Source organism: Pinus tabuliformis, chromosome 5_2 (assembly GCF_031772625.1).
Source record: "Pinus tabuliformis cultivar Carrire ecotype Pingquan chromosome 5_2, CPIR1, whole genome shotgun sequence".
Taxonomy (NCBI): Eukaryota; Viridiplantae; Streptophyta; class Pinopsida; order Pinales; family Pinaceae; genus Pinus; species Pinus tabuliformis.
Window position 1 is genome coordinate 710386552 of NC_142306.1, and position 72089 is coordinate 710458640.

The following is a 72089-nucleotide window of genomic DNA, read 5'->3' on the forward strand; positions in this document are numbered from 1 at the left end:
AATGAAAAAATTAAAAGAATCATGGAAAGTCATAAAATTTAAAGAATAATTATTATAAAGGAATAATGATTATAATAATTATCAGTTTATTTGATCGATCTAAGCCATACAAATTTACATGAAATAAATCATATATTATAAAAACACGATGCGGTCCATTTCCTTGTGTATATCTCTGAATGCAATACACCCGACTGTTAGGAAAAGCTTTAGGTAAATCCAAACACACTTGAACAACCTCATTCCTTGGTACACCCAAACTAGAGAGAAAAGAGCATATTGATCTAGGACCAGTTCAAAAGAAAATAAAAAGTTGCATCAAAGAAAACCAACATAGTTTGCTACATGAGAGATCTTGAATGTATTTATATCCAACTTAGAAGTCAAATCTCCGAAGGAATCTCACAGATCCACAAGCCATCACAAAGGTTTAGGGATTTTGTTCAAACGTCACTAGATGTATCAAATTCCCAAGCCCAACAACTGTAGAAACAATGTCAAACCGATAATGCTTGTGCTATATATCAGACAAGATGTATCAAACAATAATGCTTGTGCTATATATTGTCTTTATAGAGACACATTCTTAAGACAATAATTTGAGACACCCGCTTAAAGACAATATTTAAGACAATACACAAGTTTTATTTTATCTCAAGTTAAGACAACTTACCCAAAAAGTGTCTCAAATATTGTCTGAAAACCCCTCTCTATTTTGCAGTGTGTCTTGCTTGTCTTTAATTTCTCTTCATTTGATTTCCAACGCTATGATCATTTGCCTCTTTGTGGAAAAAATAATGCATTGTAGCGTTAAAGTTTGGTTGCATGTCTCTCTTAGCATGAAATACTTCGCAGGAGAGGGTCTTCTAGCAATTCTTATCGCCATTCTAGAAATTGTTGTACACTATTTATTTTTATAAGTAGTGAATTGCGCAATGTCATTTGATGTTGCATTGTCATTACAACAATGATCTCCTCCTTAACCTCAAATGCTGGCTAAAGCGTGAAAATTTCAAGCATGAACAGTTGAACTGTGCTTCCTCATATCTTACAACCTGACATGAATTCATTGGAACATTAATTATCCTGCACGGCTCGAGAAACAACTTCGAGACAGTTCGATGATTTGTTTGGATTCATAAAAGTCCATAACAGAACTGAGACCACAAATCATTCATGTCAACTGATGGGATTATCAGATCTTTGTAAACTTCATCTCAATCTTGACATTAAGAACATGCAAGAATCCAGAACTAGTCATTACAAGGGGGATGATGTTGGTAATTGTTGAAGATCAACATTGTTCCTTTTTAACACCTTCCTTAAACTCCATTCTCTTCCTATTTGACCATAATAACTCAAATTAAGTATCAACTTGCAAGGTTATTAGCAAAAACATGTGTTTAATCATAGTTTATTCATAGTTTCTTTATTATTTGATCTAATATATGCGCAAGCTACCGAATTGCATCAATTTTGTAGCTAATAACCGATTTTGTAGCTTACTTGAAGAATCTGCAGGTTCCGAAACATCAATTGAGGAAACCAGCATAAGAATAGGTAGTTGGAAACCAACACAATGATATCCACTTATTCCTCTGATCTGACAAGGTAATAAGGACTTACGTATGAGCAGGTCACCATGGAAGTCAACCCAATGGAAAAGACTGAAGTTAAATCAGGCGAGAGAGAAGATCATTGATTGAAGCTGATATTTTGCCTCATGATTTGCTTCTTCGATAACAAATCATGAAGAATCATTATTTTATTTTAGCAATGTTATTTTAAGATGCTATGTTGAGAAGGATAGGGTTAGAAATCTCCAAACTGTTTAACAAAGGAGGTTATAAAACCTACCTCTCAACACAATGATACACATGACTGGTTATTATTTTAAAAATTCTTTCCAATTGATTAATTGAGATTTTGACCCCGCTATGTCGTTCATATAAATGCATGGTTAATCTTTGTTGATCTCTAGATACCTACACTCACCGGAGGCCCCCTTGGGATCTATAAGGTTTCATTTTTATTTTTGGTTAAGTTTTCTGTTTCATAGGATTAAGTTATCATGGTGATTACAGCTTTGATTTCTAGAAAAGTGTTAGTAGCAGTTAAGATAGAATTTGTTATAGATTTCTTGATAGAATTCTCTGTACAATTTCCTTCATAAATTTAATCTCGTTGTGTGAAGAATGAAGAAAATAATCAAAGGGATTTATTATGCAAATGTAAATTTTGATTGATAAACAGAAAGTATACTCATTTGCAATTAGTTCAAGGATTTATTGTTGTTAGTGTGAAGAAGATTTTGGTTTTGCTAGTGTGATATTTATTTCTGCACTTTAGAATTACCTTTCTTTTCTGTCAATGTGAAGACGATTTAGATTTGATTTTGCTATTTATTTCATATTAGCTTTATTTTTTACAATGTGATACTTTTCTTTCTCGAAAGAGTGACAGTCTTTTTACTTTGGGTGATTCTTAGATAAAACATGTCCATAAAAACATCCTAATTCAATTTGAAAATTACTCACATAATAAAGAATCCTAGCACAAGTGGTGCACATACACTTCATCAATTTACAAGCCTTGGTCTACAATTTATGAAGTAATTTAAGATCAATTAAATTACCACATTGGTTGGTTCGAAACGCGTCGGCCAAAAGTTTCTCTTATGCGATTTCTACCGAAAGACTTTTCTTAAAACAATAATATTATTATTTTATTTAGAAATCATTTTCATAATAATTATAAATTTCAAGAATATTTACTAACCACTTGTATGAGTGTTCTTATGGACACCAATTCAAATATGAATGTTGTACATTTTGATTAATTTTTATTAACTAGCAAAATCACATTAACAAAGCTAACTGGTTGAATCATGAACCATGTCATTTATTATGTTTTAAAATTGATGTTGTGAATATATATATGAAAGATGGAAAATGATACATATTATATAAAAGATGTAAATATTATATGAAAGATGTAAAAAGAGTGTAGGAATTTTTAGTTGATGAATTTAATTAAAAGGATAAAAAGAATGTAACTATTTTGTAAATAAATTCATTTACGAATATTTTAATTAAGAAAGAAAAAATAATCTAACTATTTTAGAAATAAATAGCAACCTTAAAATTCTAAAATATTTCATCTAACTTTCAATTTTCACTTTAGAAAATAGTAATAAGAAATATTTCAACTTTTACTTTAATTTTACATCAAATTTATATAAAGAGATATAGTAATTGATAGTAAAAAAAAATAATAATTTTTTTTTATAATTACTTTTAACTTTTGAGTGTGGGTGTGAGGCAGATGTGTAATTCTTGCATTACTAATACTTGGCATATTGATATTACAATTTAGTTTCAAGGAGATGTGTACTTCATTTTGTCTTCACGTGAGATATGATATTTAAAAGACTTACATTAATCAATTATATATATATATATATATATATATATATATATATATATATATATATATATATATATATATATATATATATATATATATATATATATATATATATATATATATATCAACTTTATATAGATGATATATGATATTTAAAAGACTTACATTATTCAATTATATATATATCAACTTTATATAGAGGGGGGAATTAAAAAATTGCTTATATTTTCACTTTCCATTGTGACTAGATGTGTAGTTTATTCAATTCTTAATATGAAGTTGATATGTAGTTTTTAAAAATATTAGTGACAAATAAATTTGAATGTAGATTATTAATGAAATATTTCAATATGCTTAAAATATTTTAGTATATACTTTTTAATTCAGGGTATGGGGGAGCATTTATAATTCCTTCAATGCTTAATATGGAATTGAGATATAACATTTAAAAAAATTAATAATAATAATAAAATAGTCAATGCAAATATTATTTTATCTATAAAGAGAGAGTGTGCAAGAGAGAGATTGTATATATTATAAAAAGTAAATGAAAATAACAAATTTATAATGGTTAAAATACTTTGTTAGTGTGTTGCTTAAGATGAAGGAGAAGTGTGTATATAAAGAGATAGAAAGAGAGAAAGACTCTATATATTAAAAAAAAAAAAAAACTTCTTATGGTTAAAACATTAAATATTGTTGTGTTACTTAAGATGAAGGAGATATGTAATTCCTTCTATTGATATTGAGATGTAACATTTATAATAATTATTAATAACAAAAAAAAAAATCAATGTAAATATCTACCTACCTACCTATCTATCTATATAAAAAGAGCGAGAATAGATATATATATATATATATATATATATATATATATATATATATTCTATAAAATAAATGAAACAAAATAAAATAAAATAATTTATGGTTAAAACATTCTCTTAGTGTGTTGTTCAAGATGAAAAGAAATGTGTAATTCCTTCCATGCTTAGCATGGAGTTGATATATATAACCATCATAGAGCCATGATAAATTTGAATCTATCAAGTAACGAGAGGGATCTTATCTCTCAATGTGCAAACCTTTCTTCAAATTTTCCAATCTAAAAAAGGTTTACACCTTAAGAGATTTGATCCCGATTAGTGCTAGATAGATTTGGGGTTAACATGCATCTATGTTGGTGTCACATTAATGTTAATCCTTGTGACATTAATATTTATCAAATGTGGTTGACCATGGATGATGTTACATTAATGTAAGTGTCAATGTTCCATTGACATTAGTGTTAATGCACTTAATGGTTGAAGAGGGTTGGCAAGGTTGTCTATGGTCAACCATGTTGTTCATGGTTGGTTATGGTTAACCATGGTTGACCTTGTTTGACCATGGATGAACAAGGTTACACATGGTTGTACTTGTTGACCAAGTTTGACCATGGTTGAGTTTGTTCCACCATGATTGACAATGGTCAACATGTGGTTGACTATGATGAACATGGTTGACCAAGGATGTTAGCATTTCCCTATAGATGACTATGATCAACTATGGCTAAACTAAGATGAGCATACAAGTTATAGTTGACCATGTATCATCTTGAGCATGGTTGACCATAATTAACCTCAATTAACAATGTTGAACATATGATGACCATATTTGACATTGATTGACCATGGTTGGATATTTTGACAATGTTGACGATGTTCTCCATAGTTGGCTATGTTTAATCTTGGATTATCATTCTTGATCGTGTCTAACTGTGGTCAACCAAAGATTGATCATGACTCGCATAGTTAAACATGCTTAACCATGGTTGACAATGGTTTTTGTTCAATGCATTATGATATCAATATTTGTTTATCACATTGAGACATCATTTTTCCCAATTACAAAGATGTTTGTGGTTCATCATATTGCAACACTATTTATATTTTGTCACATGGTGATTTTTTTGTTGTTAGTCACTTTACAATGTTGTTTGTTGTTCATCACATTGTCACAACACTTGTTGTTTATCGCATTGTGATGACATTTGTTGTTCATCACATTTTGATGGATGCCATAACATTGAAATGTTGTTTGTTATTCATGACATTGTGACAACATTCATTATTCATCAAATTGCAAAGTCATTTGTTGTTCATCACATGGGTGATGGAATTTATTGTTTGTCACATTACGACATAAAATAAAATAAAATAATTTATGATTAAAATATTTTATTTGTTTGTTGTTCAAGATGAAAGGAAATGTGTAATTCCTTCCATGCTTAGCATGGAGTTGACACATGGCATATATATATATAATGAACATAGATCCATGTTAAATCTGAATCTATCAAGTAACAAGAGGTATCAAATCTCTCAATGTGCAAACCTTTCTTCAAGTTTTGCAATCTAAAAAAGGTTTACACCTTAAGAGATTTGATCCCTATCAGTGCTTGATAGATATGGGGTTAACATGGATCTATGTTGGTGTCACATTAATGTTGATCCTTGTCACATTAATATTTATCAACTGTGGTTGACCATGGATGATGTTACATTAATGTAAGTGTCAATGTTGCATTAATGTTAGTGTTAATGTATATTAATGGTTGAAGAGGGCTAGCAAGGTTGACTATGGTCGACCATGTGTCCATGGTTGGTTATGGTTGACTATGGTTGAACTTGTTTGACCATGGATGAACAGGGTTATGCATGGTTGTACTTGTTAACCATGTCTGACTATGGTTAAGTTTGTTCGACCATGATTGACAAGGGTCAATATGTGGTTGACTATGGTGAATATGGTTGACCAAGGATGTTAGCATTTCCCTGTAGATGACTATGATCAACTATGGCTAACTAAGATGAAAATCCAAACTATAGTTGACCATGTATCATGTTGAGCATGGTTGACCATAATTAACCTCAATTAACAATGTTGAACATATGATGACCATAATTGACATTGGTTGGGTAGCTTGACAATGTTCTCCATAGTTGACTATGCTTAACCATGGATGATCATTCTTGATTGTGTCTAACTATAGTCAACCACAGGTTGATCATGGCTCACATCGTTAAACATGCTTGACCATGGTTGACAATGGTTTTTGTTCCATGCATTATGATATCAATATTTGTTTATCACCTTGAGACATCATTTTTTCCCAACTAAAAATATGTTTGTGGTTCATCATATTGGAATGTTGTTTATATTTTGCCGCATGGTGATTATTTTGTTGTTAGTCACTTTACAATGTTGTTTGTTGATCATCACATTGTCACAACACTTGTTGTTTATTGCATTGTGGTGACATTTGTTGTTCATCACATATTGATGTCATAACATTTCAATTTTGTTTGTTATTCATCACATTGTGACAGCATTCATTGTTCATCACATTGCAAAGTCATTTTTTGTTCGTCACATGGGTGATGGAATTTGTTTTTATTTTTGTGAATAAGATAGAATAGATTACTGAAAAAAGAGAGTAATTACATGGGTTGGGTTGTGTGGGTAAGAGAGCTCGACACAAAGACCAGCTAAACTGTCTGTTCTAGCTTCTGATTTGCTCCTTCTACAATGCGACTTTGCCAAAATTGGGTTCTGTATACTATGGTAGTTACAATGGTGAATATCCAAGAACCATTGAGGAACCCTTTTTACAACAGACTCAAAAAGGATAATTATGGACTTAGTCACTACTAAACAGACAAATCTGAGGTTCTTTATTTCTGAGATTGCGAGGTCTACTACAGTTAGACAATTGTGGGGGAGAAAAGACAAAAGAGAACTATCATAATTCATTCAGGATTGGTAGTGACAAGGTTGTCATCCAGACTAATGGGAGTTTCCTGAGTACTCCCCTCCTGCGGTGCAGTAGTGTTCATTTGACTTGAGGAGGCTCCAACGATTTCTTTCTTAATACTTGGCGACCCTTCAGCAACCAAGTGGACTTTCGCCATGAATTTCTTCCTAATGACGGTATACTGCGAAGAGTCCCTAGTAATGAAGCGGAAATGGTGGACCGCCTCAACAAAGATCACGAACTTTTCAGTGAGACTGTCTATTTTGGTTTCGAGCACCTTAGAACGCTCCTCCTGCTCTTGCAAGGTGAGACCCATGATAGTTTTCATCTGCCACCAGGTTTCTATGGTGCGCGCATAAAGGTTCTCGCGTGCTCGGGTGAAAGTTGGGTCGAGGATCCATGCGAAGTCCGCATCAATATCCTCTGAAGAGACCGCTTTGCGAAGAGCACTGGATTGAGCTTTAAGGTTGGTGATATGATCTTGGGTTTCCAGGTTGACTGCTGCTGCGAATTTTAGAGTTGCGCCCTGACGGAGGTCTTAGTGCGAGTAATGTGGGGCAGACCCAAAGAATTCCAGCGGGAGGCAGCTCTATCGTGTCGCGCCACTCACTAGAGGTTGGGATGGAGCAGTGCTTCAGGGCCATGAGGAAGAAATAGGGACATGAGATAGACAAAACAACCAAAGAACAAAGGAAATACAGAGAGGCCAAAGAGTAGAGGGAATGATAGGAAGGAGAGGGGTGAGGGGGAAATAAATAGAGGCAGGAGGACCTTGGGGGGCATGGAGTAGAGGGGAGGGGAGGGAAGGGGAAGCGTGTGAAGTATAGGGGTTGGGAGGTGGAGAAGGAGCCTTAAAGAGATGATTGGACTGGATGGCGATGACCTCACGGGAGAGAGGAGTTGTGGCAGGAATGTTCAGCACATCTGTCGATTCGAGGACGAGTCTAGGCGTATGCGCCTCAAAACCATCCTTCTCCCAATACTTAGAATCATCCTTGTTGTGACGCAGGGTACATGAAAAATTATTGTTCGGTATTCTGGTTGTCCTTGTCATTAATGGTTGCGTAGTCCTGACAGAGATCACTATCTTCCAAATCATGCCATGACCTGGATTTCAGTCGAAGGGTCCCTGATGTCCTCTCATTAGCTAACTTGTCAGCAAGATTGTTGTCGTTTCTTCTGATGGCCTGGAAGTGTAGACCTTCCATGCTGTCTATTTTGTGTTTGATTCTCTGCATAATTTTGTTTAGGTGCCAGTTATCCGAGACTTTGGCCACCTCGATACCCTGCTGGAGCTTTTTACATATCTGAGTGGCCAGAGTGGAGTCCCCTTCAACGATCAGAGGGTTGAGCTTTAGTCTTTTCACGATGGTGATGCCATGTTCCAGAGCATGTAGTTCAATGATGTTGTTAGTTGCTGAACCAATGTTACCCTCGTAGACCCATAATATTTCACCTTTTGCATTCCTGAAGACACCTCCAAAACCAACCAGGCTTGGGTTACCTTTAGCCACTCCATCGTAGTTAAGCTTAGTGGTGCCCAGCTCTAGTGGCCTCCATGTGTCCTTCTGTTTATCATTCCTGGATGAGGAAGAGACATCGGGGACACTAGTCTGGAGGAGGTCCAACATAGACAAAATTCTCGCATCAGAGTTGCTAGGAGGGCCATTGGTATTCTGAAGGAGGGAGGAAGCCACTATCTCCCAAATGGCGCTCTTGATCTTAGATAATGTGATTTCCTCCAGAGTTGAGATGCCTCAGAAAATTTTGGCATTGCGTTCCTTCCATAGAGCCCAGCAGACCAAACCTGGGATTATGTTCCATGCTCTATTAACCAAAGGATGGGAGGAGAAGGAAGGTCTCTAGTTCGAGATGGTGATCAATATGGAGGAGGGATCTCGATTCGAACTGTTGAAGACCAAGAAAACCCAATCCCAACTTTTGGACGTGTAGAGACATTCGTTTAGGAGATGGTTTGTAGTTTCTTCCTCACACTGACAGAGTTGGCATATGGAGGGACCAATAAATACTTTTTTCCTTAGATTATCCCAAGTTAGAATCTTCCTATGCAGGACAAGCCATAGGAAAATATAAATTTTTGGCCAATGTTTTTTGTCCCAGATAGATATCCATTTAGGGTCTAGTTGAATTTGATCATGCTCTGCTATATATCTGTAGGCTTCTTTTAAATTGAAGTGACCAATAATGTTTTTCCCCATCGGATTTTGTCCTCTGAGGTGTCATGAAGGATTTGTCTTTTTTGAAGTTCAGTTGAGAGAGTAGACCAAACCTGAAGATTGATGTGGGGAGCCTAGTCCTCTTGATCCAACCATTCTCTCCAGTTGTCCCCAACTGCGCTTGGTTTCCAATAATGGCAGACTCTGGTCCTGCCTCTGTTTTTCATTTCAGTCTTGATTTGTTGATATTGATCTTGATCGAGTTTAGACCTTTGTTGCCACGCATCTTCCCAGAATAATGCCTCATCTCCATTTCCAATCTCCTAGAAACTATAACCCTATTCTCCCACACTTGGTTCCAGATAATCGAACCTTTGATGCTACCGTTAAGTATGATGATTTGCTCCTGCAAGAGGGTAGGAGTGTACTTAGCTTTCCATAGGGTTCCCCAAGGGGAGTTGGGGTTTGCAATCCATCTCCATAGAGTTTTGGCTCCTAGAGCCTTCCCTAGGAGGTCAGTATCCCTGAGTCCAAGGCCACCGTCTTTTTTAGGCCTACATATTTTTTCCCAGGCAACAAGAGCCCATTTATGCTTTTTCTCTGCTCCTCTCCATATGAAGTTCCTTTGCGAGAGCACTTTTGGGGCAGCTAGAGCTGAGTATAGGTAGAGTGGGATCGCCTGTAAAATAAATTTTACAAGGACAAGACAACCAACCAGATTGAGTGATCTAAAGGTCCAATTGGCTAATCTTTTCTCTAGTTTGTTGATCAGAGCTTCCCAAGTAGCTTGGGCAAGTGGCCTGTCTGATAAGGGGACCCCTAGATAATTTAAGGGGAGAGATCTAATGGGGAATTCGAGGAGTCTAGCAATGTTCCTACAGATAGGAAGAGGGGTGTTAAAGAAGAATAACTTAGATTTCTCTGGATTTATGGAGGTGCTAGAGGCCACGGAAACGTCAGAAAAAATGGTCTTAAAAGATGAAGCTTCTCTGACAATCGGGAGCCCCATGAGTGGCCTGTCTGATAAGGGGACCCCTAGATAATTTAAGGGGAGAGATCTAATGGGGAATTCGAGGAGTCTAGCAATGTTCCTACAGATAGGAAGAGGGGTGTTAAAGAAGAATAACTTAGATTTCTCTGGATTTATGGAGGTGCTAGAGGCCACGGAAACGTCAGAAAAAATGGTCTTAAAAGATGAAGCTTCTCTGACAATCGGGAGCCCCATGAGCACGGTGTCATCCACGAATTGTTGGTGCGTGGAGGGTGGAGCAGAGGCATGAGGCTAGAGACCAGATAGCTTGTTGGCTTGCAAGGCAACAAATATAGAGCGGCTAAGCCCTTCAACCATGATGACAAAGAGAAAGGGAGAGATAGGGTCCCCCTGCCTAATACCCCTAGAGGGATGGAAGGGTGGCGTGGGGGAGCCATTCAAGAGGATGGAGAAGAATGCACCAAACACCATTGCCATGATCCATTTGATACTCTCTTTGTGGAACCCAAAAGCAACCAGAACTTGTCTCATATACTCCCAACTTATCTTGTTGAAGGCTTTAGACATGTCTAATTGAATCATCATACCTGGTTTCTTTTGCACGTTGAGAGAGTGGATAAGTTTGTGAGAGAGGATGATGCTATCCATAATTTGCCTGCCTTCCACGTATCCTGATTGATGATGAGAGATAAGGAGAGGCAAGATAGATTTCAGACGATTGGCTAGGACTTTGGAGATAATTTTATAAATGACATTGCAGAGGGAAATGGGCCGAAACTTGTCCAGGGAGTCAACTGAGTTGCCCTTGGGAATCAAAGTGAGGAACGTGGAGTTGAGGGCTTTTAGGACAGACTTTTGAATGCAGGATTCTTCAACAAGGGCATGGACCTCATTTTTAAGGATAGGCCAACATGCTTTATAGAAGTCTATGGTAAAACCATCCGGACCAGGGGCTTTACCGTTGGGCATCCCCATGACAACATCCTCCACTTCCTGGAGGGAGACTTTTCTTAAGAGCATTTTATTATGCTCTTTTGTAAGGATCTTGGGAATGTGTTTGGTGATTTTTTTAATATCCTGATCCTGGTCATTCCTTGGCTCCTTGAGAAGAGAGCTGAAGTAATGAGTGAGCTCTACTTGCATCTCCTCTAAAGAGTGAATGAGATGCCCCTCTCGATTCTTCAGAGCCAGAATTCTGTTGTTTCTTCTGTGTTGTATCATAGATTTGTGGAAAAACGCAATATTCTTTTCCCCACATTTCAGCCAGTTGATTCTGAAATTTTGTTGCCATAACTTCTCTTCCTGAATGACCCTCTCCTCCCAACTTTGTTGTAGTTTATGTTCCTCTTGCTTGTTATTGTTTGTGAACCCTTCTTCAATGATGTGTTTCTAGAGAAGCCCCAACTTGAGCTCCAGTTTTTGTTTTTGTTTTTGTTTTGTTTTGTTTTGTTTTGTTTTTTGTTTTGTTTTGTTTTGTTTTATTGTTTTTTGTTTTTTGTGATGATATTACCGAATGATTCTCTATTCCACTTTTTGATTTCCTCTTTGATATATTTTAGTTTTTGTTGGAAGGTGTACATTTTGTTGCCGGATCTGGTGGCAGGGTTGGTCCACCATTACTTCATTCTATCCACGAATTTCGGGTGATCCAACTAGAAGGCCTCGAATCTAAAAGGCTTGTTTTTTGGACTAGTGGAGATTTGTATATTAAGAGAGATGGGCCAATGATCCAAGATTGCTTACAGGAGGATATGAACCTCTGTTTCCCAAGATGTTAGATAATTTTCTTCCGATAGGAGGAAACATTCTAGCCAAGAGGCAATTTTTTGTTCCCCTCCTCTTCGGTTGTTCTAGGTGAAAATTCCATTGCTAGTGGGGATGTCGATGAGATTGAGGCTTTCTATGGTTGAAAGGAAAGCCTCTAAGTCCTTGTCTAGCTTCCAGATGCCTCCCCTCTTCTTTGCCAGATTAGTAATCATGTTGAAATCACTTGCTATGATTTTGAAAGGGAAATGTATGGGATCAAGCAGGTTGGAGATGCATTGAAGCATCTTGATTCGATCTATCACCTTGTGGGGGGAATAGACATTGGTTATGTAGATACTATCCTTGGTACCAATGATTCTCAGGACAACGATAATGGAATGATGAGTTGCCAAAGAGGAGATGAGGTTGAACTTCGAGTTTTTCCATAATGTCATGATCCCTCCTACAGAACCTATGGCTAAATTGGCTAAGAAGACGTCAGGCTTGAAGCAGGTGTTTTGAAGGAGAGAAGGGTGAACTGATTCAAGTTTGGTTTCTTGAATTAGGAGGATATTAGGATTGTCAGGCATGATTCTATTTTTCAGGATTCGTTTCTTCCCAGGAATATTTAGTCCTCTTATCCAAGAAATGCAATTCATAAGTAATGAGAGGGATTTAGGGCCAGAGCTTTTACCTTTCCTTCATTGATGAGCTTGGCACCTAATTCTTGGAGGAGCTGACTGGTGGTCTTTCGACCTCTTTTTCAACTTGGACCTTTGAGGTTGAATCCTCCTACTGGAATGTTTGCTAAGATGCCTTTTGATACGTTGCTTTCCTGTGACGGGTGGAGTGCCTTGAGTTTTAGATCTTCTTGGAGGAGGTAAGCTCCTTCAATTTTTTGTAGTTAGTGTTCTAGTATAGCCTTTATTCCATTTAACTTCCATTCCTCTGCGAGGGTTGCGAGGTCTACCCCCTCCAATGCTTCTTCTATGGCACTCTCCTCTAGTGTTTCCTCGATCACTATTTGCTCCATTTCAGTGTCCTCTTGTGAGTGCTCGTTTTCTCTGTTACTGTTATCTGCATCCCCATCATCTAGTTCTCTATCTGCTTGGATGTGCTCCTCTTCTCCTGCTTCATTTCCCATCGGATAGTTTGGATCCGATTGTTCCTATGTGTTGTTCAAGGCATCAAAAGGGTTCTGAATTGCCTCATTATGTTGATGCTTTTTGGGGATAGTCTTTTTCCTGTTGTTCTTATTCCTGGAGTTGACTCAGATGTATTCTTCGTTGTCTTTTTTTGCTAACATGATTAGAGATTTGAGGGGCTTTATTTAGAGGACAATCTCTGAAGAGGTGACCGTGCTCATGGCACTTCTTGCACCTGAGGGGATGTGTTCATAGTCTATATTTTGTAGCCAGACTTCATCCATGAAAATCATTTTTATTGCGTCTGGAAGGGCTCCAGAGACTTCTATGTAAACACATATTCTTGCATAGGAAACGTAATGTCCATTTCTAGTTCCTTCAGACATTTTAATATACTCCCCCAGCTAGTCTCATATGCCTTTTAAAACCGAAGGAGCCCAATAATCAGTTGGTAAGGAATAGAGGCGCACCCAGACTGGAACTCTTGTGAAGTCCTCCTTTTCTGGTGTGAAATTGTCCTTCCAGAATCTCATGTATAGGCCTATTGAGTTGAAGAAATAAGGACCTCCTTCAAAAATTTTGTCTTTGTCTTCTAGGAGGTCAAAGATTACTGTGAAGAATCCTTTAGAACCCAGCTGGAGTCTTATCTCCCCCTTGGGTGTCCATTTGCTTTGTATCCACCAGTTCAGGGCTTTTTTGGTCGGCCAAATGCCCATAAATTTGCATATGACTGCATGTTCTTGCATGTATTCTTTGTAGACCGCAACTCCTGAGTCCTGGATTTCCAATTCTGGGATTTTCTTGGCTATGGGGTTGGAGTTATTCTTTGTTTTTGTCCGTTGTTCTTGTTGTTGCTCCTAATTCCTTGTTGTGTTTGTGTCTATGGAGGACGGGTTAGCCAAGGCCTTTCCATTTGCTGAGAGTGTTTCTTTCTTTTCCCCCTTTTTTGTTTCTCTGAGTTCGTTCATTTTGCTGAGTGTGGTTGGTTTCTCTGTTTTCAGAGTTTCCTCCAGGGGGATGAAAGGCGGAGCTGGAGGCCAACTTTGTGAAGAAAGATTCTTGGTCTGGAGGTCGACCCGTAACCATGTCTTTGAATGAGAGGGCTCCAAGGTTCGAGTTTGGCTCCGCCATGGGGGCCGGGGTGCAGCTTGGCTGGGTCCAGGCATGTCAAAGGCGCCGTGAAAAGAGTCGATGGGTTAGTCTAGGTTATAGAACAGTCAGAGCTAAAAAAAAAAAAAAAAAAAAAAAAAAAAAACCCGCTTATTTTGGGTGATGGAATTTGTTGTTTGTCACATTACGACATCATTATTTTTGTCCAATTGTTATATCATTTATTTTCCGTCACACTGTGACATTATTTGTTGTTCATCATGCTGGGACAATAAAATCATTATAAATTCTATATTCAAAATTAAACAGGGTGTAAGATTTAGAGGTTTTTTTTTAATTACAAATTTTGTGTGCATGTAAAGTTTTAGTAAAAAATGAATATTTGTTTGTCATCGTTATGTTGAATGTAATTAAATTTATTTAGTTATTTGTATTTTATAAATAAAAATTTATGATTATTTATGTTATTAAATTTATTTATTTTGAAATTATGTAGTTGATTTCGAATTCTAAAATTTAATTACGAGTTTTTTTTGGCTTTGTTTTTAGGGAGATGATCTTCCCAAATCTTATATTCCTTCAGTGTATCTTTACACATTTTGGGGCAATTGCTAGTTTAATAAGCTCATGTACTTTCAGTGTATCTTTACACATTTTGGGGCAATTGCTAGTTTTATAAGCTCATGTACTTTCTAATTACATATAGCCTTAGTCTTGTTTAAGAAGTGAGATATTATTCTAAATACAATTTAATTCTTTTTATCTTTTTAAGCAAAAAGGTGTTTAGATTCAATGAGCGAACACAAGCTTATACGACCCTTTGGAAATGGTTAAGAATTTCAAAACTAAACCGCCCGTCACATCTAACTGTGTTGACAACTGTGGTGCCCGTTCCAACAATTTTAACGAAGAAAGTTGACAAGTGAGAGGGATATTTGGCCGTACTTGACGTGTTCATGTCAAATTCTAGTGGACGAATAGCTAAATGAAAGCGCTGAAAATAACTAGCCTCCCAATAAACACTAAATGAGCAAAATTGTATATATCCACCATTAAATTTGCCAGAGCAAAATTGTATATATCCACCATTAAATTTTGGCAAGTCACTAATCCAACAATAACACTCCCCACTCATTTAATGCCATTGACAAGTCACTAATCCAACCATAACAACGCCCACTCATTTAATGCCATTAACAATTATATATTCATTATGAAAAAAAGCATCCACTAAGGCATGGCCCACAAACCCTTTTATGAGGAGACATCGGCTGACAGTCGGTGTACGTCAAAGGCATGGCCCATGCAAAGAGCGGCCCACCATCAGCCACCAAACGCAAGTGGAAGTTGAAAGACATCACCGCCGAGCAGGGGTTAAATTTGACGGGTGACCCTACCCGTCAAGGAATTTTTTTGTGACGTTTTTATTTTTAAACTGCCCATCATATGACTTTTAAAATTTATTTGTACAAGTTTCATCTAATTTCAAATTGTACTCATAATTCTTCAAATTACATTTATAGTATTGCCCTGTCTCATACATAAAAAACGAAAGCTACTCCCATCCCATCCCACTACAATATAGAAGAGATATCTGATAAAAAAAAATATCAACTAACACCAGTTTAGAGGAAAATAATATGCAGCATACCACAAATAGTAATTTTTGTGAAATAATGTTGATATTCACTGCTGGTATTCATGGCAAGTAAATCCTTGTAGCAGAAGAAAGTACTAGTTATTTTCATTCTGATTTCATAATTGGCCTTGCAAAGCTGGAGCATCCGGTAAAAAATACTAATTTTGTTTTACCAGAGTGAAACCCAAGTATGGCAGCAAGCAAACAACCGTTTTTATTTTTATTTTTAATTCTTTATTAGACTCATTTCATAATTGGCCTTGCAAAGCTGGAGCATCCGGTAAAAAATACTAATTTTGTTCTACCAGAGTGAAACCCAAGTATGCAGCAAGCAAACAACCGTTTTTATTTTTATTTTTAATTCTTTATCAGACTCATGTACCTAACCGTGAACACTGGTGGACGAGAATGGAAACTGGAGGGCATTTCATAAGACAGGGGCCTTGTTCCTAACCACTAACACAAACTGTAGGAGAATGCTCACGGCCCGGCTATGTTTCTGCCACATGGAAAATTCCATGAACTATAAGGTTTTACACAAGACAATTGATTTTCGAATATGTGTCATTGATTATAATAGCTACTCAAATAAAGACTCCAGCTGGCTATATCAAAGCCACGTGTGTAATGTATTGGGCTAGCGATTTTCTGTATATGAATGAAACTAGAAGCAATTTCTCTTTTTCACGTTGGGTAAAACTCCATGTCGAATCTGTGAAGCGCTATTGAACAGAGAGTTGTAACAGTTCGCGTCTGTGTTTTATTTCCTGTGTCTGCACTAGATTCTTTTCTGTGTTTGGAACTTTCATGGGAGGCTCAGTGCACAAACTGTTCAGGGAATGATCTCCTCAGTCCTCAGTTACAGAAAGTTGTCATAAACGTAGTTTCAGGTATATTTCCAAGGCTTTACGTGTTTTTTTAAATTTTATAAAAGCGATGAGACACCTCACCCTTTCCAAGGTTTTTCATGGGAAGATCGCCGGGACGCGCAGTGACAGGATGCCTATTTCTTTACCTCTTTGCCCTCCCTTCACATCGTTCTGCAAGCTTTCGCTTCCTTCTCAGTTCTTACCTTTATTTTGTTTAGTTTTGAGGCGCTAGATAGATATGGGATCTGCTCCTTCCAACCCCGATTTTCTGGCTCAGTCAGAGCTATCCGATCAGTGATTTCAAGGGTTTGATTTATCCCAAGAAATCACACCAACATCCGCAGTTCAAGAGGAAATCTGGTCACTTTCATGGCTTTTCTCCTCAGAAGTCTAAGGTTAGGGGTGGAAATCCTGAGTAGAAACGGCCCTTGAAGACCAAACCCTAGGACGCATCGTTTCCGAGGTAGGTAAAAGGGCTATTAACAGAATTCATAAAGCCAGTGACAAAAAATTCGGCCCTGTTGATGCCCAAACTTTGAAGAAAGAGCCGGCTAAAAATACTCTATTAATGGGGCAAGTTACAATTCTTAAGCGAGGACAAAAATACTCTATTAATGGGGCAAGTTACAATTCTTAAGCGAGGACATCAGATAATTCTTAGGGCTGGATAATGTTAATATTAACCGTGTATTTTTATGTTTGACCAATTATTGATTGTTTGGTTACAGCGAGGACTTCAGAGCTGTTTGGAGAATATGCCTGTATTCTTTGTGGTCGTCATTTTGGGTGGCTTGCAGGCACTGTATTAATGTGTGTTTTTATTTAAGTTGGATCAAGAGCCATCCCTGAAAATGTTGGTAACAATTATTCAGATTCATAGTATTGTTGGTAACACCACAATACTATGACTTTTATAGCAGAGGGCTTGTTCCCCAACACCATTACTGACCTATAAGTGTGCATAGAAAATGTGAGTCTATACAGTTTGCCGTGGACTGGGGAAACAAGCACCCAAACGAGGTAAGTTTTTCATAATAGTCTTGCCAAACTATGCACTGAGGAAACAAGCACCCAAACGAGGTAAGTTTTTCATAACAGTCTTGCCAAACTGTTTACTTTCTATAGATAAAACAGCAAATTCAACTTGGTTTTTCTGTAGATAAAACAGCGAACTGCAAATTCAACTTGGTTTTCCTGTAGATAAAACAACAAACTGAACTTGGTTTTTCTGCAGGTAATGGAGATTCCAAAGGCAGCGAAAAAATTTAACGAGTTGAATATGTCGAATATATACATAGAAAAACGAATACAGATATCCAACAAGCATGCATAGAAAATAGAGCAAGCATGCATAGAAAATAGAGCAGAGCATCTCTTACTATCTATGCCTAATAGGCTATCACTTACTGGTTATTTGGTCGGCTGAGTTCTGGTTTTATAGCATTCAAAGAAGTTCCAGAGTTTGGAGAGTTTTTCTTATCCCTTGCTCCTCACCAAAGTCACCACATTCAACAATGAATAACTCACAGATTGCTATTCAATGAATAACTCACAGATTGCTGTGCATTGGAATTGGACACGAATTAAAACTTGGAACTTGAAAGTAAATTAGTAACATAACTCAGCAGTGGTAGCTGGGAATTAATTGCCAATAATACCATACCATTTAACTGTGGAAAATTAGGAATTGATATTATGACTTAGTCGGAATCACCATAACTCAGCAACATAACTCAGTAGTGAGTCGCTGGGAATTAATTACCAATAATACCATACACCATACCTGATACGAAAATTAGAAGTTGATATCTCGGACAGTGGACTTAGTCTGGAATCCGGATACCATACCTGATACGAAAATTAGAAATTGATATTTCGGACAGTGGACTTAGTCCGGAATCCGCATAGCAATCACTTGGCAAATTGGCCAATTGCGATACAGGTCACGGATTATTAACTTAAATTACATATTAAAAATGTTAATGAATTATTAAAAATGTTAATGAATCGCTTTTAGCTCAAGGTTAAAAATATATATATATAATTTTTTTAAAACTTTTGATTTTTAAATATGCCCGTCAGATTGACGGTCTTAAAAATTATTGGCAAGTTCCCCCTGACGTGGAGATTTGAAACGTGAAAGTATTTTACGTGTAAAAACGCTAAATACGGGCATACGGGCGTCAAATTTAACCCCTGCCGCCGAGTGACCATTTAAAGTAAATACATTAAATGTTTCATTGTCGTTGTCAATGCGTTGTACAAAGGCCACGCTGGTTGACAGCACGGGTGCTAAAGTGAACCTTTTACACTGAATAAAATATTGCCAACTTTTAAAAATCATATTTTTTTAGTTTTACCTCAAAAGTCACACGTACCGTCTTTACTTTTCAAAATCTTTTGTACCGAATTTACTTTTTATTGCATATATATGGTTATTCTCTATTGAATTGAATATTTTGTGAATTAAAAATTATTTTTTAATTTTTTAAAATATGAATTTTGTAAATTAAAAACTAAATTTTATATTTTGTGAATTAAAAAATATTTTAATTTTAAAATATGAATTTTGTAAATTAAAAACTAAATTTTAGGTTTTTTTTTTAAATATAAATTGATATTTTAATTGGGTGATGTATATTGCTTTTAAATTGAACGGTTAGATATGAAAATCATATTTATTTATATTTATTTTAATTTGGAATTGTGGAGACCACCAAATCACTTTTCATTCTCATATTATATATATATATCTTTTTTAATATCTTGTTCATGTTTGATAAGTTCCGAATTAAAGTAAATGCAGATTAATTTATATAAATTAATATCAATATAAATTTATTAGATTAAATATAAATAAAAAATATTTTTAATTAAAAAAAAATATATATATATATATATATATATTTTTCTAAGTAAAGACTAGTTCTATATTAAAAAGAGAAAATTATGTACATGGTGGACAGTCCTTCCGAGGAGGCCGAGGCCAGTCCTCAATCAAAAAAACCTGAACAATACTGACGAACCGGTCAAGCGGTTTTACAAAATATGCTTCATAGTTCTGATTTGTCCTGACATTCTGACTAACTGGACTCGGACTACATTTACCATAAACAACAGAAATCGTAACTAGACAGAGCCATTTAACATAGTTGACTCTAGAACAAGGTATAACAACTGTATTGACAGTACTAACAACTAGGGGCATTAGACTGAAACAAACAGGGTGAAAAAGCTGCAGAATCCACAACACAAGTTCAAAAAAGCTTGACATATGCACCCGAAGAAGATTAGACCTCCTGGCTGAGCGACGCTTGCTGCTCCTTTTTCTCCGGGCTTGGTGAGGGCAGCCAAGTGACAAATCCATCCTCATCTAGAATCGGCTCTCCGCGAGAGTCAGTGACCAGGTGAAGCCAGCCAAGACCATGCTGAGAATGTTCGCTGGCCTTTTCCTCGTTCTTGGCAGGGTTGGAAGGCGGAGGCTCTTCCTGGACCGGGGTTTCCTCATATAAAGAATCAGTCCTGTAAACCAGACCATTCATGTCCCCCAGGAGAATGCTGCTTTCCTGTGCGCTTGTGGAATTAGGGGAAGTCGAGCTGGTGGTGCGAGGCTCCTCCTCTGAGATATACACAGTGAAATTTAACGTAACCACTGGACGAATTAGCCTGCTTTGGAACCTGAGGCGGAAAGATTGGTATGAACTGCTTGGGATAAATCTCTCCTGGTCCGATGGCGGAGATGAGGGGGAAGCAGAGGTAATCGGGACTACATTCTGCACGTCCGCAGGAGCGAGGCCAGTTCTGAGGCCAGACCGACCCCCTCGTCGCGGAACACCCCTGCTACGCGGCATAGCACCCAGAGCGATAGACCTGAAACGCCACTCGAGCCTGAGAACACTGGAGGCGTGAGGAATTATGAGCGTAGCACAAGCATCAATCGAAGAATTCTGGCCATAAACTTGAACAGGCCTCATATTATAAAGAGCTGAGACATTAACTGCCGCGGGAGAATGGCACATTTCCTTAAGCCTGGATCGCATCAAGGACTGAGTAGCCATGCTCGCCTTGAATGCAAATTCCCCTCGAACCTGAGCAGACATGAAATCACCTGCCTTGAACTGCAACTTATAACTACCAACGCAGACCTCGGAGTACGCCTGCCTGCCAACCGTCAGGCTTGATGGTGCGGTGGCGTGATGCATCATTAATAGCTGGAGTTAACACCCGCATCCGGGTATTAAAAAATATATATTTAATTATTATTTCTTATTTTAATATTTAATCAAATTGAAATATAAAAAATTATTTTAAATTTTATTTATAAATATTTTATATGAAAACAAATTTAGTTGCAATAATGAAAATGGGAAAATATTTAAGTAAATGCAATTAGAATAAATTATTTGGTGGCAAGAAATAAAATAATAAGGAAAAAGTGGCAGTATTTTTTTTTTGGGGTAGTTTTCACATATTTTCATAATAAAAATTATTAAATATGAATTTAAATTATAAGTGGAACTATTTGTAAATCAATTCCAAACACCAAAATTCAAGTGCTTATTTTATTAATTTTAATTTTTAACACTATTTTTAAGTAATTTGATGAGTCAAAATGTTTGCAAAACAAGACATTACAACATCTCTTACATACTAGGTTGGAGAGTTGCTCTTGGCACAATAATTATTAGGTGGATAGTAGGTATTTAATCTCTACATGATCTTCTAGAATTTCTTAGCAATATTCACAAATCAAGAGTTGAGATTTATTTCAAAAGTAGTTATATCATTTTAGCCATTTTAATTAAATTACTTAATTAAAAAAATGTCATAGAAACATGTGGCATAGGAACATGAGTTATGGTTTTTTTGGCATGTGGTATTAATAAGTCATGTTATTGACCCATGTCTATTTATAAGTTAAGAATTTCCATGATCAAGTGGAGGTGAATCTCCATGATTAAGAATCTTGGTATATGTTATTTTTAAATGTAAATATGTTTAACTCATATACTAATGCAACCATATAAATTAAATGGTAGCACACAAGATTCTAGATGCATCAATCCATTATAAATGCCAAAAAAACTTGGCCATGACATATCTCACATTTGCTAGATTATAAAAAAAATCATAAAAAATAACTAAATTAGAACTTTATTTTAAATTGTTTTTATTATTATAAAAATAATTAATATATGAGTTAAACAACATTCTTAATCATAGAAATTCACCCCACTTTATCATGGAGATTTTTAACTTGTAAATAACTTTTGTTATGATACTATGGCCCAATATCATGACTTATCAACACCCATCAACACAATTAATTACTTTTATAACTAATAATTTAAAATGAAGTTATAATTTAGCTATTTTTTATGATTTTTTTAAATTTTGATAATGTCATATATATAATAAGGTAAGTGCTTTGATGCTTATAGATGGTCACTAGCAATTTAATTTATATGGCTAAACTAGTGCTATATATATTGTTAAAAATGATATCTCATACTCTATTTTTTAATTATTTTTTTGAAAATTTAATAAGTGAACAAGGGACAAAATTGTTATTAACATTTTGTATCTTGGTTTTTTGTGTACAAGGTTGAGGTGGTTTGATTGGGAAAGAATATGACTTTTATACGAGTTGCAATGATGATATTAATAAGATATTAGTTCTTAAGTATATATAGAAATTAAAATATCATATATATAAACTTTTTCTTTTTTCTTTAATGTAAATATGAAGTATTACTTTTGATTGTTAACTTCATTTCTTAGATTAGAAAAAACAAAGTAATGATCCAAGACAATAAGACATCCAACTAGTATAAAGTCACTATACTTTTATGAACCACCAATAAACTATTTCTTAAATAAAAAAACCAATAAACTATTTCTTAGGTCAAAGAAAACAAAATAATGATCCAAGACAATAAGACATGCCACAAGTGTAAAGTTTTATACTTTCATTAACCACCAATAAACTATTTCAAATAAGAGAGATAGTCCATCCCATCACAATCCACCCATAAAGAGACCACACTTTATTTGATGATGTTGTTAGCAAGGATCTATTTTAGGTAAGAGAGAAAGTCTATCCTATTACAATCCAATAATTGAGAGAATGTGGTTTTATTTACCCGTGATGCATAGCAAACACACTCCAGAAATCAAACACACTCCAGAAATCCAACTGCCCTCTTTTAAAAAGGTTTACAAAATCCCACATGAATCAACCCGGAAGCGCTGAACCTGATAACTACCTATAAAAGTCGCAGCGGGGGAGAGTGTTGTTGCAGATATCAGGCCCTGGATGGAGCTTAGGCCGTTTGTTTTGTGAGCCAACTTTCCTCAATGTTTCCAAGTCCGAGTTCCGAGGTATGCTTGCTTATTTTCTCTGGCTGTATCAACTTTCATGTGCTGTGTAAATCGGACGAAGAGGATGGCTGGATCCTCTTATTTGTTGTGATATTCTCACGAAGATCACACAGAGCATCTTGATACAGCTCCAGTGCGCTTTCTTCCTTTAAGATTGGAATAGGTTGTAGTGGCAGCTCCAGGTGCTCTTTCTTTCTTCCTTAAAGATTGGAGTAGATGGGAGTGGATTCTTCGTGCAGCTTCTGATCTGAAGGGTTGGCGTTGTCTATTCAGCAGATCGATTGCACTTTCACCTTGTCTCTGCAGCAGATCGAATGCACTTCTGTATCCCAGCCCTCGCCGAAAGCCGGGTAAATAAATCTGTATGGTTCCGATAATCTTCGTGGATTTCAAGGTTTTAGGAGGTCACATATTTAAATAGATTTTTAGGGTTTTTAGTTAATTTGGTGGATTTCAAAATTCCCCGAGGTCATGTTCATCGAATCATTCATTGTGTTTCCTGATCCAATTGAGACCAGAATCTATTACGATTCACGGATTCGTATAACGTTGCACATTCATGGTGTTTATAGATCCCGTTGAAACCAGAATGTATTAGACCGATTTCCAGGAAATCATCTTTGGCCCAGGTTCATGTTTTACAGATTTGGAATAGGTGTAAGATCATACTTCTATCTTAATTTTTGAATAATAAGTAATCAGATGTTCAAGAGCGAAGAATTATGTGATAAATTTAAATTTGGATTTAATAGTTGATAAATTTAGATTTGAAAATAAAGGAAAATGTGATGCTTTTGATATTTAATAATCTAAGTTTAGATTAGAGATAGATTAAAACTAATTCATATTAATAATTAAATTTAATTAATATTTTTTTTTTAAAATTGAATTTATCGAACATTTAATTTTAAAGGAGTTGTCTATAATGCGATTTTTTGGAGATTCTGGTGACGGAATCCGGTGGAAGAAATTGAGGTTAAATCTTGATTTGTTGCAGTTAAAATGGTTTTTTAACTGCATATTTGGATTCAGCACCCTCGAAAACCCCCTGGGACGCTTTCATTGTGCAGAAACTAGCTATCAAACTTGCGATTCCAATAAATCCCTGCCGGATTTCGACCGGAAAAACCCGCCGAAAAAGCTTTCAAAAAATCTCGTTATAGACAACTGCAATTTTAAATATAAATTTTAATCATTTAATTTTTTTGGAACAGTATTTACTTTTACAGAGGCTTTTATTATATTTCAATATTTTAAATTAATTAATATTTTTTTAAATTGAATTTATCGAACAATTTTTTTACATATAAATTTTAATCATTTAATTATTGGAACCGTATTGACTTTTACGAAACTTTTTATTATATTTTAATATTTTAAGATATTTTTAAGATAATAAAAAATATATTATTATAGAATTGAGGGTTTTGTAGTTATGAGAGATTTTTTTAGTGCAAATCACTAGTGTGATTCATTATCAAGACAAGTTGAAGAATTAGATCCTCAGAGTTGCTTCCCTTTCTTTAATATTCCCTCTCCCACCAAGTGTTTTGAAAGAAGACACATACGAAACAATATTTTCATGCTAGTTCCCACCATTGCTCGACTCAAAAATTGGGTGTCCTCAACACCCTTGTCACTCGTGCCTTAAGAATCTCTGATGATAAGAGCTTCGAAAAAGAAAAATCTCATCTCCTTAATGTCTTTGTTGAAAATGGTTATAGTAGTTGGGTCAGAAAGCTTTCCTCAAAGCTGCCAAGAATGTGTTAACTAAAAGACAACCAAAAGAGCGGGTCCAGGTGTCCATTTTCCTTTGTGCAAGGGACCACTGATAAGATTGCGAAGATTCTTAAGAAGTATAATGCTTAAGAAGCATAATGTTCCCTCAACCTTTAGACCCCTTAACACCATCTGTAAGTCCCTCAGATCAGTGAAGGATCCTATTGACCCTAAGGACATGAAAGGGGTTTATATTATTCCTTGTTCCTGTGGGACCCCCTATATATATTGGTGAGACTGGACGCTCCATTAATCAAAGAATTAGTGACGCTCCATTAATCAAAGGATTAGTGACGCTCCATTAATCAAAGGATTAGTGACGCTCCATTAATCAAAGGATTAGTGAGCACGAAGCTGACCTTAAGCATAGGAGAACCAAGTCTTCTGCCTTAGCAGAGCATGTAGAGAAAACCAAACATCATGTTTGTATAGAAGGAGAAAACCAAACATCATGTTTGTATAGAAGAAGCCAGTGTTATCACCGCAAAATAATGCTTAAGAAGCATAATGTTCCCTCAACCTTTAGACCCCTTAACACCATCTGTAAGTCCCTCAGATCAGTGAAGGATCCTATTGACCCTAAGGACATGAAAGGGGTTTATATTATTCCTTGTTCCTGTGGGACCCCCTATATATATTGGTGAGACTGGACGCTCCATTAATCAAAGAATTAGTGACGCTCCATTAATCAAAGGATTAGTGAGCACGAAGCTGACCTTAAGCATAGGAGAACCAAGTCTTCTGCCTTAGCAGAGCATGTAGAGAAAACCAAACATCATGTTTGTATAGAAGGAGAAAACCAAACATCATGTTTGTATAGAAGAAGCCAGTGTTATCACCGCAAATTTAGGGAAGTCTTTGAGATTGAAAAAACGCAAATTTAGGGAAGTCTTTGAGATTGAAAAAAGGTTGAGCAATCTCAATAGGGAGGACAGCTAGAAGATCAATAGTTGTTGGGTCCCAACCCTCTCTTCCTAGTAGTTTTCTTCTTTTTCTCCCCTCCCTCTTTGTATACCCTGTTCTAGTTTTCTTATTAGTTTTTTTCCCTGTAACCTTCTCTTTTTGACCTTTGTTCCCTGGTGGGATTGTCTTTAGAGTATGAGTTTTTTAATAGCATTTAATTTATGCTTAATTAATAAATAAAAAATAATGACTTTAATATTGAAATCATTCTATTTATAATTAAATAAACAAGTTAAAACAATTAATATACAATTAAATATATTTATAACTTAAGTTAAAACAATTAATATACAATTAAATAAACTTACAACGTGTAATGATTTATTCTTAATATGTAATACGTTTTTATATATATAATTTATTCTTAATATGTAATACGTTTATATATATATATATATATATATTTAATATAAAATCGAAATTAATAAAAAATTAGTTAACATTTTTGAAAAAAAATTCATTTGTCCCATGATTTTTTAATGTAATAACTAATTATTAATTATTATAATTTAATAATTAATGAATTCCATATCTTTAACTTACTTTAATTTTTCATGTTTAATTTAAATATAGTTTTGCCTCCTTTCGTTTGGCTCTATCTATTTAACATGCAATCTGCATCTGATTTTTCAACTTGCCTTGATGATGAACCACACTGGTTGGTTCGAAACCCGTAGAAAAATGAAATATCATATGATTTACTCTGATTGGTTCGAAACCCGTAAAAAAATGAAATATCATATGATTTACTCCAAAAAATCTCTCATAATATATTATTACTAAAAATATATTTTATCAATTAAAAAATTATATTTCAATAATTATTTAAAATATCAATAATTCAAATTTGTAACATACTAATGCTTTAAAATGTCAATAATTCAAATTTGTAATTCATAAATACAATTCCAACCATTTCGATTTGTAATTGATTACTTGTTGATCATCAAATTTAATTTGGGTATAATTTGGGCTTTTGAATACCAGTGTTATTTGAGCAACTCAACGCAATTTCAACCCTTTAAATTTGTACTTGACAATTTATTTCATTGTATTTGACCAGCTGTAATTTGAGTATTAATTTGGGTATAATTTGGGCTTCAAATACCAGTGTTATTTGAGCAACTCAACGCAATTTCAACCCTTTAAATTTGTACTTCACAATTTATTTCATTGTATTTGACCAGCTGTAATTTAAGTATTTTACAGGTTACATAATTTAAGTATTTTATAGTTCAATTTATTTCATTTGACCAGTCATAAATAATGATTATGATTGTAAGTATAATTATTATATTTGTAAGCGTAAGTTTCTACAATGAATTAATGTAATGTATAGTATGATTTTTCAAAATTATATTGTAATATTCCTAATGATTATTTTTTACTTAACAGGACAAGAGAGCTAAAGCTTTATCCTGGAGGATGAAGGTGTAAGAAAAAAGATCTTCCATGCACAAACCATTGGAATCCATCAGCTCTGTAAACTTTGGTATTGGATTACGATGACTAATCATTAATTATTAAATTTCTCCCTCGTGATCCCAAAACAAGAGTACCTAGTAAGTATTAGGGGCTGGTCAAGGTAGTTGTTGGCTCTTCTCTTCATCATCTTCCAACCCCACTTTTGTAACGAATGATCAGAGCTCCTGGCTTTAAGGTGGGCTTTCCATTAGTTTTTGCCTAAGTTACAGTTTAACCAAATGACATTACAGTGGGTGTCATAAAATAAAATAATGATTTAAAAATTAGACACTTTAATTTATTTTAACTTTTCAAGATATTAAAATTTTTGGAACTACACATCTCATGTCGTTGATGTTAAAAAATTGGATTCCTATATACTTTCAAAATTAATTTGATTTATTTAAATAATTGATTAAAAGAGATCCGATCTGTTTCTGATTAAGAAATTCGATCTCGTCATGCTTTATAATTCAAAATTAAATTAATTAAATATTTGATAAAAAATATTTATATATTTAACATTAATTTAATCTAAATATAGAATTAATAAAAACTTAAAATGAATGAATCTAATAATGGTTAACAAAGTGTCAGTTGTGCTGAGTAACGTTGGTGAGTGCATAATTTTATCGCTCTTCCATCTGCAAGAAATCATCGAAATAATCATAGTGATTGCATCTCATTTGCAATCTAACAGCGTTAGTGTTGATGTTAACGGAAGTTTGGATTTTTTTTTAAAAGTGAGGGTTAGTATTTTATAAGTTTTTTCAATATATAAAAGCATGGTTATTTGCGTAGCTGTAATAACTATTTTTTAAATAGAGTTGATTTGATATCCTCTTAACATCAAATAAGAACATAAACCATAAATCATTGCTAAAACCATTGTTAAATGAACATAAGACTAAAAAAACATAAACAATTTTAGAATGAAAAAGTCCAAAACTGTCTTTCCAAGTAGTCTAAAATTCAAAAGAAATTATATCCGATCAAAGAATAAGATCATCGTCTAATTATTAAATCTAAATTGTTTATATTTTTATAATCTAACTATAACAATTTATTAGGTTAGTAAATTACTTAAATACTTCTTAATCTCATTACATTCATATTTTTCCAGTTCTCCAATACCATTTCTTAACTACCAGAAAGAGATATCGATTTCAATGGTTTGTGGAAGGAAGATCTTTTCGCTGGCACAAGTCAAATGTTAAATGGTTACTTTTGCAGATGAAGTATGGAATGTTAAATACCTAAAATTGTATGAAGAAACAAGCCAATGCGCTTTGCTTCGTGTTTTTGAGGAGACTGGAAATGGGATACTTCTGTTTACTTTTTTTATTTTATGATATACCGTCTCTACACTTTTTGTTAAATGTTAAATGCGGAAGGAATTTTTGGTTTCTGTCCTTACCATTAATACTATAATATTATGGAATAGGCTATAGTCTGACTTTTCGGAGATTCCGGTCATCCGTAAAACGTACAATTCCGGCACCCCGTTCAGTCAATCCGCTAGCATCGCCGGAACCCCTCTCCATTACGGTCGGCCGCCGTTCAGTCAGCTTAGCTGGCCTCCGTTACCGTCCGCCCTACATTAATGTTATCGCGCTCAATTTCAATTTTGAACTACCGCCATACCCTCCCTCCCCTGCTTGCAGCACCGAGCAACCTGCATCTCAACATCCCCTGCTTCCACGCGCACACAGAACCATCCACACGCACACGAAACCACAGAAATCCCCAATTCACCGAGCACTGAGCATTTTCGGCAATCATCCTCAACTGTGGTCGATCACCCTGTCCACCACCGAGCATCGACACAACGAACTCCGCATCTTCAAGAATAGTGCAGCAATCATCCTCAACTGTGGTCGAGCACCCTGTCCACCACCGAGCATCGACACAACAAACTCCGCATCTTCAAGAATAGTGCTATTTTCGGATGACCGGAATCTCCAAAAAGTCGCACTATAGCCTATTCCGTTTCACTAGCAGAAGCAGCAAGAAGGTCAGTTTTCCACTACAGCACTGCAACTCCCTCATTTTTCCACTACAGCACTGCAACTCCCTCATTTTTCCCACTCCTCAAGCTTATCCTTCTGACTTCAGTTCCCATCCTGTGAATCCACCATCCAAACAGCTCGATGACGACAACCAAATTAGCCCAAGCATTGTTCTGATAATTATAATCCAGACAGTAATATATTTTCTCTCTGCATGTCTTCACGTTTTAATCAGATACTTGGCAACATCTCCCAATAGAGACTCCAACAGCTCAGGGGCCATAGGCGCAATCGAAGGGCAACTGCAGCAGCTGTTTCACCTCCATGACGCAGGGGTTGAGCAGGCATTCATTGATGCATTACCAGTCTTTCTATACAAGGCTGTCAAGGGACTCAAAGAAGACTCAGATTGTGCAATTTGTCTGCATAAGTTTCAAGCAGAAGATAAGATACGTTTGCTTCCCAAGTGCAGCCATGCTTTTCATTTAGAATGCTTTGACACCTGGTTGTTATCTCATTCCACTTGCTCATTGTGTAGAGAAAGTCTGCTGCATATTTCTCAAATCTCCCACCTGCAGGTCCAGGCTTGAGTTTTGAGTCAGGGGATGAAAATAGAGACAGAGAAGCTGAGGAACAATCCCATTTGCAGGACCATTTGGCGTTTTGTGGAGATATACAACCAGTGGGGATTAACCAGTTTCAATCTTAGGCCCCTCAAGGCCCAGAAGAGCCATGTAACCTTCAGGTGCAGGATAACAACGAAAGGGGGAAGGTTATGGTAATGCCTATAAAACCTGGCAAATTTAGGAATACCGCAGATAGTAGAAAGAGTGAAACAGGAAATGTTCCAGAGAGTAGCAGGGACTTTCGGAGATGTTACTCGATGGGTTCATATGAGTGTGCTATAGATCCTTCAAATCTTGAAGTAGTCATAGCGGTTGCCCCTTGTAGAAGGCAAACGGCCATTCGACTACCATTGACACCAGGGCATAGACATGCTTTCTCAGAATGCATAACACAATATGCAGAAATGAGCCACAATCGACTGTCTCCTTCCACAGAAATTGTCTCTGAGAGCAGGACATTGATCAAGGCCATGGAGAGATGGAGATGCATTTGTCGATATAGATCTGGAAAGTGAGGGCCACAGGACGACTGAGGTAAATGAGAGAAAGGTTGAGATCAGCAACAGTAACAGGTGGCGTAAAATCAATACAGGGGAACAACCAGGATCACTGGACAAGTTGGGTCGTTCGAGGAGAGCTTTCTCTTTCAGATTAGGTGTATTAGGTGATGTCAAACCTAGGTAAACTGGGGGCAATAGACGCTGAATGTCTGAGACAGAAGTATTTGCAGGATGGAAGGATGATGCCAGCCTTATAAGGGAGGCCAAGGCCAAGGCCAACTTGAATGTGAGTGAACCAATACCTGATAGGGAGAATTCCACTACAGATTATACAACGAGCACCAGCGAGGCTACTGCATCTTTTGGGATGAGGACTATCAATTGGTTAGTGGGTAGACAAAAACGAGCAGTTCCTCTGCATCTGCAACATGGTATGTGGCAGAACAAAAGTGATTTGCATTAAAAACGAACATGTTTTGTCATTTTACTTTTTATAACCAAAAAAGTTTCCATTCCTGCAACTGTCTCTCTTCTCGAAAGCCTTCCTCTCTGTCAAAGCACTATTTTTTCCCTATACTATACATCAAATTTTCTATTCCAGTTATCTGAAAAATATTAAATACCTTTGTAGCTAATGCTTTTAAGAAATTTGGTTTTTTTTTTCACGACAGAAAAAGCACAATAGTATTTATATAAGGAATATAAAAGAGTCAAAATGTACATTCATCCAAAACATAGAAATATGTCCCAAAGTTCTGAGACTGCACATAAGCAGAGCCATATTTTGAAAGAGCGTGATCAGGCCTTAAAAAACCGCAGAGATAGAACACAGAAAAAAACATTCGTGCCAAGATGAAACCATATCAAGAGAGAACCATAGACAAAATCAAGATCTTGACAAAAAGCCCACAGCTTGTATGCAACCAAGATGCGCCGAGAGATAGAGGTGAACCCTGCTCAACCAAAACATTGAAAACAGCATCATATATAGCATAAGAAGAAAAGACAATGGGAACTGAGAAATAGAAGAGAAAACCCAAGAGAAACCATCGATCTGCATTAGAGAAAGCTAGAAGTCAGGAGGGAAAAATTCCTGAATGGGAAAGTTTTTTCCCCCGAAGGAAACCTGAAGATGCCAGAAACCTGGTGCTGCATGTAGACCCTTTTTAGATAAGGAGTCAGCCATTTGATTTTGTTCCCTGCAGATGTAGTTGACTGAGCCACCTTTTAAAGAGTTCCAAAAAAAACTGATCCGATCTAGCCGCCCCACGAGATGAGGCCTGGAGATGGAGTTTTTCCCAGAGACAATCCACCAGGACTTTTGAGTCTCCAAAAATAGAAACATCTTGAAGATTTAAAAAGAGACAGAAGCTCATGAGACTTGCGAGAGCCATCGCCTCAACCAACATGTTTGTACCCCTCCCCCCATTCCAATGCATAGAGAAAAGACTGTCTTCGTTTGCTACAATATAAAAACCACAGCCACATAGCCACATAACCCCTTCTGCTCAGCACCATCATAAAACGCCCTAGGCAAAGAAGAAGATACCTGTGAGAGATTTTACCAACCCGCTCCTTCAGCTTGGGAGAGGAATGCGGAATTTCCTCATAGTGAGCATTAATGATGAAAAAGATTTCCATAAACGAGGTCCTATTGTCATTGAAGATATAGTTGTTCCGCCACTTCCAAATGCACTAGAAAGTAATGATAAAAATTGATCTCCATGAGACTTTTTGTTCGCTGCACCATAGGAATGCTTCATTTATCGAAGCATGAGACTTGTGCTGGATACCAAAGCATTTTTCCAAAAGCATCCATAATTGACGAGAGCCTTTGCAATTTAGAAATAAGTGAAAGTTATTTTCCCCTGCTGATCTGCAAATGGGGCAAATGCCCGGACCCTGCCATCCACGCTTGTTTAGATTCTCCCAAGACAGATTCTTATTATGGAAGGTCAGCCATGCAAAGAAGACCATTTTGGATGGACACCCTGATTTCCAGAAGATACACGAAAAGGAGATATTGCATGAGGATTTTTTGCAACTAATCAAATACTGATATATGTCTTTTACTCGCATGGAACCCATCTTGTTTGCGTTTCTCCAAATAAGACAGTCATGCTTGGACGAGCGGAAAATGCCACAGTTCTGGAGCCTTGTCCTGATATTTTCCCATATCAGAGTGAGATCAGCGGGCATATGTAAACTTTTAGCATCACACCATATAGGGATAGGGCCTTGCCATCTTGCGATCAGACCGTCCCAAAAGAAGATACCCTTCCTGTGAAGAAAAGACAATAAGGATTCAGGAACGCTGATTTCCTCTGTGCCACTCAGAAAAACGTCTTTTCCAATAAGAATCTTTTTTCCAGATTGAAAGCTCCATATTAGATTTTCCAGGAACAGACTTTCGATTTTACGGAGGCTTAACCAGATTGACGATCCATGAGAGGATCCTATCCTTCCTTTTCTGAACCAAAAGGATATGTTCTTCCTGCCCAGATACTTTTCCTGTATTATGTTGCTCCAAATCCCTTTCTCGTATAACCCCCTCCATAAAGTCTTGCACAGAAGGGCCTTCCTGAAAGTCCTCATGTCTAACAGACCCCATCCACCCATGCTTCTTGGCAGAGAAATATAGGATAGCTTCGAGAGATGATATTTCTTTTTTCCCACCTGACCACCCTAGATAAAGTTTGCGGTGAGCTTGTTCATTGATTGAATTATGGTCGCGGGGAGGAAAAACAGATGTGCCTAGTAAACTGCCATCTGATTTAGAACTGATTATGCCAATACAACTCTCCCCGCCAAAGAAAGACTTCTATACTCCCAAGCTGATATCTTCTTGAAGTATCTCTCATGTGTCCATTGCCAATCCATCTTTGAGTATCTATTTGCTTTTAACATAAAACCCAGGTACTTGATTCCATTACTGATGGAATTTACCTCAATACCGAAAAGATCAGATAACCATGCCAGCTCTTCCTGGTTTATATCACTGTGATATATAATAGACTTCGAGCTATTTATCTGCAAACCAAATGCCTTTTGGAAATTTTGAAGAATTTCGTAGTAACACAACCAAGTTATTCTGCATAAAATGCCAAACATTATAACATCATCAACGAAAAGATTGTGAGAGATTGAAATGTTCCTGCATATTTTCATCGGGAGACACTTTTTTCTTTTACAGCCTTGTTGATATGAAGACTGAGGGAATTCATAGCCAAAATAAATAAAAGCGGGGACAGGGGGCAGCCTTGGCGAAGGCCTCTAGACGCTAGGAAGAAGGCAGATGGGATCCCATTGACAATGACTGCATAATTCACCTTTTCTACGCATGCCATGACCCAGTTTATCATATTAGCTCTTAATCCAACCTTTGCTAGCAAACATCTGATGAATGCCCAATCCATGCAATCATAAGCTTTGCAGAGGTCGACTTTTAGAATGACTGCATCACTTTTTTTAGCATGGATGGCAAAAAGACCTTCTTGAGTTGTTGCAACCGCGTCTAAAATGTTCCTCCCCTGTAAAAAAGCATGCTGATCCTTTGATAAGAAAGTAGACAAAGTTCCTTTTATTCTTTCAGCGATAATTTTTTATATGCTTTTGTAAGAAATATTACATAGAGAGATCGGACGGAAATCCGTGAAAGAGATTGCTTCTCCTTTTTTGGGATGAGAGCTATATTAGTGGATGATGTTTTCTGGTTTATGCTGCCTGACATCCTAGTCCCTTCCACCATTTTTAGCAGGTCAGATTTTATGATATCAAAAAAGTGACAAAAAAACTCAATTGACCACCCATCCGGGCCAGGGCATTTGTCCCTTTTAAAAGCTTTTAAAGTTTTGAGCAATTCCTCCTTGGTAACTGGTTGAAAAATTTGATTATTTGTGTCCTCATCGAACATCTGAGGATACACTTCAATGCCCCACAAAATATCCAGAAACGACCTGTTTTCCGATCTCTTATATTGCCTTTCAAAGAATCTCACTGCCTCTTTTGAGATTTCCTCTTGGGAATATAAAAAGCCCCCTCTTCCATCACTTATTTTCCAGATTGAGTTTTTTTCCCTCCTTGCGCTTGCGAATTTATGGAAGAACTTTGTTTTCTTGTCCCCTTCTCTTAGCCATAAAGCCCTACTCTTCAGCCTCCAGAATAATTCCTCTTGTTCTAAATTTTTTTATTTCTTCCTTTGTAACTCCTTAATATGGCATCTCATTTGAAAAGACATGCAATTAGAAGCCATAGCTTCCAATGCATAATCTAACTCCTTTTGAATTTTTCGAAGGTCAGATCTATTGGATTGCCTTTTCTTAAATTGCCACTCTTTTACCACCTTCCTTAAATGATCCATTTTATATCTGAATGTCATACAAATCGAGCAAAGATTTGAAGGTAGCATCTCGCACCAGACTTTCTTAATGAGGTCATTAAAAGCTGGGTCTTCCAGATACGTCCTATTGAATTTGAAGGAGTATCCCTTCCTGAAACCTTTTTCCTTCCACCCCAACAAAATCGGTCTATGATCAGAAATGAACACTTTTTCAATCGATGAGAAAGGCATTCCCATCTTGTCAATTAAGCTGGCATGAAGAATAAAACGATTAAGCCTCTTTGCGATATATGTTTTTTCAGTTCTTCCATTTTCCCACGTCGGATGCATCTGAGCTGGGAGGATGTCCACGAAATTCCTTCTCAGTAGCTCATTTTTTATTCTTTCAGCCAACGGATCCTTTTTCCTGTTAATGCCCCATATTTCATCCATATTTAGAGTGATATTTAAATCCCCTGCAATCAGTAAATTTTCAATGTCAAAAACTTCAGAAACAAAAAGTTTCTCCCAGAACGACATTCTGTTCCTGTAAGGAGCATAAACATTTAAGATATTAACGGGGAATTTATGACCCCTTATTTGGGCCGAGATCAAAATTCCCGCCAGACAGTTGTATGTTTTTGCCATGATCCAGTCCGCATCCCACAGGACTGCTAATCCGCTCGAGAGCCCATTTGCTTCTACAGCCGATATATACCAGGAAGGAAACATTTTCCTAAAATAAGAAATTGCAACAGAGGAGGCATGCATGGTTTCCTGGATTAAGATAATCTTGGGTCTGACTGAGAAGAAAAAATCCTTTAACTCCAAAAATTTATTCCCTGCCCCCAGCCCTCGAATGTTCATAGATATGATAAAATTCATTTTGAAAGCTTCTCGGCCATGCTTGCTCTAAGAGGCCTCTCATCAGTCATTTCTACAATAGGGACATCAATAAGTGACAATTTACGGATTCCTCTGCCCCCACCCTCACCTCTTCCTCTAAAGTGCCTGTTGCCCCTGTTATTTTTCCTTCTCACCGTAATGTTGCTAGCGGAATTTGGACTGATGAGAGGAGATTTTTGGGTGCCAGGTTTATGGATGGTGAGAGCTCTGAGCTCCAGTGACTTCTTGGAAAGCAGGAAATCCAAATCACTGCCTATAGAATTAGAGGGCGAGGAAGACAGAGAATTAGCGGGGGTGGGGGCTATCAAGATGTCCTTACCTTTCCCGGCCGAAGAAACTGTCTTTTCAGGAGATGGGGATGACTGTATAATATGAATTTCATTTCTTCTCCTTTTGAAAGGATGAGGAATCGGGGGTGGATTGGGGACCTCATGATCAGAGGTCGGCTTCAGGGGAGGCATAAGCGGGGATATGAGTGAAAAAGGGATATCATGATTGGAGGCAGGTTCTAAAGGAGGCATAGAAGGGGATATAGGCTCCACAGGGGAGAGGGTTTTAGCCTGCGATGGAGGGCGATGAGGATCATCAGATGAGGTCTTCTGCATTTCCTCAGATCCGGAGGAGGACCGGCTCTTCGTGGATGGAGATTTCCCCGAATCCGGGCAAGGAGAGATTATCCTACCAAAATTTTCTTTGAATTGATGAGTTCATGGAATTTTCGACTATTGTGAAGACGTCGAGAACAGTTCCTAATTAGATGGCCAGTGTGATGGCACTCTGAGCACCTAAAAGGAACCCCCCAATAGTCTAATCTTTGCCTAATTTTCAGCTCCTTCCAGAGAATTTCGATATGATCCGGAAATCCTCCCCTGTACGATTTATCTATCAGCACCCACGCCACTCTTTTATCTTTTTCTCCCAGACACCAAGGATCAACGTAAACACACTTTCCTATGGCATTCCCAATTTCGACTAAGGTTTCTTTTGACCGTAATTCTAATGGCAGATCGGGGAGCTTGACCCAAATGAAGTTGTTTGAAGGGGTGTTCCTTAGCGGATTGAAACCCATGTACCATCTGTGCAATACCAGGAAGCTTCTATTATAGACCCACTGATGCTTCAGAACGGTTTCCAGATCACTTGGTTTAAGAAAATGAAAGCAGTACCATTCCTTTAGGAGGTTGGCTATAATAGGAACATACCCTATTAGCGGTTTCCACTGAGACGCGAGCCAACTTCTCATCTTAGAGTCATTCATTACCGAGAAGTGCCATCGCCCGATTAAGGCGTTTCCTTGGAGGCTAGCTATGCGATCATCAAGGTGGTTACTTACTATTCTAATGGCTGCGGGAGGAGGAACAGTCTTGACCGGTTTATGGATTTTCTGATATGAACCTTCTTCCGAATCCTTTCCAATATGATCAACTTCATTTAGTTTGGGAATTCGAGAAGGTCCTTCCTTTCGCTGATCAGAACCAGCCAAGTCATTCTGTGGGACCGATGGTCGAATCGGCAAGTCCTCCACAGTGGACTGCCAGTCAAATGACAACTTGGCATTTTCATGGATTTTTTCTGCTTGAATGGCAGCTTGTAACATCTCCTCCGTAGCAGATGTGTCGGATAGTAACTCCATTCTTGAATGAGCCACCAACTCTTACCTCATAGGTACCACAAAAATCCAGAAAGAGATATGGATTGGACAAGAGGTACAACTTACACCTGAGCAAAAATCCTAGAGAAAGAAGGATAGAAATACGGTCTTCTGACTGGAGGACTGACAAAGGAAACCTCGAGAACATAAGGACTCTTTTCCCAAAAGGATGATAGTTATGAAAATGCCATCTGTCCTCCTATCTTAAAAGAGGTGACGACATCATGAGCTAGACATCAGACAGGCGGGAGGGAATTTGAAAAATGACAACTTCCACTTAATTCATTCGATCAGATTGCATCCCAAGGATTATTCAGGATGTCATCGCCAGAGATGTACTTTTGGTCATCTTTTGGTTGCCTGAGGAGAAACCAGCCCGGAAAAACCAGGGAAAAAGCCAGCCCAAAAAAACCAGGAGGGATCAAAAGGTGGCGACCTAGAGCCAAGGCTTATGAGCAATTCAGACAAAATCCAGGATAGAGACCTTCACGAAACTTCTTCGGGATATACTACGCAGCAACATAAAAACCCACATATACACCACCAGGGACCTAGTTTAAAACGGACATCTGTGCATGGCTTGGAAATAACAAAGAAGCTCTGAATCTTTAAAGCAGTTATCCATAACCAGTTTAAGATTGAATTCCCAGACATGTGTAATTGACCCATTAATCACTAGAGATTTGTAATTCATAAGTTTGCTTCCTAAAAACATTTACGCTTATCTGCTATGCCAAATCATCCTTGAAGCACTATTTTTTAAATATATCATACATCAAATTTTCTATTCCAGTTAGCTGAAAAATATTAAATGTGTTTGTATGTAATGCTTTTAACAATTTTGTTATATTGTGTTGACTTAGATACTAAGTAGTCAGCGATATCATAGCTATTGTCGATTATTGAAGTGTATGCTTTGGTTGTTTAAAACATCTGAAAGTTATCCTCTTGTTGAATGCATGTAAAATTTGTTTACAGCAGACTGAGGGCAGTGGAACGAGTTCTACAAAAACATATATATTGAGTAACAACGAAAATCCAATTTTCATAATCGTGGCGGTTTATTTTTATGTGGTTTTGTACCTTATAACAAATTTTGCAAATAAATGATATTAGTTTTTTTAATTTAAATGTATTTTAATGTTGAATTAAAATGAAGCAGGTTGTTTTTCATCATATCAGTGAAAAAATGATTTTGTATGGTTGTTTTTGTTTGGCTTCAATAATTTTGTAAAGAAGTTAAATGCTAAGAAGTCAAGCTATTAATTTTAGAAGGAGAAATATTTGTTCAACTTATTATACATATTATCAAAATAAAGTATATGGAAACAAACAAATATTGTATCTCAATATAAGAGTTGGTCTAGTGATAGATTAAAAATGAGATATCAAAGAAGAAGATTTGCTAGATAAACTATTAGTCATTCATGTTTGGGTAAAGAAAAGGTAAAAAACAAGTTGTGGCAAAAATAAAAATGAAACATTGTCATATGTATGAGCAAGTAAGATAGAAGCAATTAGTTTAGTATGAAGATTTGAGTTGCTTATTAAACTTGTTGAGTTTGCCAAAACAAAATGTAGTTATATTAAAAATGTTTTAGAGCATCACCAGAAAAGAGTGTATTGTAGGTTGATAGAACTTTGAGACAAAGCACATCAAGGCTATAAAGATGCAAATTTTTGTAATTTTGTCTCTCAAAGATCCTATAAAATACACAAGATCACTCTTGTTGCTACAACAAATGTCTTGGGCGTTCTCTTATTGTTGTTCTCAAGTTGTTCCTATTGACTTTAGGCAACAACTCTTTAAGGATAAATTCATACTGATTTGAAATCTCTTTTTGAAGGAGTCTCAATTCTTCTTTGATTTCCCTTTTCAACATCTTTGAATTCCTCTGTTCTGAAAGACAATACACCATTTCCCAAGTCCATATAATGGCAAAATGCTTGCCAGTTTATGTTCCAAGAGTTGTAGCACATGATAGAGTACAAAAAATATTATAGGTATTGAGGACTCTACACAGATCACACTTGAAAATAGGTGGCCAGTTTGATCTCTAGAAACCAAATCAGTAATCCATGCATCAATTAGGGGGCAAGGGGTGTAATACCTAGTTCGGCACTCAATCAGTCTCCGCTTGTGTTGATGCTCTGGGCAAGCAAGGATGCATGGGTGTGCTCTGGGCAAGCGGGGATGCAAGGGTGCACTCTGGGCAAGCAGTGTGCTGCAGGGCAAAGTTGTGGAGTCAGTACTGAGCGCGGGATGCAAGGGAATTGAATTCAAATTGAGTGCGGCTCGAAGTTGGTGAGTTAATGGTGCGGCAACAAGTTAGGAGCATCGACGAGTTAATGCATGCAGCGGGACGGTAATGGAGCAGGAGACGGATGGTAATAGAGATGGGTTCGTCAATGTCAGCGCACTGACTGACAATGTGAACTTGGTGTCAAAATAGTGCACTTTTTGAATGACCAGAATCTCCGAAAAGTTGCACTACAATCTACTCCTAATGTTATGTACAAATATTAAGTTGCAGTGTTAGATGGTAAGATAGTTAATTACCCCGTAGTTTGTTTTTAGTTTAATATTTATTTCATTATATAGTTTGTTTGTACTTTAATATTTATTTCATTATATAGAAGATATTATAAGTTTGAGTTGTGAAATATAATTATTTTGAATTATAAATTTGATTAATCACTATGAAATTCTCTAAAGTTCACCGAACCTCAATTTTTCTTAAATTCACCAAATATCAACCATGATACAAATTATATATGTAATTTCCAAATACTCTCATCTCAAAATGGACTTGTTAATGCTAATCTATATTTGACATTAAATACGGTATTGAATTTTTACAGCGTCTCGTTCATGCAATTAGCGTATCATGTAGGCTCATAAACATATTTGTGTTATTCATTGTTATTCACGTAGAATCAAATAAAGTACATTTATATTCAATTTACCTTTATAAGCATAAAACTTATATGTAACTATCAAGACAATGACATTATTAATAATAATACACAACCCAAGCTCAAAAAGCAAGTTAAAACTTTCTAAGAAATATACAAAAGCTAGCAAACCTTAATGGTCTAAACTAAGCCAAAATTGTTTAGGAAATATACAAAAACCATTTAGCCTCAACGGTCTAAACTAATAATCAAGTGACCCAAAAAGAACTACAACCACTCTTTCATGCAATTAGCTTATCACATAAAAAATGATGTCGGCCCATAAACATATATTTGTGTTATTGTGTTAGGCCCCTATACTACTAGTGTAACCCCTTATTGTTAATAGTACAACCCCCTTATTATATTGTTGTACCCACATAGTGCTCATATTGTTATTATTGTGCCCCATAGAAGCCCACTATTGTTATTATTGTGCCCTTACATTATTATTGTTATGTCGGCTCTGATTATATTATGACCCCTTAGACTCTTATATATAGAAATGAGGTCTTGTCATTTGTATCATCCAAGAATTGTTCATTTGTGTAATGTAAAGGAGGTTGCCCCCTCGAAGAGGCTAAATTCTAAAGCGTTGATCTATCTTTTCTATCTTTTTGTGCGCTGGTTTCATAACATAAAATCAAATAAAGTACATTTATATTCAATTTACCTTTATAAGCATAAAATTTATATGTAACTATCCAGACAATGACAATATTAATAGTAATACACAACCCAAACTCAAAAAGCAAGTTAAAACTTTCTAGGAAATATACAAAAACTAGCAAACCTTAATGGTCTAAACTAAGCCAAAATTGTTTAGGAAATATACAAAAACCATTTAGCCTCAATGGTCTAAACTAATAATCAAGTGACCCAAAAAGAACCACTGTCACTCTTTCATGCAATTAGCTTATCACATAAAAAATGGTGTAGGCCCATAAACATATATTTGTGTTATTGGCTTCATTGTTATTTACATAGAATCAAATAAAGCACATACATATTCAGTCTAGTTTCATAAGCATAAGACTTACATGTAATTATCCACAAGTATTAATAGTAATACACAACCCAGACTAAAAAAGAAAGCTAAAACTGTCCAGGAAATAGACAAAAACTAGCAAGCTTTAGTGGTCTAAACTAATAAGCAACCCAAAAAGAGCTACAACCAAAATTGTAGATGACTAAGTGTTTGCCAAGAACTAGAATTGGGATTTCTTATGTCCATCAACACTTTCAAAAAGACAAAATAGAACACCAAATAGACTATGGCTTAAAAAAGAGCAATTGTGCTTCCATTTTAAAAAACATTACTATAAAATTCTTCATACAATAGATAACATGTGACCAAGTACAATGCCCTTTTAGATAAAGAGTCCAATGCTGTGTTCAATTTACAATGCATATGATGAAAACTAATAATCTTGAAACTTTCCTTCATCTCTAGAATCCTTGATTTACAGTAATCCAAATTGAAGACCTTCAAACTGAGTTGTACCTGTGAACCAATCTATCGTACATTTGGAATCACTAAGAATTTGAAAACATCTTATTTTTTTTAAGTTGGCAAGATACATAAATGCCTAGCAAGCGATCATTTAGACTTTTGAATTTGTACTTTTTTTCAATACTAATTCTATATTGGTAGGACAATCCAAATTGAAGACCTCAAACTGAGTTGTACTTGTGAACCAATCTATTGTACATTTGGAATCACTAAGAATTTGAAAACATCTTATTTTTTTTAAGTTGGCAAGATACATAAATGCCTAGTAAGCAATCATTTAGACTTTTGAATTTGTACTTTTTTCTAATACTAATTCTATATTGGTAAGACTTGTTTCTTTTTTTTCTTGAGTTGCACCATCAAAGAAACCCATTTGATAATATTGTAACAATCTAGGAAATGTGTTGGACTTTTCTTTTCTTTTCTTTTTTGTTTCATATTGAAGAGCCATAATTGCGGGAGTTTAAATACCAATATTAATCGTTGTGTTTTTTAAAATAACCTTGCTTTTTAAGATCCATACATATAAGATGAACATGCTTGCTTGGCTCTATCGCAATTCTTCCAACTTTAAAAGAGTCTAACTTTAGAAGAGTCTGAAATGGCGAACAAGCTTAGGGTGATCAAAGCGTCCATGTGGAGTTATGCTATAGAAACCCATAATTAAATAAAATGCCACAAAGATAAAAACCTCCTCTTAAGATTCCAATAATTTTAAAACCTCCCCAAAAGTGACATGTCTTATCTTCTATTTAATGACTGTAACTTGTAAGACTAAATTCTATTTTACAACGAACAAAAAAAATCCAAAGTTTCTTCATAAATTTTACAAAAACTAGACAAATTTGAACAAATCTTTTTTCTAAATTAATTTTTTTTTTTTGTAGGCTAAGATGGTGCTCATTCTATTACTTCGATCAAAAAGAACATTACATCAGTTCATAAAACAGTATCTGCCCGCCCTCTAGGGGAAACCGGGTCATATTTCCATCTGTAATTCTTAATAGCATCCCAAAAAAAATATGTCCACAGTCTGATGGAATTTGCTAAATAAACTATGCAGTCCTGAAACTTACTAAAACTATTACAAAAGCTACTGCTTTGTATGATATGCATTCTCCTATCTTTGACAAAAACAAAGCTATAACCACAAAAATTTTTGCAAGTTCTAAACATATCTTGAGTTATTCATGGTCTTCCGCAGGTTGCTGCAACGCCTCTTCCGCTTGCTCCTGCTGGTCCCGTGTTAGCATTTGCTGGATGGTGTTCAATTTCTCCTCCATCCTCATCATGGCTTCGTCCTGTTTCAGCATGGCTACTCGCAGAAAACTCAGTTCCCGACGGATGTCAGGGCCTCCCTTAGCCAAATTCACCATTTCCTTCGCCACTTGCAACAACGCCTTGGCCAGGATTCCCTTCATCACCCAGTAGAGGTGAAGGGACTGTTTATATAAGGACATGCGTCCTCTGGTTTGACCCAGGTCGTGCAGTAGGAAAGTCCAGTCTTCTAATTCCTCATCTGACTGATCATTCCTCATCTGACTGATCTTGGGTGGCTTCCTCTTCAAGCCTCTGCATTACCTTGCGAACCGCCTGGTTGGAAAAGCGAAGGAAAGCCTGTTCGGCTTTGCGCACACGGTCCGTAGCAGTCTCTTTCGGCTTCCTGTTCCTTCTCGGCCCCCGCCTGGAAGTTTCCCCAGCCTCCTTTCCATGCCCCTTTCGACCACGGGCTCTCTTGCTGGCCCGGTCATCTCCTTTGTTAGCAACGGTTCCGCGCTTCCTCAACCCATAACGCCGAATCATCATATCCTCAGCACCCGCAGGGTTCTCGTTCACCTGCTCGGTTCCTTCCTCAACCAGGTGCTCGTGATGACGCCCGCTGTCCTTAGCCGCGTCCGGGGTGATGTCTTCCTCCGAGTCGTCCTGTACCTCCCAAACAGAGAAGGAAGGCTCCTCCTGCATGAGGTTCTTGCCCTTTCTATCACTGGTTTCCTCCCCTACGCCCTGATGCTCCATCGCCTGTCTCTGCCTCTGCCTAGTCTCCATAATTCCCAGGGGATCGTCCCTCTTCAATCCCTGGTCTCCAGGACTGTTCGCTGCTGTTTTATGCCTCTCAATGGAGCCCGCCCCTCTTGCCCGGATGATGAACTCTCGCAATTCCTTCACCATCAACCCGCTTCGATTATATAGAGTATTCTTTGCCGCGGGGACGCAGAAGATACCGGTTATCGAATGCCGCCGGTCACTCTCCGGTGAACCACTCCTCCCTGCCATCTTATCATTACTCATTCCCTCTGCTGTGAATCCTGATGAGCCGCCTCCATCTCCAGTCATAGTTCGGGCATTAAGAACCTTGCGTTGAGTGAACTTATTCCCAACCGTTTCACCTGCCACCGTAGTACTGTCGCCCCGATCTAAGTCCTTCGTCCTGCTGTCTGGCATGATGATTTTGACAAATCCCGATTGCATCCTAATCTTACATCTGGCTCTCCACAATTCCCTATTAATCCGACCCGCTGGACCGCGCATTATCCTCCGTGGCTTGAACATGATCCATCTTGATGAGGTCTGCCAGCTCCTTCCACTCCTGATTACCTTCTATGGCTCTCCACTGGCTGTCAATTGAACTACCACGTCCATTGCAGCCCCAATTCGCCAACCAGTCTGCAGCCTGATTCCCTTTTCGACGCACATGGCGTATGATGCTGTAGTCTATACGTTTAATCAAGCTGGCTATTTCTTGGACAATGCCTGCGGTCCTCCAGCTTTTGGTTACTTTCTCCCAACCTTGCCCATTGTTGAGTCTCCTCAACATGTCCACAGCCAACTGCGAATCCCCTGTAATTTCTAGGTTGGTATAGCCATTCCTAATGGCAATTCGTAAACCTTGGTGCAGGGCCCAAAACTCAGCCTCATTATTGGTCATTTGTCCCCCCCATTCGGCATAGATCCACCTAACTTGATTATTACTGTCTCTAAAGATCCCCCCAAATCCAGCTTCTCCCGGGTTGCCCTTCGAGGCCCCGTCAAAGTTAAGCTTGATAAATTGGTCCCTCGGGTACGAGAATTTCTCTGGACTCTGAGTTCTCATATCATTGCTGGCCGAACATTTATAGTGAACCATCTCCAGTTTTAAATTAAGTTTGTTCAGGATTTCTTGTTCTTCTGGAGTAGTCTTCCAGTCATCACTTTCCCTTTTCTAAATTAAATTTCGTTTTATAATACAAACCTAATAAAACACCTCAATCTATTTGATAACATTAATCAACTTATGTATTGCAACAAAGTATCTATATTATCATCTCACAATTTAGGAATGCAATACTAAAACAAACAAACAAAAAATCACTCACCCTAAAATACATGTACAAGCCAAACTATGAGATATAACATGTAAATCAACCAAATTAAAGAGAACTTAGATGTAAAATCTGGCAAAGAAATAAGTTTGTACTCAAACATTGATGATGTATATTATATGACGAGGATTTATATATAATTTGGGTATTTTTAGATATTTTTTCCAATAAAATTTATATTTTATATTTTTTTAGTTGTATAAATTGATTAACATAGGTGAAGAGGATTTTTTTTTGGGGGAAGAATCTTAGTTTTGGTTTTTTTAATCTTATAATTTAGATAGAGAATAATATAATTGGTAAATTATTTTGAAGATGTATTAGAGGTATAGTTGGAAAATTATTTCGAAGAAATTTTTGAGGGTAATATTTTGGTTTTTGGATAAGAAAGTTTCAATAGTAACCAAGAAACAAGGTGTCAAAGGGCTACTTTTTTAGTGCATTCCAATACTAAATTTTTGAAGGTACTGAGAAAGTAGTCAGGAGGTTTGAGACTAGTGACATTGTCATGTTCATTAATGGGGCCCAGTGACCAAACATGTGCTTAGTGTTGGAGAATGTAGTAGAGCAACTATTAATTCAAATTCTCCTTAACTTTAATAATTGCTTGTGAACTTTAGTTATCTTCTTATGTTTCTTTATTAGATCTTTTCATCAAACAATTATCAAGAATGAAAATAGTAAAGATAATGGACACAAGTATTAGGCTCTTAGCCAGGGAAAAACCCCTCCAAGGGAAAAATCCAAGAAAATCTCCTCTCCTTAAAGAATTTGCTTCAAATGAGAAAATCAAAACCAAAACCCAAGATCAAGTCCTTCTCCAAGCACCAAGTCAACCCTCCAAAAAAGCCTTTCCAAGATGACAAAAATAAGCTTTGAGTCAACAAGAGTCAACCCTCTTTAAACCTGTTCCAATCACAGATTTCAACCCTCTATCTTAGAAATTCAGACCTGCAGTAAGTTCAAAATTTCGGCCTGCAATTTTTGTCCTTCCTGCAACGTAACAAAAACCCTAATTTGCACATGTGAGAGAGAGACCAAAATCAAAGTCTTCTTCCTTCGCTTTGCTTTTCTCCTTCTTTCCTTATCTCTTTGCTCTTGTTTCATTGTCCTTCTATTGCAGTTCAAACTTGAATGTGTGAGTGTCAAATGAGGTTGAAGTTCCTTCTATATATAGCCTTTCCAAGAGGTTGAATGAGCCTCTCTAGGCCAACTTGTCCTTGACTAGGGCTGACTTGTGCTTGGGGGATCATGGGACTTTTTAGACTCAAAATCATTAAATTTTACATGTTACAACTTTCCCAATCAGGTCTTATATAATTGAAAAGGACTCTCTTGACTCAAGAAAAATATTCTTTTGACATGACAAACCCTAGAAGCATTAAGAACATGCTTGAGTTAGTTTTACCAACAAAATGGAGCATAAAACCCATGCTTGAAATTATATTTTTCTTTCCTTTCTTTCTTGTGACGTAAGATATGCATAATGACTTGAGTACATTGACAATTATGAATACCAAAACTAGTTACATTTATCAACACTTAGGATACTGGCACTAATCGAGATATGAGTATTGAAGGAGGCACTTATTAATATAAAGAATGGTGGGGTCCTATCCTAACCACTTCACTTTAATACATTATTAATTTATGTGTCTTATTAGTCTCCTTGCGAGATGACCAAGTGGTTGGCCCAATGGAATGTTATCTCTTCCACTTGGTTCCAAATCCCATTGGGGAACATCTTTAGCCCCTTGTGATAAGGCCCAAGGAGTAGCTCCCAAACCGTTATGGAGTCTTGACTCTTGCTAAGTCATAAGTTCTTGGTATATTTGCCTTAGGAGTTGTTGGATATACTCTTGGTGTTATAGTGGCAATCACTAGGTTTGATCTTGGGCCTCGCCTACATTATTCGAACAAGTTACCAATTCACCATGGTAAAAAAATAAAATGTATGTGGCCTATTGAATGATTAGTTAATAGTCACTCGTATGGTCCTTTTTGTGAATAAGCTCCAAATTAATTAGTAGACTCTCATTATAAGTGGGTCCAAACACAGCCCCAAGGGTTAGCTCAACCGGTCAAATCAGTGCCTCGCTGATCAGGAGGTCACAGGGTCAATTCTCCCCGAAGCCCTTGGGGTTAGGCCTAGTTATTGGCCGCGGGGCTCGATTCCCTTTGGGGTTGATCAACTCAGATATTTTCGTGGACGTAGCGGCCACCCAATGACCAGGGTGTCCATGAACCACACAAGTGGGTCCACACACGCACACACACACATATATGTGGCCTATTAAATAGTTAATTAATAGTCACTCATTGTAAAAATGGTATGTTCCTCTTTGTTAATAAGATCCAAATCAATTAGTAGGCTCTCATTATAAGTGGGTTCGTTTATATATATATATATATATATATATATATATATATATATATATGGAATAGAAGGTTATATAATGTTTTTTTGAGAATTGCTTTTGAAGGTTACCCTCTTGAAGAAGCAAGTGAACATAGATTTGTAATTTTTATTATCAAAGATATTTTTCTTCTTGGGGTTCTCTCTCTCTCTCTTTTAATATGTTCATTGGTTTTGCACTATATTTCTTGTGAATTACATTACAAATTGTATCAAAGCTCTTTCTTAGACATGAAGTGAAAGAATTACTGCGTAGAAAGTGGAAGATTTCATTTTATTTTTGTTGATTTTTTATGGAAAAAAAGGAGGATTACAACATTTAGGTCAATTTTTGAAACTTTTTGTGTATAATTTCAAAAATATAAACTAAGAGTCAAGTTATTCTTGATAAATCATCTAAAATGGAGTTCAAGAAGTGAAGTTATTCATAATTTAAAATTGATAATTTTTTTAACACTTATATTTTTTTTTTAATTTTTTTTTTTATTTGTGAAGGTTATATTTTGCAAATTGTATATTTTTTTTATAGAGATGATCTGAATCGGATCCACAAAAGATTGTCAAGAACCTTGACTGTATCGAGTTGAACAAATCCTTGAAAATTCCAAAACAGCGATAAAAAACGCCTTGAACCAGTGGCAATGGCCGCCAACGTAGAACGACGAGGACCTCGATCAAAGCGCGCTGACCGAGGCCCATGGAGACTGCGCAGGAGGTCAAAGTAGCCCTTGGGAGCCCTGGATTGGGAAAAGGAGGCGATTTTGATGCGTGATTAGCGCTTAATCGTGCTAAAGCTGGGCAAATAGGGCCAAAATGGAAGAGCCTTAAGCACTCGGTCGCGTTGGGAGTCGGAGAACCGCGGGCAGAGAAACAAAAAGCGCTAAAGGACAAAAGCGGGACCCGCGCTCTGGAAAACTGGTGGTATTGATCGGGGCGCCCTTGAACGGTAAGAGGTTTTGGAGGAGAGCGGAGCGATCCCACTCAGCGATCGATGCGTGGCAGCGGAGGTGAGAGAAAAACCGTCGTTGATCGCGCGCTATCGGTTGAGCAAGTCAACCGTGCTCGACGTGTGTATGACGTTGGATCTGGAGGAGCCCAGATCGGACGGCTGAGATTGCGCCCGATGGAGGAAGCATAATCGACAGGGGATCAAGCTAAGTTTTAAAGAGATTTGGAGTCCATTTGACCGCCACGGTGGAGAGAGAACGCATACACAACGTAACGAAAGAAACGAACTGACGAAGCATGTTAGCACCAGTTAGATGGAGACACGTGGCCACTTCCTGAGCGATCGTGCTGACGCCGAACAGGGAATTCCAAGCGCAACTGTAGAAGGTGAATCGACGCAGGTGGGAAAGGAATCAAACAGGCATAGGGATCGAATGACTAAAGCCATGAACAGAGACAGTCGGAAAAGAGAGAGAGGGAGAGAGGAGAAGAGTTAATTGGAAACCCGAATTGAGAGGAGTCCAAGCAACTAAGAGAGACAATGAACACAGAGAGTTGTAAAGCCAAGTAGAGGAGACAGAGGGCCGAGCTGGCCACACGCAGCATCGAGCACCAGCGAGCTTGAAGATTCAAGCCTTCCCATAGAGGAATCTGTCCGGACTGAGCATCACATTTGGCTCTTTCCACTGTAGACCAAGGGTCACAGAGCTGGTAGGAAGAAAAAGAGTCTGTGAATTCTGAGTGGCTTGGGGAATCCAAGAACCACCCTGCCAAGCAAAATCTGCTTCAGGAGAACTCATATTGAGTCCCTGTATTATAATTTCTCTGTTGTAAGACACAATAAAACAAGGCCACCATTGAAGCTGGACAGGAGACGTAGCCCTGGAGAATAGGGTGAACTCCTTATTAAAAATTGTTTGTGCCTTTGTGTTGCTTACTGTATTTCTTTGCTGTCTTTCCACTTATTTTCTGTGTATTGGCAATCTGATCGATCCGTTGTTTCAATAACACAGAACACACACACCAGCACATGGGTCTGTAATACCTTTTTGTTTAATAAATCTTCAACTGAGGTCACTCATAGGGTGATTATCAGATCAAGTGGTATCAGAGCTCTAGGCTGTAAGGTTAGACAAGCTTGTGTTGGTTTAGCTGTGAATGCTCACTAGATCAAAGCTCAAATTAGGCGAAGGAGAGTTGGTGGAAACTAATCCTGAAATTGGCAGAGTCTATTCTCGGAAGACAATGTCAGAAGAAGGTTCTATAGGGCCAGACCCTCAATTCATAGAAAGTTTCCTAGCTATAAAGTCTATGGTAGAAGAAATGTATAGGGACTTTAGAAAGCATAAGGATGAAGATTCATCAGGCTCTAAGCAAGATAAAGAAGAAGATGAATCTCATTCCCATGACCACTCAAAAGGAAAGGGAAAAGAAGAAAGCTTCCCTACACCTCCTAATAGCCTTGTGCATAATAAGAAAGCATCTTTGATTAAGTTAGATGTTAAATTTGATTTGCCTATATATGATGGAGAGCTAAATGCTGAAAAGTTGGACAATTGGATTAGACAAATTGATGTGTATTGCAGAGTACAAAATATAGACTCAAACCAGAGTAAGATTCAGCTGGCAAGCCTATGCCTAGGAGGCACTGCCTTAGTTTGGCGGGAAGGCAGAACCCAAGCTGATGTGAAGAAGCATGGTAAGACCATCTCTATCTAGAGTGAATTTGTTGCTGCAATCAAAAAGAAGTTCTATCCATTGGCCTACATGCAACAAGCCATGATGAGTTGGCAAACTCTTTGGCAATTGAAAGTGTGCAAGGGTATACTCAAGAGTTTAGAAAGAGAGCATTAATGTTGGGTATCTCATTAGACTCACCAGAAACTCTTTTGAAGTACATTGGTGGTCTACATAGCTACATGAGGCATACCATCCTCATGTTTAATCCCACTAGTATAGATGAGGTATATGTACAAGCTACTCATCTAGAAGCTAGAGGAAAGAATGGAAATCCAGAAGTTGGGGGACCATCCCAACCCACTGTAAGCAAGAGCAAGGAGAAAGGAAAGCAGAAGTGGAAAGCAAGGAAGGCTAACACCGCACAAAAAGGCAAATCTTCATGCACTCACTGCAAAAAGGAGGGGCATGATGATGAGCACTGTTGGATTCTGCATCCAGAGCTGAGACCTAAGAAGTCCAAGGGAAAGAAGAAGAAGATTGTTGCAGCTATTCAGAAAGATTTGGGGTCAGATTCAGGAGATGAAACAATCATTGCAGCCACAGGTATAAAAGGTAAGAATTCTGAAGCATCTACTAGTAATTATGTTCAATCTGTTATTGATGAAGAACATGAGAGAAAAAGACATGAGCTTTTCCATATTCGAGTTGTTTCCAAAAATCAAAAGATTGATACTTTGTTTGATAGTGGCTCACAAGTAAATCTGATTTCTGAAGCAATTGTAAAGAAATTGGGATTAGCAACTACACCTCATAAGAAGCCATACCCATTAGGATGGTTGAATGATAAAGCACAACTACAAGTGACTAGACAGTGCAAACTCAAGTTTTCTTTTGGGTCAGCATTTGTAGATGAGGTTGAGTTAGATGTAATTCCTTTGGATATATGTGGAATTGTTTTAGGAAGTCCTTACTTGTATGATAGAAAGGCTATTTTCTATAGAGCTGAGAACAAGTATCTACTTGTTAAAGATGGAATCGAATACTTTGTAAGAGCTCATAAGCTCAAGAATAATTATACTCTCATAAACTCAGGACAGATGAAAAGAATGATAAATTCATGCAAACAGTTCTTACTGATGGTTGTAAAGGAAAAGACACCTGAAAAAACCAATGTATTTGAGGGTTGTAATGCTGATCAGCAAGCTGATATAGAAAATATTGTTTCAGAGTATGATGTCTTATTTCAAGAACCAGCAAGCTGATATAGAAAAGATTGTTTCAGAGTATGATGTCTTATTTCAAGAACCTAAAGGTCTGCCACCCAAAAATGGAATAGTACATGATATTGTTTTGCAGCAAGATGTTCCTTTGCCTAACATTGGGATGTACAGGTTATCTGCTTTAAAGAATGCTAAAATCAAGAAGCAGGTGCAAGAGTTGCTCGAGAAAGGGTTCATCAGGCCTAGCACATCACCATGTGGGTCACCAATCGTTTTGATGAGAAAGAAAGATGGCTTGTGGAGAATGTGCATTGACTTTCGAGCACTGAATAAGATAACAATACAAAATTGTTATCCTCTTCCTCGCATAGATGATCTTTTAGATCAATTGAAGGAGGCTGTTTATTTCACCAAGCTGGATTTGCATAGTGGATACCATCAGGTCATAGTTGCAGAGCAAGACGCATGGAAGACTGCTTTCTAAACAAAGCAGGGATTGTATGAATGGTTGGTTATTCCTTTTGGCCTAACTAATGCTCCTGCTACTTTCACGAGATTAATGAATGATGTACTCAGACTTTTTCTTGATGATTTTGCTATTGTGTACCTGGATGACATTCTGATTTTTAGTAAAACGTGGGAAGAACATTTAAAGCATGTTAAGCAGATGTTAGATGTTTTGAAAAGAGAAAAACTTTATGTTGAACTCTCCAAATGTGAATTTGGAAAAACCTCTCTAAATTATTTAAGTCACATAGTAGGGGGAGGCGAACTGAAAATAGATCCCTCTAAAGTGGCAGTCATTGTAAACTGGGCTAAACCCAAGTTTGCTACAGAAGTACGAAGCTTCTTAGGAGCAGCACAATATTGGAGGAAGTTCATTTCCAATTTTTCCTCAATTGCAGCTCCCTTACATGCTTTGACAGGATTGAACAAGGTGTTTCAGTGGGGAGGCAAATCGCAGAAAGCCTTCGACACCTTGAAAGAAAAAATTAGTACAACACCTATACTAGCACTACCAGATCTACAAAGACCATTTGAGATCCAAACTAATGCCAGTGACTATGCCATGGGAGCAGTGTTAACACAGCACGGTAAACCCATATGTTATCATTTTGAGACTTTTAATCCTACAGTAGTTAACTATCCTACATATGATAAAGAATTGTATGCATTAGTTCAGAGTGTGAAAAAGTGGAAACATTACTTAATGGGCAAAGAAACAATAATACATACTGATCATCAGCCACTTCAATATCTACACTCCCAAACTAAGTTGCAACAGTCAAGACATTACAGATGGATGGGTTTTCTACAACAGTTTCATTTAGTCATCATAAAGGGCATACATAACAAGATTGCAGATATGTTATCTAGACCCATTATAAATGCATCTACCATACTTAAGCATAATTCTGTGCTGCATGAAAGCTACATAGAATAGTATGCTCAGGATATGGACTTTAAAGATGTATATGCAACTTTGAGTCAAGGAAAAAGAGTAGAAGAATTGGACTATCATGTGAAGGACCGACTCTTATATCATTGTGGGAAACTCTGCATTCCACAAACTGAGAGAGTAAAAATAATTAGGGAAGCACACACTTCTCTGATATCAGGTCACTTTGGGGTAAGTAAAACAGTTGCACAGCTGCAAAGGTTCTGCTATTGGCCGAAAATGAATGAAACAGTTTCTAGATATGTGAAGGGATGTGCTATGTGTGCTAAAAGCAAGCCCAACAATAGAAAACTAGGCTTGTACACTCCATTTCCAGTTCCTTCTCACCCTTGGGAAAGCATTTCCATGGATTTTGTTGGAGGACTGCCCAAATCTAGGAAAGGTCATGATTATCTGTATGTTTTTGTGGATAGGTTCAACAAAATGTGTATTTTGATACCCTGCAATAAACAGATTACAGCTGAACAAACTGCAAAATTATTCTTTGAACATGTATGGATTCATTTTGGATTACCCACTTCTATTGTATCTGATTGAGACACCCAATTTGTGGGGAAGTTTTGGTCAAGTATGTGGGAACTAATGGACACCAAGTTAAAGAAAAGCGCAACTTTTCATCCATAAACAGATGGCCAAACAGAAGTAGTTAACAGGACGGTGATCCAGTTACTGAGAGGATATTGCAACAAACACCCTAAGCTTTGGGATGAACACTTGTTTTATGTGCAGCATGCTTACAATAGAGCGAAACACTCTTCTACCCAGAGATCTCTTTTTGAGACCTGCTTTGGTTTCATACCAAGGTCTCCCTTGGATTTTGTCTTTGGTAAATATACCATGGTTGATAGACACAGTGATGTGGACAGGGCAACTAGGTTCATTGAACAGATCTAGGAGATCCACTAGGCAGTACAGGAACAGCTGGAAAAGAGCCAGGCCAAGTACAAGGCTAGGCATGATAAGCATCGGATGGAGCATAGTTTTCAAGTTGGAGACCAAGTCTGGCTGTATATCAGCAAGGACATGAGGCAAGGTGAAGGTAAAAAGCTAAAACATATCAGGTATGGACCCTTCAGGATACTTGAGAAGATTGGTGAAAATGATTTTCGCCTTGATCTGCCAGCTTACATGCACATCTACTCAGTCATGAACGCAGATTGCTTGAGGTTGTTTGAACCTTCAATGATTGAGGACCCTGAAGAGCAGAGTCAATTACCTTCTGTTGATGACCTGCTACCTGAATATCTTAATGAGTTACGGGAAGACACAGTGTTGGACAGGAAGGTAAGGACGACGCGTAGTGGACAGGTGGAATACCTCAGGATTGGGCTTAAAGGTTCGAAGCCGAGCAGTGCGAAGTGGATTGAGATTGGGCAGGTGAGACAACAATTTCCTCACTTAGTCGATGCTTGAAGAAAGCCAACTTTTGGTGGTCCAAAAGCTTTTTCAGTAGGGAGGCCGTGATCCGAATCGGATCCATAAAAGACTGTCAAGAACCTTGACTGTATCGAGTTGAACAAATCCTTGAAAATTCCAAAACAGCGATAAAAAATGCCTTGAACCAGTGGCAATGGCCGCCAACGTAGAACGACGAGGACCTCGGTCAAAGCACGCTGACCGAGGCCCATGGAGACTGCGCAGGAGGTCAAAGTAGCCCCTAGGAGCCCTGGATCGGGAAAAGGAGGCGATTTTGATGCGCGATTAGCGCCGCTGGGAAAATAGGGCCAAAATGGAAGAGCCTTAAGCACTCGGTCGCATTGGGAGTTGGAGAACCGCGGGCGGAGAAACAAAAAGCGCTAAAGGACAAAAGTGGGACCCGCGCTTTGGAAAATCGGCGGTATTGATCGAGGCGCCCTTGAACGTTAAGAGGTTTTGGAGGAGAGCAGAGCGATCCCACTCAGCGACCGACGCGTGGCAGCGGAGGTGAGAGAAAAACCACCATTGATCGCGCGCTATCGGTCGAGCAAGTCAACCACGCTCTACGTGCGTATGACGTTGGATCTGGAGGAGCCCAGATTGGACAACTGAGATTGCGCCCGATGGAGGAAGCAGAATCGATAGGGGATCAAGCCGAGTTCTAAAGAGATTTGGAGTCCGTTTAACTGCCACGGTGGAGAGAGAACACTTACACGACGTAACGAAAGAAATGAACCGACGAAGCATGTTGGCACCAGTTAGACGGAGACACGTGGCCACTTCCTGAGCGATCGTGCTGACGCCGAACAGGGAATTCCAAGTGCAGCTGTAGAAGGTGAATCGACGCAGGCGGGAAAGGAACCGAACAGGCATAGGGATCGAATGACTAAAGCCATGAACAGAGACAGTCGGAAAATAGAGAGAGGGAGAGAGGAGAAGAGTTAATTGGAAACCCAAATTGAGAGGAGTCCAAGCAACTAAGAGAGACAGTGAACACAGAGAGCAGTAAAGCCAAGTAGAGGAGACAAAAGGCTGAGCTGACCACACGCAGCATCGAGCACCAGAGAGCTTGAAGATTCAAGCCTTCCCATAGAGGAATCTGTCCGGACTGAGCATCACATTTGGCTCTTTCCACTGTAGACCAAGGGTCACAGAGTTGGTAGGAAGAAAAAAGAGTCTGTGAACTCTGAGTGACTTGGGGAATCCAAGAACCACCCTGCCAAGCAAAATCTACTTCGGGAGAACTCATATTGAGTCCCTGTATTGTAATTTCTCTGCTGTAAGACACAATAAAACAAGGCCACCACTGAAGCTAGACCGGAGACGTAGCCTTGGAGAATAGGGTGAACTCCTTATTAAAAATTGTTTGTGTCTTTGTGTTGCTTATTGTATTTCTCTGCTGTCTTTCCACTTATTTTCTGTGTATTAGCAATCTGATCGATCCGTTGTTTCAATAACACAGAACACACACACCAACACATGGGTCTGTAATACCTTTTTGTTTAATAAATCTTCAATTGAGATCACTCATAGGGTGATTATTAGATCAAGAGAGCACATATTTCAATCAAATTAGTGTTAGTTGATAGAGAACACATTTTTAGTGAAACTAGTGTCATTAGATCCATCAAAGCTCTGACATTTCATATTTGGGTCATAATAACCAATTTAAGAAATATAGTGAAAGTTGCGATTATTTTACATTTTTAGCTTTAAATCTTACTTTGCACAAGTTATTTTCTGGTGATATTAAGATATTTTTCCTGAGGCTATCAAGCTCAATTTTTATTTCTTTTTTATTGGTGTATTCTAACCTATTTAAATAACACAATGATCTATCATTCAATGGGTAAAATTGTGGTTGGGGAAGAATACACATTGGAAATACACATGGGTTCACCTTGTTGGAAACCTCTATAACCTTTGGTGGTATTCCTTTGAGCAGTACCAAATTAGATAATAGAAGTATATTGAATATCACTTCCACATACCTTAGGGTATATGGAAAGTCCCCTAGGATACTTGAAACCAACTCTAGAAAAGGCAATTGCATATCTTGTTGTTGTAGTACATCGGGAACCAACATTCAAGGAGACCACTCTTTAGTGCTTGGGTAGTCGAGTAGTATGACTAAGGGCACACTTGAGACTCCTTAGCTTGTTCCTTGAGATATTAGGTTAAGTAATATTGTTGGACCCCACACTTATATTAGAGAGTTATAACACTTAACAGTCCCTTATTATTAGCATCCAATAATTTATTTTAGCAAAATCGCCAATGAAGGAGATTACCTATAAACATCTTTGTACTTCTTTAGACAACATGGAAACCTTATTTGCTACAAATAAGTTGGAATCAATAGAAGGTCGTCTTAAGCAATGACAAGACAACATAAATGGGTTGGAAGAGAAGTTCAGGATGAAGTTAAATGAGAGGTTTGACAACTTTGAAAAAATTATGATTGACTAGTTGTCAAATATATTAGAGCTAAAATCATACCAAGGGAAAACCATATGATTGTACAACAAATTGAGCCACACGAAGAAGAAACTTCTAACTTAGGACTATTTAGCCACTCACAATACTTTTCAAGTCTACACAACAATAAATAAATGGATAATAACATATGGCATCGTTCTCCAAAGGTGGACCTAAACAAATTTGAAAATTTTTACTCATCAATATGGGTTATTCAAATGGAACATTACTACGTCCTCTGGGGTATTGTTGATGACATGATGAAACTTAGTGTTGGGATCCTATATTTTGATGAATAATTCTAATAGTAGGAATGGCATGAAAAAACCTATTTTGGCTACATTTCCTAGAGTCAAGTTGTTAAAGTTGTCTATGCACATTTCTGGAGGGATTCTCATTGTTTGGCATGACTTAGCGAGTTACAAAAAACTAGATCAACCATTAAATTTGCAACAACCTTTGAGCAAGTAGCAATAACTTACCAAGTTCTTTCAATAAAGATTGTTCATTAGCGGTCTTAGGAGGAGATTCGAGTGCAAGTTAGAATGCAACAACGTACTATATGGTTAGAAGCACCCAAGAGGGACCTAGAAGCCAAAATGGCGATTAATGTGCAAATAAGATAACCAATCTTCATTCCTTGCACTTGTCCTTCCCAAGGTAATACACCATGCAAAACCATTATTCATCTCTTTAAGGTACAAATTTTGTCTCCAACAAAAATGACATATTGTAAAAGATGTGGACTCTACTACAATTGTGATGAAAATTATGCTCTAGGTCATAGGTGTAAATAACATAAATTGTTTGAAATTGATATGATTACTTAGGCCTTGATGGAAAACATAACCATTTAAGAGATACTGATATTACAAATTGAAGACACCAACACTTAGAATTAGGTAAATATTGAACCATCATTATCTCCCGAAGAACTTGTAATCTCCTTTCCTACATTATTAGATATTTCAACTTCACAAACATAAAAAGTCACAGGATACGTCAAGCATCAGAGAGTTATAGTCCTCGTGTAAGTATTCACAAGAGAGTCATGAGAAAAGGTCTGTTGTTTTGTACACCTAGTGCAAAACTTTCAAATCATGTTTTTCCAATGGAGGTAGGATGAAATGTGGGGGCATAAGTTGAAACTTCAAACTCTAGTTGGGAGATTATTAACTCAAAACCCATCTATTTTCCATTGACATGGGTGATTGTGATAGAGTATTGGGGGCAAAATGACTATGCCTGTTGGGACCAATCACAATGGAGAACTCTATATTAGCATCACTAAAGAGGGGCATGCACACACACTTCAAGGGCTTTAGGCAGGCTTCGCTGAAATTATCCAACTCCCATTGTATAGATATATTGTTAAATAAATTCCACTCATGAATTAGTGCCCAATTTAATCCCATACAAGTCACGAATAATATGACAAAATAATCCACCTAGATTTGCTATGGATCCTTGAAAAAAATCATCAGGTCTTTGAGGAAATAAAGGGTTTAACCCTTTCTTGAGGAGAGCATGACCATGGAATTCCCTTGATTCTAGGAAGTCAACCACCAAATGTATTCTTATCGACACCGTTTTTCAAAAAAGAATGAAATAGAAAATATTATTCAAGAACTACTAGAGGCAACCATCATATGTCCCAATACAATCCCTTACTCATCATCAGTAATGATGGTGTTAAAGAAGGAAGGAACTTGGAACATATGCCCTAATTTTAGGGATCTCATTAAGTTGACAATCAAGGACGAATTTCCCATTCGAGTTATTGATAATCTCCTTAATGAACCTCATGGAGCAAAGTTTTTCACTAAGCTTGATCTACGTTCAGTATACCACCAAATTAAGGAGAGGTAGACAACCTAAATACATCTTTTAGAACACATAGAAGTCATTATAAGTTTCTAGTGATGCATTTAGGTCTTTGTAATGCTCCATCCACTTTACAGAGCCTCGTGAAAAATATTTTCAAATCCTTCCAATGCAATTTTGTGTTGGTCTTCTTTGTTGATATATTTATCTTATAGAAAGCAAGGGAATCACAAAAAGAATGTTAATAATTGCTTACATCTCTTGAAATACAACCAATTATTTAGTAAGTGCTCCAAATGTTCTTTTGGGGCTCTTGAAGTTGAATATTTTGGTTACATTTAAGATAGGAAGGAGTATAATTCGATCCTAAGAAACTAAAGGCTATGCAAGATTATCCAAGTCCCAAAATTTTGAAGGGATTGAGGTATTCTTAGGATTTATAGCCTACTATAGGAAATTTGTGAAAATTTATGGTATAAATGCAGCTCCCTTGACGTCACTCCTTAAGAAGAATGTTGTTTGTCTAGAGTGAGGAAGACACACATGTATTCATGAATTTAATGGAAGCCATGTGCATTACTCCAATTTTAGTAGTGATTGACTTTAACAAGAGTTTTGTATCATAATGTGATGTCTTAGGAAGAGGTATAGGAGAAATATTAATATAATAAATATGACCATTAGCATTCATGATCCGAATATGGTTTTATGAACAGGTGTGTGTGTGTGTGTGTGTATAGATGGAGTGAAGGTTGTGTAATATCTTTTCAAGAATTGTGATTTTAAGAGTATTGCTTTTGGAGGTTTCCCTCTTAAAGAAGCAAGTGAACATAGCTCACACTTATAAAAGTCACAAGAAGGAGGCCCATTGGCATTCAATAGTAAGTTTCACTTTATTACCAAATCCAAGATGGTTTGAGGAAGGCCACATGGAATGACTAGTGAATAGTACTTTGCAACTCATTAAACAAATTTGATATGAGAGAACCCCAACACGAACCTTGGGGTGGAAATTGGCAAGGCCCATAAAGCTACGGAGCATTGTTAGAGTGGTTGGGTTTGGCCAATCCGAATGACTTGTATCTTAGCTGGGTCCACATGCACACCCTTCTCATCAATTATGCACGCTAGATATTGAACCTGGGTCATGTCAAAAGTGCATTTCTCCAAATTTGTATACAACTTGTGTTGTTGCATGGTTTGAAGGACCTATCAAATATGGTGGAGGCGCTCTTCAAAACTCTAACTGAAGATCAAGATGTCATCTAAATACACCACCAGGAATTCATTGGTGAAGGGTCATAAGATGTCATCCATCAATCTCATGAAGGTTGTGAGGGAATTTGTCAACCTGAAAGGTATGAACAACCATTCGAAAATTCCCTCCTTGCATTTCAAGGAAGTCTTCCACACATCACAGAGTTCAATAGACACCTGGTGATATCCAGACTTAAAGTCAATCTTGCTGAAATATTTGGCCTCCTTGAGCTAGTACAGAAGGTCCTCAATCTGTGGGATTGGATACCTATTCCGAACAGTGATCTTGTTCAACGCCCAATAGTCAATATAGAGTCTCCAGGTCCCATCATTCTTTTGTACCAATACAATCAAGCTCCCACAGGGTGATGACCTTAGCCTGATGTGCCATTTTTGTAACATCTCCTCAATCTGCCTCTTGATCTCATTGTTCTCCATAATAGAGCATCAATAGATCGGTCCATTGGGTAGCGGCATACCCATGGTCAAATAAATGGAGTGCTTGACCTAACAGTGCAGAGGTACTCCTGTAGTTGAGGTGAAAATGTCCCTACACTCCTCCACGACCTTGTCCATTTGTTGTTGTTGTGTAGAGGAGCTCAATCTGGAAGCTGTGGCCACAACCTTCTTCTTTCCCTAAGGGCGAATCATAAGGAAAACAAATTTCTTGTTCTGGGAAATTATCTTACTTCATTTCTTTGTAGTGATAAAAGAGATGACAGTAGGTGAGGCTACCTCCAATATCATGTACAACTTATTTCCCAAAGTGTTAATCATATAGCGAGGTCTAGAATCATATACAACATACCGCTTCCACAAGTATGGTTGTCATAATATTACATCATAAACTTCAAGAGGAGAAACATCACATAATACCTCATCCGTGAAGGGCTTGATGCTATAGGGAAAGTAGCATTGCTAGCTGACGTGGAGATCTCATACTTGGTGAAGCCACTCGATGGTGTACGATTGTGGATGTATTGTCGTCGGTAGGCCTGACCACTTCACGACCTCTGCTGAAATGAGGTTCTTTTGGCTTATGTTGTCGACAATGAACCGCAGCGAAGAATCTTTCACCCAAATCTGTGAGTGGAAGAGGTGTTCCCCCTCCTCTGGATCTTTAGGCTCATTCTTCTAGATTTTGGTGGTAGCTATGGTGGCACTGGAACCCGCGTTAATGATCTGCTTCCCTTTGTCATTCTTGTTGTTTTGTTTTGACTCAAAGTCAGAACATGCATCGAATTTGGAAGCCTTCAGCTCAACCGCTAGTGACTGCTTGGCCCAACACTCACTTGTGCTGTGAGTGGAGCTCTTATGGAACTCACATCATTTTCCGGTGTCCTTCTTTGTCTTCATGGTGTTGTTATTTGCTTGTGGCTTCAGCGGGTTGTCTTAGACGACCCCACCTTGGCTTTGGTCTTTTCTCTTTGGTTTGGGGGTACCTTTTCCTTGCTTATGATTCGTAGATTAGAAGTCTCGCTTCTTTCGTTTAAAATTTTTCTCAATCTTGATAGCGTATCGGTATGTCGTGACGAGCGAGGAGATGTACAGGAACTCTATCTTGTCCTGGATGTACTTGTGCAAACAGTCGTGGTACTTGAGTTCCAAATACCGCTCAGAATCATTGATACCCAACTTAGTGCGGAGGGTATGGAAAATATTTGTGAACTCTAACACATCTTGGTCCCTCCCAGTTGTAGCATGGTCCACTTTATGTATTTATCTTCATAGCTCCCAACAGGGTAATATTGTTCCTTGATGGTGTCTCAGAAAGAGTCCCAAGTGGATGCGGCTAAAAATAGTGAGGGTTCCCTCTCATCCTTTTGTTCACAGTAGGTTTCCCATTGGTCCTTCACGTGTGGGGTACCTTTCAGAAGTGCAAAAGTAATATTTTCCCGATTCGAAAAGTCATGAAATAAAAAGTATCCTTCCAACAGATTCAACCGTTTATCTACGACATCTGCATCTATATGGCCCTCAAATATGGTAATATTGAAGTTAACTTGTATCTTAAAAGGTGTGGCACCTCCAAAATGGTTGTTGGATGAATATGTGTCGCATGTGGGTAGTCGTCGAAGGATATAGGCAAACTTATCCATCATCATGTTCCTCTGTCGCTTAAGGGTTTCTTCGAGAAATATTTTGAAAGGATCTCCTTCCCCCTCGGCCTTATTTTCTTTCGCCATGGGAGGTCATCAGGGTTTTCGAGGCTAGTCTTGTAAAGGTTCAACCCGATCGAGCCCTAACTCCTTATACCATGACCTCGTTGGGGACGTGCAAAGAAAAACAGAGAAAGAGCAGACTGCTCCAATACCACTGATCTGAACTTAAACAGGAACACAACAAATTATAGATATAACCATAAATATATAAATGCAGCAGAAATAACACTTCATTTCATTAATATCAGAATACTGAAATACGTTTACAAACATAATGGAAATAAACTAGCTCGGGCAATGGTAGCTTATCTATAAGAAGATATGTGGTGGCACATGCCTCTAAATCGTGTTAAAATGAGGCTCAAAGGCCTATTTACTATTGAGAAACAATGTAAAACGCTAAACATCCAAAAACCTAACCCTAGGAGATGAAGTGCCAAAACAGTGGGCCATGTTTGGGTAAATTGGTACGTCAATTTCCAAGGGTCGTAACTTTGGCATACAATCTCTGTTTGGCTATCATAACACCTTGTTTCGATGATCTTAAAGAGTAGACCAAAAATAAACTACCAAATTTGTTAAAACTTTTTGATCTCTCTGTTTTCCCAAAAATGTCGTTTAGGGCATCAAAATGGCTTCGAGAGTTCAGGACCTGAAAAACCTGCTAAAAATAGTAAACTGTGCTACAATTAAGGAAACTGAAAAAAATAAAAGAGATAGTGTTTGGGGTCCAAGTGGAATAGGCGGGAGGCTACCAATATCCACTTGGATTAGTGCTCCCCCCTTAGGAAGCAATGGTCCCCATTGCGTTGAGTGCCTCCATGAGAAGGGGAAACTTCTGTTGAACTTGGTCCCGAGTGAGCCACCTGCCTTAGTGTAGGAGTTGGTGAGGTTTGACAACCTGATACAGTTGGATTTCTGTTGACGAGTGTTCTTGATCTCCGTGTCCATGATCCGATCAGTTGTGGCATGTTCCATGCAATCTGGGTTTAGCTCAGTTGGTGTGAGTTGTTCTGCAATTTCATATGTGTCCAACAACGGTGGAAAGAATGGTCGAAGGCAATCTACATTGAACACTGAGTGTAGACCAAGGAATGGTAGAATTTTGAGCTCGAAGGCATTGTCCCCTACACCCTTGGTGATGGTGTATGGCCCATATTTGAATGGGTGAAGCTTGCGATGGGGTCCAACGAGGCGCTCCTTCTGCAAATTTAGTCAAAATTTTTCACCTACCTGGAACTTGTGCAACACCCGATGTTGATCATGGAGTTGCTTGTACTTAGCATTGGATCTGTCCAAGACATCATGGACTTACTGGAAGATGTGTTGAATGCGCTCAATGAAGTTGTTAGCCCTATTGGCTAAAGACTGGACATGAGCCGAATCTGCGTAACTAGCTGCAAATGGTATGGCCACATCGATGGGACATAATGGCTGAAATCCCAACCCTACTTGAAAGGGATTGTGGCTTGTTGAGTTGTGGAGAGCTCTGTTATAGCTGTGTTGGACATAGGGGAGGCTTTCATCCCATGTTCATGGATGCTTCGAATTGTACATGCGCAAAATGTGTATGATCATCATGTTGACGACTTGTGTTTGGCCATCAGTGTGGGGATGGAAAGTCGTGGACTTAGTGAATTGGGTATCTAGCATCGACCAGAGACTTGACCAAAATGCACTTAGGAATCTATGGTCCTGATCAGAGACAATGGATTGTGGGATCCCAAAGTGTACCCAGACTCGCTCAAAGAAGAGCTTGGCAGTGGCCTCTGTTGTGATACTCTTCTTGCAGGTTGCCATAATGGCCATCTTAGAGAATCTGTCGACAAGCATGAAAACGTAGTCGTTGCCATGCTTAGTAGAAGGAAGGCCTGACATGTAATCCATGGAGATGGATTCCCAGGGTTGAGTAGGAGTAGACAAAGGAGTATATAGGCCTTGCTTCTTGATGGTTGGTTTGGAAATGGCACGAGTAGTGCAAGATTTAGTGTATTGCCCATCATCCTAACGAAGGTTCGACCAATAAAAATACTTTTGTAGTACTACTATTGTTTCTCTACTCTGAAATGTCCAACGAGCCAACTAAAGTGCGCCTCCCAAATCATCTTGGCACGCTCACTTGAAGGAACACATATGTGTCTGAGGTGGCATAACAATGCATCTTGAAGGAACACATATGTGTCCTAGGTGGCGTAACAGGAACACAGATGTGTCCCATTGTTATCGGGAAATCTAGTGTCTATGCAGAGCTGCTAGTCCCACTAAGGCTGGTAGCTACCTTAGAAACAAACAAACTAAAACCACTTTCGTTTTTCTTTATAAGAAGTAGATAAGAGGGGAACAAAGGAGACCAACCTCTGTCTTGCGCTTGGTTCCTTGCTTGATCCCTCTCCCTTCTGATAGATCTTTGCCACTCGCTTCCTCGTCTACCCAGCTTCAAAGAGCACCTGTAGAATCAAAGCAGCATAACACTATCCAAGAACAAAGATCTACTATCATAAACAATATAGGACCAGATATATATTGACCACACAAATGCATATATCATCAATCATACAAGAATGTGGAGGAAAAATCGAATAGATTTATTAAGAATCAAGAATAGCAAAGAGGATTACAACCAATTGTTCTGACCCAACGTCATCCTCTCAGCAAGAAAGCCCTTCTTCACCTCATGAAAAGCTTAGATCACCCAACACTATGATGTTACACCAAGAAACCAGCAGCACTTCCTTACAAGATACAAAATTCTAGCCTCTGGATCTCTGGGATGAGGGATCCATATATAGATGTTTGCAAGGGGGGTGAGTTAGCTTTTGAGATTTGATTAGTGTCCTCTCTCTGATAGTTATTGATTCCACTTGGAGATTGATGATCTCTTACTCATCCCTGGGCGAATGCAGAGAGGCAAGTGTCACAGGAGAAGTTTCTGGAAGATTCCATGATCTTCCACCTCGCAAATTGACCCTGCCATTTGTCTACTCTCGCCCAGCGCACCCCATAGAAGGGCTTTTCAGTATGAATCGCACCTCCCGTGTGCATTTAGGTGGGATGCAGCGCACTTTGACCATGGAGCAGGTGAGATGGTCTAGTTTTGACCAGTTCTGAGTAGTTTTTCATGGAGAACTTTTGGGAGATGCTGTAATCAGTTGACCTTGCTCTTTTAGGGGTTGGAACAACACTTTTAGGGACTTAGGAGCCCTTGGTTTATGGAAATTTATGATTGGGGTTGCAGTGCCCAAAAATGTCTATAACAGTTGCCCCCTAAAGCATGAGGTCGTTAATCTTTTGATGTCTGGTGAAATGCTTTATCATGAGGATCCGAAATTTTTTCAAGTTGGAAGGCGACTTGTAATAAGATACAATACAATACATTATCTTCATAATATTTTCATGAACTAGCTGAGGCGGGCATTCCCATGCTCAGCTTTATAAATTCGTTTTCATGTACACAAGACAGACAATCGTCTAAGTGCAGACTGATGATTCTGGTAGAGCCATCATCCCTTGGATTGGATGATTATCTGTGCAGCAATGATGTACATTTGATGTCTTTATTTTCCTGAATATATATCGCAGCCCAGATGGATGAAACTAGATCCGGGGTCTTCAATCTCGTTCGATATTTACTCAAAGTACAAGTCGATCCATGTGAGAGATGTTCTGAAGTCGAACATGGAAAGACATCACCTGATTACCAGCCAATGATGTAAGCTATTAATAGGCGCGAGAGGAATCACCGATAATGATGATGACCCTCAAGGTACTACAGTACAATTCACGTGTTGTGAATAAGGGACTTGGCGTCGAACACCACGCAAAATCTTTCGGTCGAAGGCCATTGATGTAAACCTGTCGCCGGAAGTGAGAAACTTGCCATTGAGGCATGCAAGCTTCAAAGTACTGAAAGGGTTGTTCCTAGATCGATTTCTTGGATAATGAGCTGATGTCGACAAGAAGCAATCCGTCATAGGAGGGCCTTAGTCAATCCCACATCAATGACATGGAACGGAGCAAATGATTTTAATGGAGGTGAAAACGATCTGATGACATAAGGTTCAGGGTGGCGGTCATGAAAGAATGGAGCGTAAATGTATTACAGTGGATGAGACAGGTGAATTCTCTGAGCGACTTCTCTTGAACATATCAGCGACACTGACATGATGGATTGGTAGCGTTAACCCCAAATATGGATGGTGTGATGGACCAATGGTGATATGGCCGGTGAACGGAACAACCCAACCCGACTCAGATGCGGAGTGAAAGTGTCATGTTCAAGAGCGACTTGCTACCAACAAAGTTTCTTCAAGTTTTCTTCTCAATTTTTCCCCAGTCATTGCTGACCAGTACCTCTTTATTTTTGTCAAGCTTGAGGAGGATAACATATGCTTGTTCTATAATTTTCCCTTCGGGCAAACCCATCGCTATGTTTTAACGAGCCTAGCGATAGTGAAACTCGTTCTTGTCTGTATGGACAAGTTTGTCGCTATTTGGTTTTAACGAGTTTAACGACAAATATAACTCGGTCCTTTTCAATTTTAGAGAGTCTGAAAGGGACGTAAAGAAAACTCCAACAATCCTTTTTCGTCATATAATCCCTTGAGTCCGAAAAAGTATAAATTAATACAAAAGGGATGAATTTTCGGTAATTTTAATGAGCCGAACAAAACAGGCTCTCGATCTTTTTGTGTAATAATCCCTCAGGTCCAAAAAGATTAAAATCTAAAGGAGGGATAGCACTTCCAGTCACTTTAACGAGCTGGAGAGGCCAATTGCTCGGTAATCTTTTCATATTTTACGAGTCAGATGAAAAGAGCTTAAATGAGACTCGTTTTTCGAGGAACGAGTGATAAATTCGGGTAGCAACTAATTCCAGGTAATGTTTGGAATTTTCCAATCACGGTAGTGTCACAAGGATGGCTAACAGGATCACTCTTCGCCGCTGTTCCTCAAAAAGGGTAAACAATCAAATGGAGGTGAATGATCGACCAACACAGAGTGGAGGTGATGATGAGAACATGACCAAGGCTTAAAAGGTTGATGATAACGCATTCATGATGGTTATTTACCGGAAATTGGTTCATTTTTTAATGAGCTTAAATTCTGGGGGAATGTTTTCTCATTGCTTATGTTTATTTTTTAACGAGCTTGAATTCCGCGTTAAAACTGCTCGATCCAGTCGTATAATAAGGATGTCTCATTTAAAATGGCATTTTTTCAAAGCTTTGCCCCGCATCCTTTCTTTATGCAAGGTAGGAAACGACCAATCCTACGAGTTTAAAGGGTTAGAGGACCTACAAATTTAAAAAATAAATGGTTGCTCTTTGCTTGCACGCCAAAAGATTTGCATGCCCCCGGGTATAGTGAAAAATCTCCAGGTTACCAAGGATTGTTCTATCCATACTTCAGGCAAAACACTTCCTCGGCGATGTCTACCGAAATAAACAAAGGTGAGTGGCACAACTGGCTCCACTCACATAACTTTGACGAAGGAATCTTATTCCAGTCTAATCTCATAAACCAGTCATATATCCTTCGCGGAAACCTACCCTATACCCAAGGTTTTCCTGTCGAAACAGGCCAGGGTGCATGCCCCCTGGGTTTCAATCATGTCCTCTGAATCACTCGCGCTCATCAGGTGGACGGACTGGGGATTGATGAGACATTCCTTGCGTGAAAAGACCATTCAGGGATGGTATTTGACTATTTGTTATGTGTGAATCGGGGAATGAAAGCTGGTCTACGAGCTTGAATACTATTCCTTCATGCGGAAAACACATTACTCTAAAGAGTGAGGAGACAATGGCTCCCATGCAATAAATATAGTCGCGTCCAAGGAGTAGATTATAATCTAGGGGTCCTTGGACGACCATTATGTTCATGTGAACAGTTTTCCTTCTCAATGTTATAGGCACATTGGGAAGGATCCCTAACGGTCGACTGGTTCCTTTGTCAAAGCCTGTTAGATTTCTCATTTCAGGCATAAGCGATGGCGAACCAAGTGCTTTCCAGGCCGTTGAGGAAAGGATACTCACAGAAGCCCCTTCATCTATGATGGTACCGGCCATGACCATTCTATATATTTGAGCAATGATTCGAAATGGTACACTAGCCGGTAAGTGGGGTCTGCCTAGTAGATTCCAATCGAAGGAAACAACTAGGTTGCTTGGAGGTAGGACCGAATAGATGGCCAGATATGACTCTGAAGAACTTCCTTCCTGCGGTAAAGGAACGGGTAGACTGCCCCCATGTTCATCGGAGTCTGTGCTTACGAAGAGAATTTGAACGATGTCGTTCTTGTTCTCTCCGATGACTGTATCATCTGAAGATGGACCTTCTGAAGGCAAGACCGGGTCAACTGCTGCCTCGACCTTTTGACTTTCGTCTGGTGTGGATTCAGAGGGTTTATCTTCAATGATAAACACTTTAGCCGACCACAATGGCGTGTCAACCGGATTTTCAACTAGTGATGGACTCGGCAAGAGTTTCTTATATCCAGGAGGAAGTCGTAACGGTGAAACTAGACGGTCGTCCAAAACTCTTTTAGCCTCGTCTAAGAAGGGACAACGGTGGACGGCGTGATCGCCTTCACACAGTTTACAAGGAAATTTACATTTTCCTTTTTGTCCAAGGACTTCACTTTCACTAGTTGGTGGTGTACTCTCAACATGATTGTCAGAGGTTGATGACACCAGATTGTGCAAACGAGGGGACCAGTCCCTTAAGATCCGAGGGATGCAAGGACAATCTCGATGATAGTGGTATCCTTTGCAAATGACACATGGCGATTTAGGCCTGGACGGTGCAGTGTGTGGATTTTCGCTAGACGATGCCTGGTTACCCCTTTTCGCCTTTGGCTCTTTCTTCTTATTCTCTTTCTTCTTCTTCTCCTTCTTCTTCTCGGTTACTTGATTTTTGGCTTTACCAGCTTCATCAAGCGAAGAGGAAGGAGGAGAGGGAGAATTAGACGAAGTAGAAGGTTGGAAGGTAAATCTGGTATCATTTAGTTGTTGACTTGATTGTTCAGGAATCACGGTGTTCTGAACGACAAAGGTCGAGAAGAGCCATACGAGCAAGCCGATTGTCAATCCTGGAAGCAACAATGTGGTCATATGGGGTGCACCAACATCTCCCCAAGAGGAGAAACGATTAGGATTTCCTCCAAGGGTAAATCCTTGGTTGGTGGACTTCATTTTTCTCAACCTAAGACCAACGTAGGAAAGGTGATGTTTATTACGATTAAAATAAATTTTAGACGCTTTGACACAACTTGTTTTTTCAATTTTTAAGAGTCAAGAAAAAACAAAAGATGACTCTAGTCGCCTTCGATTTTTAATGAGCTTGAAGTGACAAGTGCTCAGATGGACCTTTTCCTTTAAGGAGTCTGAAAAGGAACGAAAGAGACTACTCTGGAAATCTAGACAGAGGGATTACCAAACCAATCGCAAAACTGCAAAATACTTTTTACGGTACGACAGTCAATCTTCCCGAATGCTATGTTCAGTGCATTGCGATCGATAGGGCGGCATACACGGCTTCCTATGGATAAAGGATAAAGCCTATTGTGGTCTCCCAATATATACTCGACGGTACGTGGGAGCACAAGTCCATACTGGCACTTATCGTCTCAAAGTGGAGGAATCACCCAACCAGCAATGAAAACAAATGTTACCAGGCTTTACGACGCCGGAATACGTCTCTAGCCTAGACTTCTAAATGTTGTGCATTAGGTTCCAAAGCGTTTTTAGATTCATTAAATTTATTTTACAGTTGATTTTGCTTAAGAAATTTGCCTTTCAGGTTCACCGCGTGATGTAGATATACAATTCCTAAAATGCAATCTAAGATGATAAACAATCGTTTAATCTTCTTTCTGTAATGAAAATCCTAGCTACTAAGGAAAGAGAGACGATATTCTTTCAACATAGAGCAGAGAGCACACACTATATGCTCTGTCCTAAATCAAACCAACAAACAGTCTAAATGCAAATGCACATGCATGTATTTGTTTTCAGCGTTCTTAATGTGTGAATGATAAAAAGAAAGCTAAGTGCAAATCTGAATTATTCTTCAAAGTGACATTACTAATACGTTTCTTTTCAAGACAAAATGAAGACAATGACGACACTTTGTTATTTGGAATTGAAAACTTGCTTTCGACACTTGAAAAACTATTAATTCAAATCAAATACAATAGTAACAGTGTAATCGACTACCCCGGATGCGGGTGATCTGTAAAGAATTTACTATGATGGGACGGAGGAAGGCACAGCATGGATGGCACCTGTCCAGCATGCTCGCCGGACAGAATATCAGGTGGGAGGATATCAATTCGCAGGTGATTAACATTATGGGTGTTCGTCTGTTCGGTCTTGGCATTAAAACGTTGTCCAGTTACGCCTGCACTGGAGGATTTCTGCCTGCAACGAACTTGATTGCCATAGTAATGGCGGGTGAGGATCGAGGGAATGGCACCCGCGTATTTAATAGCTTCAGCTTCAGCAACATGCTACTGTGTTTCATTCTGCTTGGAACGATTCAGAGTTTTGAGAAAGATTGGGCTTGGGGAGGGTCAGGCGCCGGCTGCTGTCTTCGGATAGCGCCTGAGGCAGAGCTCAAGGTGCGTAATTTCCCCTCAGCTGTTGGCGGCATCCCCTGTGGTGTTCGTGGCATACTCATTGCGGGTCGTGGAATTTCCACTGAAGGAGATTTCAACATTGTTGTTCGTGTTTTTCTGTCCGCTATGCCGAGACCCCGCCAGCGCATGCTTAGTCGCAGAGGATCCGGCCGAGGCAACCCTTCGCGCCCTTCTGCTGGGTCTGGCTCCATGGGGCAAGCTCCTCCTCCTCTGGGAACAGAGAGCATTCTGAGACCAAGTCAATACCTGGACCCAAACTCTCCAGACTCCGCCAATTCGCCGTCCTTTGGCTCAGCTATTTTCTCGTTCAATTGTTCTCTCACTCGCCCTCGGATTACGGCTCATGTCTCTGTTCTCTTCTTAGAAGAAGCCCAAGACGAGGGCGAGCCTAGTGCCCCTATGCCTCACACTGAGGAAGATCAAAATCCCAACTCTCCGAGGCCTTCTACTGATATGCAACACGGGACACCTCAGCCAGCCAGCGCCATCAACATTGTGCCAGTTGCTCACGCTCAGCCGGACAGGCAGGAACCGGAAGAGGGATGGTGCAGGATAGTGGAGGAGCCACCCGACGAGTAATCTTGTGTTTCAGCTGTCCATCAGTTTTTTGAAGCCCAGTGGAAAGGAGGAAAGGTTCTTTCTGGCTCTGTTTGTCAAACTTTCTCTATGTTCTTGTATCGGGTCTATTGTCTAGTTTCTGTTGTGTCGGGACTATTGTCTAGTGTCTGTTGTTTGTATCTCTCTGTTTCCCCTGCGCGGGATATCATGTTCAAACTCCCAGTTTTTGACTTAGTCATGCTCAAACGGCCTATCTCTCAGGCATGATGGCTCTCTGTGCTCAAATGATGTAACAATACTCTCTTTTTGTAAATAATAGATTAATCATACTTAGCAGAAAAAAACAGTGTAATCGACTATTAAGAACAATCGGATTCTCTTCTATGACTGAAAACGTCACTTGCGACACTTCCAGATCAAGAAACGACAGTTCAATTACGCTACTTCTTTGTAAAAGAGAACTGAAAATGGCTCACAATGCATAAAAACATTTACAGTTCTTTGCACAATAGAGGCGGAATAATGGCAAGGAAGGGGGTTTCCAACAGAGGTATACTGACTACAGACAACAAAACTCCTGAATAGAGATGAAAAGAGTGAAAAAACCAAAGTCTGAAGGCAAAATTAGCCCTTTCTGATCAGCGCACCTGTTACATAGGGATTCCAATATGCATCCCACCTACAGCACACGGGAAGTGCGATGCATATTG

The 72089-nt window shown here is 38.3% G+C and overlaps 1 protein-coding gene and 1 long non-coding RNA gene across 2 annotated transcripts; one reads left to right on the forward strand and one right to left on the reverse strand.

Annotated features, from left to right (window-relative positions):
• Positions 1–8244: 8244 nt before the first annotated feature.
• LOC149161132 (uncharacterized) lies at positions 8245–8853 on the reverse strand. The gene has a single exon (XM_089434781.1). The coding sequence runs from the start codon at positions 8851–8853 to the stop codon at positions 8245–8247; it is 609 nt and encodes a 202-aa protein (XP_089290907.1).
• A 14176-nt stretch (positions 8854–23029) lies between these two features.
• On the forward strand, positions 23030–30654 carry LOC149161133 (uncharacterized). The gene is made up of 3 exons (XR_016261840.1): positions 23030–23630; positions 27418–28724; positions 29731–30654. It is a non-coding gene; the product is annotated as an uncharacterized LOC149161133 (long non-coding RNA).
• The last annotated feature ends 41435 nt before the right edge of the window (positions 30655–72089 follow it).

Coding starts and splice junctions, on each gene's coding strand:
- LOC149161132 (XM_089434781.1), bottom strand. CDS start 8,853: ATGTTGGACCTCCTCCAGACTAGTGTCCCCGATGTCTCTTCCTCATCC.